At 35.3% G+C, this 72,089-nt stretch overlaps 2 protein-coding genes across 5 annotated transcripts; one reads left to right on the top strand and one right to left on the bottom strand.

The window, feature by feature from the left end:
* The first annotated feature begins 8,143 nt into the window (after positions 1–8,143).
* Positions 8,144–28,753, top strand: LOC148877666 (homeobox-DDT domain protein RLT2-like). 4 transcript variants are annotated; one of them, XM_088942280.1, is made up of 18 exons: positions 8,144–8,976; positions 9,078–9,545; positions 15,573–15,652; positions 17,016–17,540; positions 17,626–17,715; positions 17,800–17,964; positions 18,058–18,280; positions 19,957–20,057; positions 20,212–20,298; positions 20,424–20,576; positions 20,683–20,838; positions 21,762–21,971; positions 22,049–22,765; positions 22,847–23,392; positions 23,887–24,525; positions 24,674–24,778; positions 27,194–27,457; positions 27,757–28,753. In XM_088942280.1, exons 1-18 carry the CDS (start codon positions 8,844–8,846, stop codon positions 28,618–28,620), a joined length of 5,526 nt encoding a protein of 1,841 aa, XP_088798406.1. In that variant the 5' UTR covers positions 8,144–8,843; the 3' UTR covers positions 28,621–28,753. The 4 variants fall into 4 exon arrangements, with proteins under 4 accessions (XP_088798406.1, XP_088798408.1, XP_088798407.1 ...); XM_088942282.1 differs by having other exon boundaries at positions 27,760–28,753; XM_088942281.1 differs by having other exon boundaries at positions 15,576–15,652.
* Positions 28,754–41,273: 12,520 nt separating this feature from the next.
* On the bottom strand, positions 41,274–45,365 carry LOC148877667 (uncharacterized). The gene is made up of 3 exons (XM_088942284.1): positions 44,777–45,365; positions 43,927–44,351; positions 41,274–41,957 (listed from the first exon to the last, which is right to left on the bottom strand). Exons 1-3 carry the CDS (start codon positions 44,939–44,941, stop codon positions 41,519–41,521), a joined length of 1,029 nt encoding a protein of 342 aa, XP_088798410.1. The 5' UTR covers positions 44,942–45,365; the 3' UTR covers positions 41,274–41,518.
* Positions 45,366–72,089: the final 26,724 nt, after the last annotated feature.

The raw sequence follows: 72,089 nt of genomic DNA on the forward strand, positions 1-72,089 counted from the left end.
ATAAGGATAATGGATTGGCATACGATTAAAGCCCATTAGGTTTTAGCCTTGTAATGTTCATTTTTATTCAACCTCTTAGCCCTAAATGATCAAAACACTTATCACAGGGAATGACCTCTTTGTTGACTACTAATACAATATCACACTCTCTATTCAAATGGATTCCGAGATTAAAACTTTTTGTAAACTTTTTTTTACATAAAATATAGTATATTGTAAATACAAATACATTTGCAAAGAGATTTTAGAAATAGTTAAAATCCATTGTTAATAGTTTTAAGTTTCTTAGAGAGAACATAAACATTGATCTTCTCTTTGTGTGATAAAGGGACCAATCCTATCACAATGATCACTATACTTGTTCATGGGCTGGGTAGTGGGCTTTTGGAAATTTTCTTCACTAAACTACCCCTCTTCTTGAATTTGGTCAATCTCCATTGAGAGGTTACATTTAAGTCATTAAATAAATCACATTCTCTCATTAAATCCAACATTTATACTTTTATTTATCATTACTAAATTCCACTAATAAATTCATACACAATAATTTTTAGAGTTAATTACTTACATATACCCTATATATTTAGGAAACTATGTACCCTAAACTTTTAAAACCTACTCATATATACCTTATAATATGGCCCCACATAACACAAATAAGCCATCTATTAAAAAGTGTCAGAATTATTAGATAAGCCATTATTTTTTTTATAATTTCATTTTTACCCTTGTTCGTCCTTCCTTCCCTATCCAAATTGAATGAATAGAGGTGATGCAAATATGGAAATATAGACAAAAAAAAAGTCATATTGTCAAAGATAACCATATCTGATGAGAATAAATCAAAGGACGTAGTCATAGATCTAAAACAAGATGAACTTAGAACAAAAAACAAAGTAGATGGAATGTTGAAAATATTGTTCATTTGTCAAGGAAATGTTAAGAAAAATAAGAAGAAAAGCGACAACACTAAAGAAGGCATTTGAAAAGGTAAAGGAACCAAATCTCTAATACTTTTGATTTTGTTCTGACTCAGAATGATGATTATATGATCAAATCACATTGCTTCATTCTTTTCTTAAACACCTCCCAAGAACTACGACTATTCTAACATCCATACCAATTAATAAACTTCTTTTGCCTTTAATAAATGCCTTCTCCAACCCAAACTTGCTCTAGCAAATTAAAATAATAAGGAACTAATTTTATTGGATACTTCAAAGGTGGAGAGTAGTGAGAGTTGAAGTTGTACCATTTTGTTCCCTCGTAAAGACTTACAACTATATTTGCTTGGGTGAAATTCTTACTAATTTTGCTCATTTGAAGTTTTTTTTTTGTATAATTTGTACCCCTAATCGTGGAGTCTTAGATGGATTGAAGCTTTTGTTAAAGATCAATAAAAGACATTGGTGGCCCCTTTTTCTAGGCTACCTCTTCTTTTTAACATTATCACGTCAAATAGAAATTGTAGTGGTGGCTAGTTGTGCAACAAGTGGGAGAACCATTTATTCATTGTCAAAATCCCCATAAAGAGAAAAATAGCTCTATGGATAATGCTCCTACCAAGGTTCCACTTTTCTGTAATATTTTAGCGATTTCAAGTTTCAAGTGACATTGTACATCGAGACAATAGGGCTAAAGAAGCATAAAATAAATGGCATATTGGTTTGACTTATCATGTCACTACAATGAAAACCTAGAAATAATCTATTTTTTCTTTATTTACTCAACTTAGTTCTAGCAGTGGTGTTTACAACATTGAAGAAGAAAAAGAAGGAGAGAGAGAGAGAGAGAGAGAGAGAGAGAGAGAGAGAGAGAATAAGAATAAGAAGAAAAGAAAAAAAAATGAAAATGGCATATTTTGAAAATTTAGTGAATAATTAGGGATACTTGCATCTTTTTACATTTAATCTATTAAACTTAACCCCAAAAAAATCAACAAGGTATATATAAGTTGTTTTTAAAAGTTCAGGGTATATGTATTGATGTAGCACAATCTGGTCACTCCTAGCTGGCGCTCAAGTGGCTCCTGAGAGGTACTTGAAACTGAAGAAGAGAGGAAGAACTCCCGGGGGGTTTCCCGACGGGAACGCTCCGATGCTTAAATTAGTATCGTGTGCAAGAGACTGAAGGAAAACGAAAGCTAAGAGTGCAGGTTGCGCTAATGATTCAAGATACCTTGTTCCTCGAGGGTAAGTTCCTTATAGCTGAATTTCGTTTCTCCCAGCCCTCTGACTTCTGACAGGGCAGGTATAACCGCCACTGTCAGTCAGCCACACCCACTACCGACTGGGCTAAGATGGCACGTGCGGGGCCGTCGTGCAGGGTACGTGTCTGTCAGGCGTGGAATGCCTTCCTAAAGGTGGCAAGCGCGGTGAGGGGACACGCCTGCAATTCGTAGGTTTGTCAGGTACGACGGTCGAGCAAGAAGCCATCCTATGGTATACCGAGTTGCTCTCTTGTGAACCGCTCTGAGCTGGGTTGTCCCCTAAGTGACGGGCTGCCTGCAGTCGGTTATGCCGAGCTAGCGGACCTAAGGTCTTCATGCCTTGGGATGTTTAGAGAAGGATCGGTGCGTTCTTGCTTGGGAATGGCCCGAGGTCCATTGGGAGGAGCTCGAGTCTCAAAAGGGGTCAAGGTGCCCCGAGCTCGGGACCCCTAGAAGTCCCTTGACCCCGGGGGGAGGTGCGAGCGAGGTGGATTTCAGCGAGTAGTTTTCCCGCCAAGCTGTCGTGCCGAGCTCGGTGGGAGTTCCCCACCGAGCTGTGCTCTTGTCCGTTGTGCTGTTGTGCTGAGTCACCGTTTGAGCTAAGTCACGCCTACGTGTACCCAAGCTACGAGGTCAGGCCAAATCACCCTCTATCATGTATATAGTTTCTCAAGTGTATGGGGTATATAAGTAATTAACCCTAATTATTGATAGAATGAATCTTTATATTTTTAAAATATACCTAAGAATGAAATCATATTTTTCGTCCAAGTGGTGGGTAAGTAGTTCAACCATTTGGGTCAAATGGATGATTTAATGATGTCCTGAATAAATAATATAAATTTAAAAATATAAAAATACAAAAAATAAAGAGATTTTGAAAAAAAAAATTGGACATGTTTCTATTATTATATATTTGTTATATTAAAAACATAAGTATTGTAAAACAAACATATTTTTATTAGTGATGGGCATGGAATATATAGGTTGAACCTAATAAGAAATGATTGAGAAAACAAATACAAATCTATATCTATATCATTACTACTATTAAAGTGTGAAACTTTTGTTTAACTAATATACCCCAGTTTTTGAATTTTGCCCCTCTCCCATTGTAAAGATAGATATGTAATTTCAATAATCATTTATTCCTCATACAAATCCCACTCATTTAAGTTTTATATTTAAGGTATTAACTATTTTTGTATTTGGTCCCCCTCTAACTGTGGAGGCACAAAGTGTAATTTAGATTAATGCATTTCTCCTCATTCAATTCCCTTTAAGTCTTATATTTATGGTATTAGCCCATTATTTCATTGAGTCTTATATTGATTGATCATATTAATATTAATATTAAAAAGTGTGTCACAAAAATAATCATTTTTATAGATAGTAGAAATGAAATATAAATTTAAAACCAACCCAAAAGGGAGTTGTTTCATGTTTGGTGGCAAGTCAACAATTTAACCATTTGAGTCAAATGTATAAACCCTTGATGTCATAATTAAATAATAATAAACATTTAAAAATATGAAAATATAAAAAAATTTTAGAAACCATTTGGGCAAATATTATTTGCTATCATCATCATAAAAAAATTTGCCACGTGCAAAGCACATGAACCCTTACTAGATGTATGTATGTATATAATATTTCTTTTTCTTTGTTCCTCTTCTCTTTTTTTTTTCAAGTAATAGTGCGATCATTTACTACTTTTGGGTTTTAAGGTACAAAGCAGTTTTTTGTTGAATAAAGAAAGAAAAAAATATTTTTCAAGCTTTTGGTTGGGCTTGAGTTCAGGCCCAAACTTTGGGCTTTATATGAGGGCTGGGCTTAGGCTCAAAACCTAGGCCTAGTTCGAGCACATCTTGACTCGACTTGTGAACAAGTCTAATGATCACCCTCTCAAGTAATATTATGAAATGCTCCAACATACTATTAGACAATTTTTGTATGCCCTTAGCTTCAATCAGAATGATGTACATTATGAGTTTATTATAAATGAGTAAAGTACATATTTGATTCATTTTCCTGTGGTGTGTTTCTGTGTAATATCCTTAAATTGGACACTTAATGAGACTCATGTTAGTTTAGAATGTTCACATCCAATGGGTTAGTCTGGGGAGACCTATCCTGATGAGGCTGAAACTGATGTGCCACCAAATCGGTTGGGGTGGCCTGTCTTAGACGCCAAGGTGAGACCCAAGGCACATGTAGTGTAGGATTAATTGAATCTTTGAATCGGACCAGATTTCCAGTATTGCCTTAGACCTTGGAGATTAATGGGCAAAATTGAAAAGTTACACCCGACCCCTAGACTCGATTATGATACTACACTAGGTGTCAGATTGGACTGTCTTTGATGTACCAACCAGTGAGATCCTTAGCGGGGTCAAAACCTGGATATGTTGGAACAGTCTGAGAATTCATATGAATGGTGATCATAGTGACAGGATCAGCCCCTTTGTCGAACAAAGGTAATGATCGGGGATGCACTCTCTCTGATGGAAACCAAGACTACTGGCAACCGATTTTAATCGTTGAGATTTGTTTTGCAAAATATATGTTATATAAGATATAAAAGTATATATATTATGGTTTCTAAAATATTTGCAAAAGGTTTTAATTCCCGGGATCTGTATAAGAAGAGAGTGCAACACTGTTCCTTGCAGCCGAGGGAGAGGTCCTCTCTTGTCGGGCAGTATTTGATCATTATGGGTTGAGAGGTTAAGTGTAAGACCATTGAGGGTAATACTTGATGGGCTAATCTTGCATCTACCCACAGTCCCTGGGTGTTACAAGGTGGCTTGGCCCAAGGACCACTTAGGGTAAGTGTTGGGCCCATAGAGCCCATGTGATGGGTTTCGGGGGGTGCACTGACCATAACAGTGTATTCGGCCAGGCCTTGTAACAAAGGCTGGGCTGAACCCATGTGGTTGATGTGTAGATCAATGTTTGGGTCCCACGCCATACAAGGAAGCCCAAGTAGGCAATAGTTAGGAAGGCTAAGTGAGCACATAACCTTAATGAGCCTAAAGCCCATTTCGAACTGGGCTAATTAAATTAGTTAAATAAGGGGCGAATTCTGGGATTGAATAGGCAGACAGGATAGGGTCTTAACACTATCCACTCAAAGAGTCCAGATCTGAATCACATTCAGATCTAGAAACCTCCTAAAGAGATTAAGAGAAGGTTGATCCAATCTACAGATAAGATAAGGGTTTACCCTTATTACTTAAAGGTATGTCTGATACAAATATGACTTGGATCAGCAACTACTAATGGGATTAAGAGCTGATCCCTTTAAGGTTACAAAAGGAGGAGGGGGTGGCAACCTTTAGAAGACACATATTCACATCTTCTTCAGAGCTGAAATCACAGAAGAAAGAATTAAGCAACCTTGCGAAATTCTTTCTTGCCGCCTCACCTGCCAGTTTAATCTTCAGTTCAGTGGGAGAAATCAAGATTCGATCTTGACATCAGTTCCTTGTGAAGTGACTGACAGAAAGCTATGCTCACGTGCCATCTTGCTAATTCTTGCGAAGGATTAGGTTCTTGGAGAGAACACTGCTGATTCTGCTCCACCCTACACTGCGCCATCTTTAGTGGGAGCAGTCTTTGGATCCTTCCTTGGGCGTGAACACCTTCGTTGAGAGATATTATTTTTCTGTATCAGGTATAATCCTCTCCTACTGTTTTTATTTAGATTTGGTTCGATTCATGGTTCAAGATTGATCTTTGAAAAATATGATTTTTCTAAAAATAGGGAATGTGATTCCCAGTTGAGAGGAGGGAAATTTTTTGAAATTCGCTCACCTTATTATACAAGATTTGGGCATCAATACAATAGATCTCACACTCCCTTCACATACCCGGGTTTTTGACCCTAAGGCTCTGTTTGGTTTATGGGAAGATTTGGGTGGGATGGGAAAAGATGGGATGGGATGAAAAAGTGTAAAAGATGGCATTGTTCACATTCCTCCTTTGTTCGAGACGAACATCGTCACAATTACCTCTTCAAATAGAAGACACCACCATATTGAAAAACCCCTTTAGGAACTTCCGTTTGTCCTTCTTTAGGAACTTCACGAACAGAGGCACAACTTCAGGAACTTCACGAACAGAGGCATGACTGTTCGTCTCTGTTTTAGTAGAATATGTGGTTGTTTTAGTAGAATGGGAAATATAATATAGTTGTCGTTGAGAAAGGGAGGAAGACGGAGTCGCACTGTTTCTCTCCTTCCTCTTTGTCGTCGCTGGTTTGCTTTTCTTGGCCTTCCCTCCTCTACTCATCGTGATGGTAAGTGGTAACAGTGATTTCCCATTTTTTCCACCAGGGTCACACCAAAACAGTGCGACCCCAATTCCATAATTTTGGGATCTGTCATCCCACATCTTTCCCATCCCATCCCTCTTTTTCCCTCAAACCAAATAAGAGAAAATAGAATATTTTTGGAATATTTCCTTTTTCTCATCCCCATCCCACAAACCAAACGGAGCCTAAGAGGATCTCACTAATTAGCATATTAAAAAGAATTTAGTGCAAGACCTAGTGCAATATCATTATCAAATACGAGGTTCAATGCAAATTTTCGATTTTACCCATGTTTTGAAGGTCCAATGCATAATTGAAAATTATTCAATGTTTAGTATTTTTTGCAAATACCTAGTAAATGTATTTAGGTCTAATCATAGCAATCAAGACAAGCTTCTTTATCATTTTGGTAATACACCAATGTCAACATTGTAAAAATAAAGTCCCCAAGTCTATCAAATAGTTAAAAATCTTTTAAACTAACATAAAATCTCATAGACATTTTTTTTTAAGATGTGATTTACAAAAATACTAATATGAATATAAAACAATAATGAATTAATATAGTTTAGTTTACATTAATTTGATTGGAGCTAATTAGTTCTAAGAGGTTTAACTCCAAAATATAAAAAGAGAGGAGAAGTTCTAGTATTTAGAAAAAACCTGAGGGATTTAATAATTTACCCTCCAATTTATAATTAAACAACAAATTTTATTCCCACATTTATTTTTTTTGGGGTTTTACCGTTCAGTCCACCTCTAAGTGCAACTACTACGGGTGGACTGAATCCTGCCCGTGGATTCATGCCAAATTCAATTCTTGAGGTCTATGTAGGGTCTTCACTTTTGATGTAGCGCATGAGCTGACTTTAATAATACCATTTTAGGGGTAAAGTGGGGCCTATACAGCCATGCGTTTGAAGCAGCTGTCGTTTGATTCAACCTATCTCTGCTACGTGGATGAATGACGTGAGCAATCTGATATATGGCAGCCACGTGCTCAATATTAAGTCCATTTAAAGTCTTCAACGCTTTACACACGTATTTTGTCACCTTGAAATTCGATAGAAATGGCTGTCTGGTTCTGGCTGATTCCTTACGTAGGAGACGAATTTTATGAATGAACGGTTTGGATTCAAATCTTCAGTTCTAAGTGGTCAGGTTTGGATTGGACTTCGCTATGGTCCATCAGATGGTTATTGTTATTTAAACATATCAGATGATGGGGCCCCACAAGTTTGGTGGTCCAAAGTAGCCATTGGGCCGGTGGGCTACGTTTCTCGCTCCCCGGTCCATGGTCTCCCAAACTAAAAGAATCTACTTGATTCTTTCTCAACCAAAAGTTGACCCAGCAGCAGCTGAAAGTTCAACGTCAAACCCAAATTGGGGAAAAGCCTTCGAGCCTCAACATCCAGCCCAGTTCTAAAGTTCTTCAATTAAGAAAAAAGTAATCAGTGGGCCCCACGACATCAGGCAGGGCCCACTACCCGACAGACATGAGCTTCAATCCCAGCCCGAGCTTTTACCCGTAAAAACTAAACCCGCGAAAACGAGGGGCTTGGATTTAGAGAGAGAAAGCAAACTACAGATAGATAGAGAGAGAAATGGAGAGAGAGGGCGGAACAAACAAAGATAACTCCAAAATTCAAAGATTAAAATAAAAAAGAGGAACCACAAATGGATTCGTGAATAGATCGTCCGATTTCAAAGCATCTTAAGCTTAGTAGTAATCCAACACCGGAGAAAAAAAATAGAAACTTTTAATTTTTAATTTTAATTTCTTTGTCATATTTTTTTACAACAGAAATTGCGAAGCGCGTTGGTATTTTAGATCGATAGGATACAAAGAAAAAAAATAAAGAAAAAGAAAATATGGAAACGAGAGAGACTGTTCGTTGTTTCTCATCTTTAATTGTTGTTTCAATTACGATCTCTTGTTTTCTAGTTTTTCTTCCTTTTTTTCTCTCGCAATCTCTTAATAATATTATTAATAGTAATCTCTTATCACAACTCCTTCAACAACTATTACTCCTTGTTAGTAATTATTATTATTGTTTATTTTTATTCTCCAAATCTCACCGCACATCATCCCCCACTTTTTTCTTCGCCATCACGACTCAGAACAATTCACATTCCCTTTTCGTCAAAACCCAAAACATTGTTATTATTAATTCTACATCAGAACGGGTTCCCAAATCTGTCTCTCTTCGCTTGTCTTCTCTTCCGAAACCCTAGTTTGTTCTGCTTTCTGGGTCTCGATTTTTAGGGTTGGAAGCGGCTTTGAATATCTTTCTCTTGTGGGGTTGATCTTGTTATTCAATGGAGGCCGGTTCAGAGGGGGAGAAGAAAAAGCCTCCTGAAGGGGGAGGTAGCGGAGGCGGGGGAGAACAGAAGGTGAAGCGCAAAATGAAGACTGCTTCTCAGTTGGAACTTCTTGAGAAGACCTACGCTGGTCTGTTAAAATTTTGAATTTTTCTGGTTCTTTTTAGTTTGGTATGTTTGCGTTTTTTGATTTCTTAGGGTTTTGATTTATTGGGTTTGGATGCGAACCAGTGGAGACGTATCCGTCGGAGTCTCTGCGAGCGGAGCTATCGGCGAAGCTGGGGCTGACGGATCGGCAGTTGCAGATGTGGTTTTGTCATAGGAGGTTGAAAGATAGGAAGGTTGCGCCGGTAAAGCGACAGAGGAAGGATGCGCCGGTGTCGTCAGGTGGGGTTGGAGATGAAATGATGGTGGGTGGTGATTTGGGTAATGAGCCTGGGTCGGGGTCGGGTTCGGGGTCCAGTCCATTTGGCCAGGGTGAGCCGAGGAAGGTTGTTGCTCGAGCGTCGTCTGCTGTGCCGAGGATTGGAGCTGATATACCAATGATGAAGAGGTATTATGAACCGCCGCAGTCCATAACCGAGCTACGTACGATTGCTTTTGTGGAGGCTCAGTTGGGGGAGCCGTTGAGGGAAGACGGGCCCATTCTTGGGATGGAGTTTGATCCTTTGCCACCAGATGCATTTGGCGCTCCTTTGGGTACTTATTCCACTCTAATGTTCTCTTCTCAGAAGTTGGTTCTTATTACACTTTACTTTCAAGTTCTTAATTTTGTGTGAATTGGTAAGGTCATCCGCATCATCTTATGGGGATTACAAAGTGTTTCATTACCAACATTTAAGGGCTTAGTTCTCTCTTATGTTGTGGGTGTCTGTTTATCTTATCAGTTGCAAGATCTCAAACCAAAGCCTTGACAACCTTAACCAAGGAACTGAATTGAACAAATGCACTGCCTACTAAGGAGTTTATATCATTGGTTATGGATCTACAATAATGCCCACAACCTGGGGAACAAAGTGATGGTCATTTTATTTAAAAACGACCGTATTAGCATTTTCACCCACATGTAGATGATCTTGATAATCTGAACCGAAGGTTGACAAGTAATAGGACAAAAGCTTCATGCAAAAATGGAACCAGTGTTTTAAAAGTTGCACCTAATTTCAGCGGTCAAACTGATTTGTGGGGTGTGCCTTGCTTAAACCTAGGTGCTTCTTGCCTGGCTTGATATGTTTTGATGAATTAACTTTAAGTTTGATGTTTGAATGGGTAATTTAACATATTATAAATATAAGTTGTAATTATGATTTTTACGTTTAAACGTTTTTGCCTATATATAACTTGAACCTTCAAGGCTATAACCCTCATTTCTAACACACCACTCTAGTCAATTGAGCCAACAGATTTTTATTTTCTTTAAGAATTTTGGAATTGCATACTGTTATATTTTAAGTTTTCTTTTATTTTTTCATAGGATGCAACTCACTTTATTCAGGCCATGCCTTGTGCCTTGCACCTTGAGCTCTAAAGGTTTTAAATTTTGGAAACTTTGTCATTTATGTAGCGTTTTTTTTTACAAAGTTTGGAATTTTAGATGTTTTTGTTGAAATTTTAATTAATTTATCAATATTTTTAGTAATAAATCTTCATATGCTGTGTTGATGGTTAGGTCTGAACCAAAATTTCATTTTTGTTTTTTTGTTTTTTGTTTTGGGCTACACAACATGGGGGATTGCCTTTCCCTAACTATCACAAAAGCAAATGTAATTGAAAGATCAGCCTAGACCTAACTATCACAAAAGCAAATGTAATTGAAAGATCAGCCTAGACCTAACTATCACAAAAGCAAATGTAATTGAAAGATCAGCCTAGACCTAACCCTATCTCTAGGAAACACTTCATGGCCAGCACTGGCGAGCCCATCTGCAGCAGCATTTGCCTCCTTGTAGATGCGAGCTTAGCACATGGTCAACCCATTTCTGCTACAAATCAAATGGCATTCTTCAATAAGAAATTTAATTTTCCATGGTGACTCATCTATCCCATTTAAGCAGTCTATTACAATTTTAGAATCACCCTCAATTGTAACGTTTAAAACCATAGGCATTAGGGACCCCTTGCACTTTAGTTGCACTTCTACCGGGAACCTTTTTCGTTGGAGGGCCAGAATAAACTGTTTTTGTAATCCCTCTGAACTTCTCTTTATCTTTTTTTCCTTTTCTGACATTCATTACAAACAACAATATCATCACAATAATGATTTAATAATCTATTAAGTCTAAAAAAATGTCTACAAGCTTGTCATATAAATCAAACCTATCATTAATGAAGTAAAACCAATCCAAATCAATCCTAAATTAGATTTCTAAATAACAACAATTTATCTTTTCAATAATAGAAGGTAGTCTGGCTTGATAGAATAACTAAGAATTGAGAATGGGTATGATAACTCTTATCTTTAGATTGATGGGAGTGAGGATGACAAGAAAGCAATCAAGGGTGGGTCCATGGGTGTTTTCTTGTATTTTATGTTCTTGTTCAAAGTGACTCATTCATGTAATTCAGTTTTGTGCGGTAGGAAACATTGTTAGTGAGGGAGAGAGAATGGTGGTATAGTGTCTTGTTTTCTTTAATTTTTCTTTGAGAAAATCTAATAACGAAAGATGTGGAGTGAGAATAACAGGTAATGGTAATGTAGGTGGTAGGTCTTGTCCCTTTTTTATCAGTAACATGAAAATTTCATTAGAATTAGGAGAAAATAAAATTTTACAACACAGGCTAAAACAGCCTGGTCCGTTAAAGATGTTACATTACATTCCAAAACAATTGATCCCTAGAAACCCCTTGCTTGGCATACCATTTGCAGATGTTGTGGGCGGTAGGTCTTATCTTGGTAACCAAAACCATGCCAAGGGTGCATATTTTATGTTCAAACCATTGAATTTACCATTAATGACTCATTTATAGGATGCAAAAGCAATAAGTACTTGATCGCCAGGCATTGTGGGACTTGCCCACTTGTATTTTAGGATCCCCAACTCAATTGAGCCTTCTCCCAACTTTATGGGGTTGGTTACAATTATATGAATCCAATGTTTTAGAAAGCGACCTGGAACCGGAACTGTTCTGGCCACCCATTTCTGGGTTGACGGTTTGACCATTTGGTTCGAATGGATATCCTGTTCCGACAAAAAAATAGTTAAAATAAAAAATGGCCAAAAACTGTTGAACGGGTCAACAGTTCAACTGCCCGGGTCAACTTGTCATTGACTGATTCAACGGTTTTTGTCCAGGGACCAGGTTTGGGGTAAAACCGAACCGGTTACCTGTATGGTTCCTGGGCCAAACAGTCTGACCATCCAGGTCAATGGCGGTTCGAAAACCATGCATGAATCCTGTTCTGCCATTCCTCTCTGTTCAGTGTCATATCCATTGTTAAATAATTGGCCCTTGAATCATTTTCCTACTACTTCAACATATGTCCTTTTTGTTCTGCCCCTGGCTCATCTAGACTCTTCAACGTGTAAGAGATCACAAACCTCTCCTGTCTCCATGCAATAATATAATTATCTTTACTCTATGATGCCAATACTTGCCTTGGCTTTACATTGAGGCCATAAAAGTTTAATCAGAATATTTTAATAGTTTATATTATGCCAATGATTGCAAAGAGCAGTTGTCCACAAATATTTTAATCTTTAAATCTAAATGTCTTTTATTTTGACTTTTGCATGTGCATGGTACACTAGTCATTTAAAAAAAAAATAATTGAAGATGTGATGGACTATTATATAATGCAAAGAGTAATATTAAAATGTTAATGTTTTTTTATTGGTAACTTAGAACTTTATTGATTTTGATAATAAAAGATAAGAAAAATCTATGATACCAGAAAGACTTTGACCAATCAAAACTCACTGTGATTTTTTTGATAGTAACTCACCGTGAATTTTGATGAAAAGCTACTTGATTGGTTACCATTTTTATGATGCTAGTTGTTTGGTTATAAGTTTTTCTGGTATCATGTCTTTCTGACATCGTAGTCGAACCATAAAAGATATGTAAAACTGCCATGCAGTTGCCTAAAGGTCTGACCCAAGCAGCCAGGCCTACCCTTGAGTATTATCAACGAAAGTAATGGTTACTGGTTGTTGTGAGTATGAAGGTCTTTTCATACACTTATGGTACCTTTTTTTATTGATCATCAACAATCAGGGTCTGTTTGGTTCACAGTCAGAATCAGACTCATAATCTTGAATGGTCTATTCCCATAGTCTGTTTGGTTCAGACAGGAATCGGAATGGGAATTGGATTCAACTGGAATGGGATTTCATTTTCAAGGGAGGGGGAGAGGATTCCATTCCTCTCTCATTTTATCATCTATTTGAGCTACTCCTAGGTTCCTTTGGATGAGTTCATTTTTTATCAGATCCATGATCATGAGAGTTTGGCAAAGTTTTAGTTTTGGCTGCCAACCTGCCGAACAAGGTGAGGTGGCAAGAGCAGAACTATTGGCTACAGTATATGGGGTTGAGAAGGCAATGGAGCTGGGTATTGATAGACTAATCATTTAGGGTGACTCGAGAACTGTTGCGAAATGGCTAAAGGAGGGGGGGGGGTGACATGGCATTTGAGGAATTAATTCAGGTGATTTAAATGGTTATCAAAGGACATGGCAATCCAAGTTAAGTGGGTGAGGAGAACTGCTGACAGCTTGGCAGATTGTCTAGCTAAGCAAGGGGTACAATGGACTCATGTATTGGGCTCAATTGTAATTACTGGGTTGGGTCAGCTTTTCTATAGCTGTGTTTTTTCTTTTCTTTTTTTTTTTTTTGATCAATAACACTTTCATTAATTCATCAAAGAAGATTTACAAAAGGAAGACAAACACGCTTATCTTCCAAGAGCAACAAAGAATCTCAAGAAAAGGAAAAAAGAAAGAGAAAAGAAAGAAAACACACTAAAGTTACAGCTTGGCCCAAAAAAGTGAATCCCTTTCTGCTCCTTTGTTTTTGTCTTTTCTCACATCTTGTTGTATCCATGAAAGAATTTTCATGCTATTGCTCCCTGAATGTCTGGAAATTAAAACAACAAGATTAGTAGTGGTTGTACCGATTCTGGTGGGAATTTATCTTCTTTGAACCTATTTAATGGGTGGAGTGATTGATTGTGGAATCAATGCTGTTAAAAATTTTCAACTCTAAGATTGAGTAAATTTATGATAAAGATCTTATAGTCTATGTATGCAACATCAAGTTGGTGGCCCAAATTTAAACAAAAACAAGATGAAATAAGGGGAGGATTTTCTACAGGCCACACGTTTTTGGTTGAGTCACAGGAAAAAAGTCATGGTGCTTATCCAAATCTACCCCTTAAGCCCATTCTGTAAAAGGGGCATTATGCAAAGACCCCTTAAATGTTCCGAACAAGAATTATGAATGGTTCAGAAATTTGAATATGTTCAAATTTATAAATCTATAAATTTATAAATGCTCAACCCCAAGTTTAAGTACCCTGACCTGAAGCTGTCTCTAGTCTCTAATTATGAAGAATGTAAACTAAAGTCTCCATGCAATTGAAAATTTGAAATGTTAAATGTTAGTACCACTTTTTTTCCATTCAGAGCACAAATAACATCCTCTAGGGCTTCACATCCATTCTTGTTCTTTATATGCGCTGGCTCTAAATTAAATGCTGATACCTCTTTGTTGTTCATCTCTAATCTAAACAACCTCTAATTCCTTCACTTATGTTTCATCTTGTGTGAAGCCTCATACCTTACCAAGGTGCTTTTGACATCCTTCCCTAGATATGCTTGCTTACGATTGATATAGTTGGGATTCCAAAGATGAATCTCTTTTACTCTTTTTCTCTAAATTATCCAGTTAACTATCAAAAGAAAACACTGTTGTAGTTTTCCAAATTCGCTGTTATTTTTCATCCAAAATTGCAAACTATAGTTCTAACTTCTAAATGCTTTTGATGAACTGTAATGTATTCTATCCAATAGCCAAAAAATTGCATGGTCAGCACATGGATATTTCTTTTGTTACAAGAGATGAGTGTGGACCTTGGCAGTGGAGGTTGGGAGTACCTTTTTCTGAAGTTAAAATTGAAAAAACTACATTTGTGTCTCTCCTGGCAGCAAATGTGGCAAAAATTTGAGTTCGCATGAATTTGAATCCCCGTACATCTTTAGCACTGCAACATCCCTATGTTATATATGTATTGTATGTATACCATGCATGTCTATGCTATATATAAACTACTCATTAAAGTATGTGCTCCAAGGAAGATTAGCATGACTCCTTGCACAAATATGTCATTCTTATGAATGCTAAACATCTATTATCTTCCTACATTGAGAACATTCTCTATTTCTGTCTTTACTTGAGAATATTTGTTTGCAATGTATGAAGCCACATTGTCTTCTTTGCTTTTTTCAGAAATTTTACTTTATGGCTATAGTTACTTTCTTTATTTCTCTTTCGTAAAGACTGAGCTGCCTATAAAATGGTGTCAAGATGTAGAATTTTGATTGCTAATGGATCTATTTCCTGTTTACTTTTCTTTTATGTACATGCACAGACACAATTTTATGATCTATTATTTTAAATAATTGTTAGCGAAATAATTGCTAATTTATTGGAACTTGGGTTTTCTTTTATGCTAAATAATGTAAAGTAAATGATCCTGCTAATTTTCCCGAGTTTGTCTATGGTACAGCAGTAATGGGACAACAAAAGCAAGGTGGACGGCTTTATGATGGCAATGTGTATGAGCGGCATGATGCCAAATCGATCAAAGTTAGTTTTTGCACATATGAATTTGGAATGTTTTCTTTCTGTAGTATTGTGTGTCAAAGATTAAGATGAGATGTCTGGTGATTCATCATCGGTTTATATGTGAATATCCTTTTCTATCTTGAAATGTTTGTCGTCCACTCCCCAACTATACTGTTGGTGTCATATTCAATGTTTAATCTCTCTGATATGCCTATTTACATTTTGTTTGATGATGAGGTAATTTGTTGAGATATGAAAATCTCTTGATTTGCACTCTTATTGATTTTTGATTTGACCTTTTGGTGCCATTAATCTTCACGTAAGTGATTACATGCCTTAAAGTATAGGAATTATGGGATGATTCATCATTGAAATGATAGTCTTGACTTTATGTTGGAACAGTGTAAAAAGGCCTTTACTCAATTCTGGTTCCAACTATCTGGAGTCTTGGGAGGGGTAGACCGGGTACAGTCCTAAACTTTGACACTTTCTTTTCCGGACAAAGTGTCTCCCTTCAGACTCAAATCCACATTCTCATGCATGCGAGCCTGAGATTTTGCCATTACACCAAGTATGGACCTTATATGTACTGTGTAAGATTGTTTTAAAATCTGATTGTGCTTACTTGTTGCAATTGTTATTTCAATTTTTGATGTGGTTCCCTTATGGTGCAATGAAGCTTATCGACAAAGATTTTATTCCTAAGTTCTATTGCCTGAGTTTAGCAAGAGTGCCAATGCAATTTTGCTCAATTATCATCATTATCCAATCCTTATCCCTGCTTTTTGTTTGCTCAATTTGATCTCATGGAGGATTTTTTGCATTTTGCTAGGGAAAAGTTCTTTCTTTGGCACCTTGCACCAAAACTATTTTTATTTGCATACTTGTTGCCTGCTATTTTAGCTGAACCAGAATTCTCAAGTTGCAAAACACAACTAGCGTGAAGCAGGTCTTCAATTATCAAAAAAAAAAAAACTAGTGTGAAGCAGGTCAGCCTGCCCCATATGTTTTGGGGCAACTCTATCCCCATACATATGTAAATGTCCAGTCCTTATTTTGGATCCTTTAAGTAAATAACAAGAGAACTAGTTTGTCAAATTTGAATAGACTAGATTATTGTTTAATGGCATGTTTAACCATTTTACTGACAATGTATTATTTCCTCTAATTATTTTATGGTAGCTTTAAGTCTTTCTCCATCACCTTGACGCATTGGGCTTTACACTCAAAAAATTCCATTCAAACAGCTTTTGGGTGTTGTTATTGTTGTTTAGTTCCAGAAATCATATCCTCTTATTTATGGTTTTAAAATTATTGGAACTTTATGTTTCATTTGTAAGAATTTAGAAGTTGCCTGATCTTGCTCCCTGCCCGTGTTTTGCAGACATCATCACTTTTACCCAATATGGAGCATTGTTTTGTACCTAGTTCGTCCAGTGGAAAAAGAAAAGCAGCAACTGGAGTTCATGTGGTTCATCCCCAGACTGCACCAAGGACTGTCCAGGAATATCAGTTTCTCCCAGAGCAGCCAACTGTTAGATCTGATGCTTATGAAAGAGTTGCCCCATCTCACTTCTATGATTCACCAATTGATGGTCCAAGTTCCAGGACTTCATCATTATCTGCCGTAGGGACATTTCTTCATGGAAATGAACAGATGGGAATTGGTTATGGATTCCATGGACAGGTGCCAGGTGTTGGTCATTTGCCCCAGCAAGTTAGGCAGGGCCATGTCTTCTCATCAGGTTCAGGAGAGTATGAAAATATTCCACACAGGAACTCCTATACAAACATTGGGATGGATGCTCAGTTTGCTTCCCATCCAATTGGACTGGAAAATCCATTTTTACCATCTGATAGGAGGGTTTTCCATGAAGACGATGTTTCTCGGATGGAGAGGAAACGCAAGGTATCCTTAACCTATATGAAGTGGGTTAGGTTTTGTTTCAATTTACTGAAGCAGTATTTCAGGCACATTTTATTATTGTTTACAGAGTGAGGAAGCACGAATAGCAAGGGAAGTTGAGGCCCATGAAAAACGTATTCGTAAAGAACTTGAGAAACAAGATATGTTGAGGCGAAAGGTGATGTCCATATCACTCTTAATTCTGTTTTCTACAAAGTTCATTAGATGTGAGCTAACATTTTAGATTGTATCCTAATTGAAGAGAGAGGAGCAAATGAGGAAAGAAATGGAAAGGCATGATCGTGAAAGGCGGAAAGAAGAAGAGAGGTTGATGCGGGAAAGGCAGCGAGAAGAAGAGAGATTCCAGCGGGAGCAAAGGCGTGAAAATGAGCGAAGGGAGAAATTTTTGCAGAAAGAAACTCTTAGAGTAAGTTGTTTGGCTATTTGCTATCATGAATGGTGAATTTGGAATTTTTTTGTGCCCCAGTTTAACTTGTAGAGGTTCTTTATCATAGTTCAGGCTGAGAAATTAAGGCAGAAAGAAGAACTTCGTAGAGAAAAGGAGGCAGCAAGAATTAAAGCTGCTAATGAGAGGGCTACTGCACGCAGACTTGCTAAAGAATCTATGGAGCTTATTGAGGATGAAAGACTGGAGCTTATGGAATTGGCTGCTTCAACAAAAGGGTTGCCCTCAATGATATCTCTTGATGGTGAAACACTGCAAAACCTTGAGTCATTCAGAGGTAGCATTTTGTAACATCTCTGTTAATTATTTGTAGTTCAGGGTCCATATGTTGCTAGGTTATATGTTATTACCAATTGCCTCGGTTATCTGCATTTTTGTATCAAGGTAACTATTAATGTCATTATCATTTTTGTCTAAGGCCATATCAAGGTGATTGTCCTCTATGCTTGGGACTGGAAAATGCCAGGCAAAGCTTGACATTGATGTCTCATTTATCCGAGAAATATAGTACTCTGTTATTGAGTTTGAGAATTTTTATCAGAAATACTTGGAATTATGTTCAATGTCATTGATAGTGAAAAGTTGCTGAAGGATGACAATTATATCATAAAGTAGGTAATTAGGTACTAACCGTGGTCATGCTATTTCCCCTCTTTTCCTCTCCAAGCACTATTGCTATAATAACCCCATATTGGTGGGTTATAGTTCTGTTTTAAGAAACCCTGTGATAGATTATCTCATCTTTTGTTCTTGTTCCATTTGAGGCCATTGATGTTATGTTTGTTGTCACATCAACAGAGCAATTTTCTGAGTGTAATGATTCTATTTGAGAGAAATTCTCATCATACAGTGAGCAATGTCATTATGATGGTCCTGGTTTACTTTAGGTGTCACCTCGGTGATTCTTGGACCTTAGTGCGTTGGTGGTGCCTAGGTGATTAAAAAGGGCAGCCCAATGCATGAGGCTCCTACCAATGTGGGGTCTGGTGCCCAAGTGCTTATTATTTATTCATTTATTTTTACTTGAGGTGTTCTCCTGGGACTGACTAGATGATGTTCTGGTGGCTTAGGTTAACACCTAAGTGATTTCCAATATTATTTGCCATTTTCTCTGTCAAAACTTTCTTTTGCTATGCATGTTATTATAAGTTATTCTTATATTATTATGTTTCTGTTTATTATAATACATCACCTATCTGCTTATTGTTTTTATTTTAATTGTTATAGTTTGTTGCATGAGGGAGGTCTATTTGTTAACTTTTCATAGCAGATATGTCCCTAATTTTCATAATTTGTTCCAATTAATTTTCTTTTTAATCTTCAAATACTGCCTGTTGGTTTAATCTTTAACTTATGATTTTAGGAGTTTCTTTTTTATCTCCAATTGCTTATTTATGGCTTTTTCTTTAACTTCTATTTTGATTCAAAGAAAATTTTATGGTATTGTATTCCTGAATAGTGTTGCTCAGGGTCAGGGTTAATGTGTTAACCTTGAAAAACAAATTTATTTACTAGAATTGTGCGAACTGCATGCAACAGATTTTTCATTTTGCCTTGTTAAGGTAGAAGCAGGAAAACATATTAAAGGGAATAGAACAATGGTCACTCCTGAAATGTATGATCTTCCAATTTTGGAGTCAAATCTTCAATTCAAGAAACACTGGATTAACTCACACAACATAGAGAAGCATCTTGATTTCGACTTTTTTCATAAAAAATGGCTAAAATATGAATCTACATCAACTTTGTTTCCCTTTTGTTTGGATATTAGATTGTATGAATCTTTAATTACTGAACTATTCATTTTATATACATTTCAGAGGCATAATTGTTTACCCAAAAATGAGATTCTGTTTGTTATTCTCTCTCTGTTCCACCCTGTATTTAGATATCTGATTTGTCTTGTTTCCAGTATTTCTTTTAATTGGTTTTAATAAGATCTTCATTACTTAGATATGTTGAGTACATTTCCTCCCAAGTCAGTGAAATTAAAGAAGCCTTTTTCAGTTCAGCCCTGGACTGATTCAAATGAGAACATAGGGAATCTTCTTATGGTATGCCCTATCTAACCCCTAATAGACATTACCGTGTTTTCTTTTCTTTCTTTTTTTTGGCTGGAGGATTGGATCTTAGGTAGCAAATTCAGTTTCAGAAAATCTCATGCATTAAATACTGCTCTGAGGTTTTAAGGGTTGTTGAATTTCTCAGGTTTGGAGATTTTTAATTACTTTCGCTGATGTTCTTGGACTTTGGCCTTTTACGCTTGATGAATTTGTTCAAGCTTTTCATGACTATGTAAGTTCTTATATTAGTTATGTCTTTTAGTTCCATTCCAGTTTCATTTTTATCCCTTTATTGTCTAATTTACTCCAATTTTCCGATTTTGATATTCATGCTGATTTTTTTTTGCAATATTTCAGGATCCAAGATTGCTAGGTGAGATACATGTTTCTCTTTTGAGATCCATCATAAAAGATATAGAAGATGTTGCAAGGACACCCTCTATTGGACTTGGTGCTAATCAAAATAGTGCTGCTAATCCGGGAGGCGGTCATCCACAGATTGTAGAAGGGGTAATCTCTATTTTATGCTATTTGCTGTTTTTATCTTAGTTTCAGCTTAGTATTCTTTTTTTTTTTTTGTGTAGGTTTTTGTTTAAAAGTCTGCTTTTTTCATCAGGCATATGCATGGGGGTTTGACATACGCACCTGGCAGCGCCACTTAAGTCCATTGACGTGGCCTGAAATTCTGCGGCAATTTGCATTGTCTGCAGGATTTGGGCCACAGCTGAAAAAGAGGAGTATTGGAAGGGCTTATTTTCGTGATGACAACGAGGTTCACCACTAATACGTTAAAACCCTTTATTATCATTGATTCAAGTTTTCGATGGTTTTTATTGAAAGAGAAAACTCTAGTGCATTCATTTTCTTTTAAATTTCCTCTCGATAGTTATTTATTTGAGATTTACTAGTTTCAATATCTATTTGAACTGTTTGTACAATGTTGTGACAAGAAATGAAATTGTAATTGGGCTTACAATATAAATGCACAAAAGTTATTTGCTTAAAAAGCAAGGATCTTCTGCATTTTGGACTTTATAGACTGAGAAACTCAAGAATCTGTGAAAATAAGAATGAGACAGAGGAGAGGCTGTTATCTATACTTGAAGCAAGAATATCATCTTTGGTTTGGTTTGAATAGTAATTTAAAGGGAAACCATTTAATTCTTTCTTACAAAAGAACCCTTTTTGTATAAACTAGAGGTGTTAGTGTGTATACTCGAGTCTACACGTCCAAGGTGGATATGGGGCTTTTGTAATCTCTTCTTGTTTAATACAAATTATACTTAATCCTTTTCTTCTTTAAAAGTAAATAGAAAAAGAATCTTGATTTCTATATAAATACAGGTATCACCAAGTTTGCAACCACCATTGTTATATTCTTTTTGTCGTAACTCTGTCAAATGGCTAAGGTTCGATTGGTAATAAGCTGGAGCAGTTTGCTAATATCAGTGAAATTGTGTCAGAATATATAAAAATTGTAGAAGCATAGATGGTTCTGTGATTTTAGGTTATCTAAGTTACCAAGTAAAAAATTGTTGCAGGGTGAAACGATTATGTTGAATTCTCTCGTTCTGATTGTAGGTTATTTTACTTAAGACTAATTATCTTAGAAGCTTCTATTTTTATATATTTTTGTTGGAGTAGTTGAGTGGTCTTCACTAGATGTTGATAGGGCATCTTTCTTTGTACATACAGGGCCATGATGGTGAAGATATTGTTTCTATTTTACGAACCGGAACAGCAGCTGAAAATGCTGTTGCTTTAATGCAAGAAAAGGGGTTTTCTCATCCACGCAGATCACGACATCGCTTGACCCCAGGAACAGTTAAATTTGCTGCATTTCATGTTCTTTCTCTTGAGGGAAGCAAGGGGTTAACAATATTAGAAGTTGCAGACAAGATTCAGGTATTTTTCATTACATTAAGACTACGTCTTTTGCTTTTCTGGTCTCTTTTCCGATTCTTTTTCTTTTTTCCTTAAAGAAATCTGGTCTCCGGGACCTTACAACAAGCAAGACACCTGAGGCATCTATTGCCGCTGCATTGTCAAGGGATTCAGCTCTTTTTGAAAGAACAGCTCCTTCAACATATTGTGTTCGTCCTCCTTTCAGAAAGGATCCTGCTGATGCTGAGGCAATATTAGCTGCTGCCAGGGAGAAAATTCAGATATTTCAAAATGGATTTTCAGATTCCGAAGAAGCTGAAAAGGACGGAGATGATGCTGATGATGTTGGAAAAGACGAAGATTCTGATTGTGATGTTGCTGATGATCCTGAGGTTGATGATGTTAAAGAATTAACTCCAAACAAAGAAGCATATCATCATGGTGAAGCTAAGTCTGCTCAAGCATGTTCAAGAAATGAGAAGGGGATCTCTGGCAATGAGGTTGGAGAAACTCCACCGCATAACTTTCCCAATTCTGGGAAAAGCTTCTCTCCATTCTTTTCAGAAGGCACCAAGGAAGTGATTAGTTCAGGTGCCACCTTTGATCAGTCTGTTGATGTTGCTAGAAACTGCAATGATACAAGCAATCCTGATCAAGAGGACACAGAGATTGATGAGAGCAATTCAGGTGAACCCTGGGTTCAAGGGATAATGGAAGGGGAATACTCTGATCTTAGTGTGGAGGAGCGTCTCAATGCGCTTGTTGCCTTAATTGGTGTGGCTATTGAGGGAAACTCAATCCGTATTGTTCTTGAGGTAACAAGTTATTAGGTGCAACTTTTAATTAATTTAATGATTTATTTTTTCATCCGTGGTCTGAAATTGAGTGTTTTGCAGGAACGTTTGGAAGCAGCAAATGCTCTTAAGAAGCAGATGTGGGCAGAGGCGCAACTGGATAAAAGGCGAATGAAAGAAGAGTATGTGACAAAGTTGCAATACTCGTCTTATAAGGCTGAGAATAACCTTATTAGCCCTGCAGCTGAAGGCAGCCAAAGCCCGTTACCTGGTGTTGATAACAAGAACAATGAGGCTTCTCTGAACCCATTCAAGCAAGAGCCTTTTCTTGATCCACAAAATGGTCAAAGTACTCCTAGTAACATGCCTGCTGAAAGGAACTTGGCAGGTCAAGAGATCACTGTTCAAGATAATTTCCCACTTCAGCAACATTCATATGCCACAGAAAAGTCACGCAGACAGTTAAAATCTTCTATTGGTCACAGAGCAGAAGAGATGTATGTATACAGGTCTTTACCTCTTGGTCAAGATCGTAGGCGTAACAGATACTGGCAGTTTGTTGCATCTGCTTCTAAAAATGATCCTGGTTCAGGCAGGATCTTTTTTGAATCTCATGATGGCTGCTGGAGACTTATTGACTCAGAAGAGGTAGCAATCTCTATTAGGGCCTGCTTACAATTTTATAAATTATTTACATAAATTGCACATAGTGTCTTATTTTTTAATCTTAGGATTTGACAGTTTGCAAATTATAAACTTGTCACAGGTTCATAGCAGATGCAAATTTGCAATAGATTAGAGTTGAGTTTCTTTAAAGAAAATAATTAGCAAAAGAAATTAGGAATTTCATTGAATAGAGACAGGAGCTTAGAAATATACCCGAGGATAGATGATTCCGATGCAACGACAGGAAAATTGTGAGCGATAAAGTTAAACACGAGAGGTCCATGCTGGGATACTTTGATCTCCATTAATTATGAAGTCTATGATCTCTTTCTTCATTTGGGTTCAATAGTCTTATGGTGGAGAGCAATTCTAAGCTAAAGTGCACATTAAGCTATCCTCTTTGTTAAAATACAGGATCTTGTGCATATCTATATTATTGGGTCAATTTAGTTTCATTAAATTCAATTTGCATACAGGTTTTTGATGCTCTTTTGGCATCTTTGGATACACGGGGCATCAGGGAATCCCATTTACACTCTATGTTGCAAAAAATTGAGAATTCCTTCAAGGAAGCTGCAAGAAGGAACTCATCTAGCACCAACACTGTGGATGCAAGTAGAGTAACTGTAAAAACTGAAGCTGCTGAAATGGCTTCTGGTTCTGATTGCACTGCTGGAATTGATAGCCCCAGCAGTCTGGTGTGTTCAGGTTCTGAAACATCAGAGCAGTCATTGTCATTCAGAATTCAACTTGGAAGGAACAAATCCGAGAAAAATGATGCCTTGAAGAGATACGAAGATTTCCAGAAATGGATGTGGAAAGAGTGCTTTACTCCTACAACATTGTGTGCCATGAAATATGGGAAGAAAAGATGCCAACAACTTTTAGGCACTTGTGTTTCCTGCCAAACTTTGTACTTTTTTGAAGACAACCACTGCCCCTCTTGCCATAGGACATTCAGCAACTTCTCTAACAACTTAAATTTCAATTTTTCGGAACATGTGATTCAATGTGAAGAAACGCAGAAGGTGGATCCTGACTGGAATTCTTGTGATCTAGATTCTTCTCTTCCCTTGAGAACCAGGTTACTGAAGGCAATGCTAGCTTTAATTGAGGTGAGAAGTTGGATATGTTTATTGGAAATTTCTGTTTGAATAAGAGAATGAAGAACATTATTGCACATATTCTAGCTGAAAATATGTTTTTTTTTTCTCCATGTTTTGTACTTCTGCTCATTTCTAGGTTTAATTTTTTGGTTTGCAGGTTTCTGTTCCACCAGAAGCTCTTCAATCTTTCTGGACTAAGAGCTATCGTAAATATTGGGGTGTCAAGTTGCATAGTTCTTCATCAGCTGAGGAGCTTCTGCAGGTCTGTATTCTTATTTTCTCATCCATATGTTTCTTTGGTTTTTCCTATGTTTTTCTCAATTAAATCTGCTCAATCTTTGATGTTTCCAGAGTTTTTTGACCTTTTCTACCTTAAATCCATGAAGTATAGTCAAATATCAATTCTTAACTTGGATTCGTTTTCCAACAAAAATAATTTTGGTTTTTGAATAGTATTTCCATCCAATCCACCATTCATTTATTTGTTTCTTTTTTTTTTTATGGTTGAACTTGTTATAAGAACTTCTTCGCTGTCTTGAGATTCCCACAAAATTTTCTGTATAAAGTGCAACAAAGGGCCTCAAAGGTGAATAGAAACTCCATTTTTTGGGCTGTGTTGTAATTGCTTTACATGTTGGGTGTACATTGGATGTATTCAGGAGTTAAGAATGTTTATCTCCTTTGCTATGTAATTTTTCAATCCTTTAATAAAATTCATTGTTATTGATAAAAAAGACTATTACTAAATGCCAGCTTGCCACTGGGTGATAGACCCATCTGAAGTTTGTTTTCAACATATTCTGGTCGTGCTCATTTCAATTGAAAAAGAAGTTGCAGATGTTAAAAAATTTATGCAAGTTAATTGAAATACTAGAATCTTGAACTGAATTGAAAATGTCCAGATTTGATTCTTGAAGGGATTAACATCAATATTGGGTTTAGGAATGCATCTTGGGCAGCTTGGAGTTTTGCAGCCAACCTTAGCTCAATCTGAAGAGAACCTGATTCAATCTTAGAAATTAGAATAAACCAAATTTATTTTTCTTGTCTAATCCTGTTAGGTTTATTGTTCTCTAAACAAAGAGGCATGTTAAAACTAACAGTGGAAATGAAATTGCTTTATAAAGTGGTCAGTTTGCACACATTCACATTGGTCTAGGGGCCTCCCCTTTTGGTCTGAAAATTTTATCCCACGTTCTTGCATGCTGTCAGGTTTCTGTTGTGTGGCCCTAATACTCCATCTTTGTATGCTTACGAGCCAGTATCTGCTGTACATTGCTGCACACATGATAAAAAGATGTCCAATGTTTGCGCAAACAGGGCATGAATGAGGTTAAGTGCATGTGAATTTAAAATAGCTTTTGCAAAGAATTTAACATAGTTTTATATTCGAGAAAAAATGAAGTTAGCTCCATTGACTGAAGGCCTTCTCTCTGTGACCTCTGGCTTGTTTTGCCTCTTTTATCTTACAGTAGCAGTGTTATTGATTGCCATGGTGACAGAATAGTCAGCATTGGATATTGTTAACCAAGTGTGATTCGCACGTGCCTTATCCAACTGCATCAATTCACTGTCAAATCTAGCAAGAAGGCAGAAACTGGTACTGGCTCAATAATGGTTCTTGTCAATGAAACCATTCATCTTCAGATATTTTGGGGGCTAAGTGAGTGGAGGAAAGAAGCAGACCGGGTGGTAGGGCCAAGATCTTTGACTTCATGGTGGTGTCCACATGTCTTTGCTTGCTTGACAGGGTTCCGAAAACTCCTTTGATGGTTTAAGTCTCTATTAGTGTATTTCAAATTTCAAATGTTTGTTGTTATTAGGAATTTGGGAGGGAAAGGGACTAGAGACTGTTTAAAATTAAAATGTCCAAATGCCATAGAAAGATATGCCTTAATACCATGTGGTTGGAACCAAAGATGTGGGCTGAAATTTAACATTTGACAGTTGCAGTCTTGGCAACCTAGGACCATCAGGCATGGGAAGTGTTGGATATTCAATCAAGGGTGAGATCTCTGTACTACTTCAGGGTCTGAAATTAATCCATTCACTAGTATGGCCTAATCTGATGTTTTAAGGGGATTGCAAGGTAGTCAGTCCTCTGCTCGATGGAGAACAGAAAGGAAGGTCCACAGATGTTTCAACGGCTGCTTGTTCAGATGGACAACCATGCTTGGCTAATTTAATAGCAGATACTCTTGCTTGCTGTTCAATCTTTTTTTATTGCCGGGGGGGGGCAGGGTCTCCAAGGCTGGGCATTTATGTAAACCCAACCTGATTGAATCAGAAACATAGCGTTGTGGTGTTTTATCTTCTTTATCCTTTTGGATACAAAGTTTTTCACCATTAGTACAATTCACTGTTACTGATAAAACATTTTCTGATTTTCAAGACTCTTGTCTGTTTTCATCTATGTAGTTGGTATTCATAATTAGTGTCATGTTACTGATAAAAAAAATTAGTATCATGCTGGGGGGAGCAACTATATTGTATTGTAGTAGTCTTGGTGTGATTTTTCTTTGATTCTTCTACAAGTTTTCAATGCAAAATCTTGGAGATGGGATGCATTCAAGTAAGATCCTGCGGAATATATTTTTTCTAAATCAGAGCTTATGCTTCCCCTAATCTTTGCATTAATTGCAATGCTTTCTTAAAATATAGTTGTTAATGTATGCAGCTATTGACTATGTTGGAGGGCGCAATAAAAAGGGACTGTTTATCATCAAATTTTGAGACAACCAAGGAACTGTTAGGTTCCTCTACAACATCTGGATCTAATACTGATGACTTCCCACCTCCTGAATCAATTGCCGTACTTTCATGGGTACCTCTAACAACTGCTGCTGTGGCTTTAAGGCTTATGGAACTTGATGCTTCCATCTCCTACATGCTGCATCAGAAAGTGGAGTCCAGTAAGGATAAGGAAGCTGGGGAATTCATCGTGAGTATTTATATCTCATGAATAGCAGTATACTCTTAAGTTAAAATATTTATAAATATGAGAATGATTAGTTTTGTAACGTTTCATGCATACTATTGGAAAAATCATGCATGGCAGAATTTATGAGATCGTTTATGTTGTTATCTTGCCTTACATGCAACAATTAGTGGATGTGCTTAGCGGTCTTAGATTATTGAATTGGTTGGCAAGCTTTTGAGTCATACCCAATAATTGTTTCGGTTCTGTTTTTAAAAAATTTCTGGAATGTTTTTAAAATCAGTTTCATCTTTTTTCAACAGAAGCTTCCATCAAGATATACGGTTGTAAAAAATTTTCCTGAGATTGAACCAGCAGAAGCTGCTGACCAAGGTAAATATATGCAAGAAGAGAGCTGGATTGATCCAGGCAGTGGGCGTAATAGCTCTGGACGTGGACGTGGGGTTCGTGGGAGAGGTCGAGGGCGCAGTCGTGGAGGAAGGTGGCAGAGAAGAGGCACTGTATCCAGATCTGAACCTTGCAATAGTGTGAAGATAGGTCAAGGTCTGGAGCGGAAAGGCCGAACACGTGGGCGTGGCCGAAGGCGGGGCCGCCGGACTGTCAGAAGTAGGCAGAGACTACAGAAGAGAGTGGTTGAGGAGACGGTATTGCATCATTTCAACTACATTGACAGCCCCAAGCAGGATAGTGGTGGGCAATCGCCAAGAAGCTCAGTTGGGGGAGATTGGGATATTGAAGAAACCAGGAGAATGCATCATTTTGAGGGGGCTGAAAATAGTAACAGTGCAGAAGCATCATCTGAATCCGATGACAATTGTCAAGGAACGGGTGATGAGTATGATGATCAGGGAGCAGATTATGCTGGGGTTTTTAATGGAAAATCTGAAGACTTAATGGAGGGAAGTGATGAGGATGTTGAGGGAGACGATGATGGAGATGGTGAAGATGCAGATGTAGATGCTGATGGAGATGGTGATGATCGGGATGAGGAGGAAGATGAGGATATGGATGAAGTGGATGAAATGGATGGGGAGGTGGAAGGGGATGAAGAGGGAGATATGGATGACGGGGAGTTGGATGGGGTGGGGAACGAGGACGAGGATGGAGAGGGGAATGGAGATGAAGACCAAGGCATTGGGTCGACGTCTTCAGAGTATAGTGATTAAGAAAATTTTCTTGTAAGTTAATTTTAGTATACAGAAAGTTAGTGATTATTAGCCATAACGATGATCATGTTTACAAAGCCTGCATTCTTTTATTTAAGAGTTGTAGCGCTCACCCTGTAGCTTTTACCTGTAACATTCTGGGCGGGCGAAACAATGAATATATATATATATATATATATATATATATATATATATATATATATATTTATATATCAAAAAGAGGAGAAATTGAATTTGATCAAATCAAATACATTTTCCTTTCTAGATTTAGCACTAAGCCGATACTCCAAAATGTATTCTTCTGAATTCAGTTGAACTGCTGCCTTCCAAGCTACGCGGGTATTCCAATTCTGCCCTTTTCTTTTTTTTTATTATATGCTTTTTAGAATTTTGATACCAATGTGATTTGTCTCAAGTTGGCAGCTATCATTAAGTTTGGGTTGAAGTGTTGAACTAGAATAAAAAATTTAGTTTAACCCAAACAATCCGTCAAATAACAAGTTGTAACTGTAGTGTGTTTTCTTTCTTTCTTTTCTTATTTTTTAAAATTTTTGAGGTTCTTTGTTGCTTTCGGAAGATAAGCGTGTTTGTCTTATTTTTGTAAATCTTCTATTGATGATTAAATGAAAGTGTTATTGATAAAAAATAAATAAATAAATAAATTACTATGATTGTATTAAAGTGGAAGACATTTCATTCCTTATGAGGTCAAGTGAAACTGCAGGAAGAGACATCATCCCATCAGAATGATGGAGAACTAATTCTCAGGTTCAGCATTGTCAATCCTCAAAAGTCAAAACTCAGCAAATCACCACTGAAAATGCAAGTTACCTACGTCTCTACCTCCTAGCTTTTCCTCATGGCCAAGATGTTTCTGCCCAGGATTCATTTTCAATCTATATGTATATCCTGAAAGCAAAAGGATGTACATGTATGGTCGATTTGTGTCCGGTTGCTAAATGGATCATTTAGATCCATCTACACGAGTGTAGGTAGAGTGCGCGTGCGAAAATTTTAATAGAAAAGTTTCTTTACAATTCAATTTATTACTTTTATGGGGACCGACACATGTAAAAACTCATCAATTAATCTCATCGACCAATGGTATTTTTGCTTTAAAGTTTTAAATTTAATTTTTTAAAGTGTTTATAAAAATCCATCAAATAATTTCATTGACCAACGGTTTTTTGTTCCACTTTTTTAAATGTTTTGCTTTAAAGCTTTAAATTTAACCTTTTAAATGTTTATAAAAGTGAGTTCTCTTGGTCCTCCCATCGACCAATTGTGTTTTTGCTTTAATGTTGTTTTAACTTGAATTCTTTAAATGTTTGTAAAGGTGAGTTCTCTCGGTCCTAAGAGCGACACGTGTAAAAATCAATCAAATTATCCCAGGCCAATGGTGTTTTGCTGCAGGTCTCTTTTCTCGAGTTTGCCTGCTTCCCAATGAGAGGGGGGAGGAGGGGCGACGGAAGAGGGAAAGAGGGCAAGAGAGAGAGAGGAATGAACGAGAGAGAGAGAGAAGGGAATGGGTTGGGCGGGTAAATAACTTAAATTAAAATGTATTTTGAACATTAAGTCTAACTATGTTAAATTTGAGTTTCAAATGTAAAAGGTGACGTGGCAGTTTTCTATTGGTTGAGACAGAAATTTTCCTGTCCCTTGTGCTTATGCTTTTTATATACAAAATGTTCAATAAATATTTTATATTTGTCATGCTTGTGCATAAAATATATCTTGTATATTATATAATATAAAATATTAGATATACTATGTATTACACGTGTCATAACATAATATTTTTTTGGTATTAGTTAATTGGTTTTAAATAAAATGCATCTTAAATCCCCTGAAATCTCTCTTCAAAATCTTAGAAAATTTCTTTTTTTTTCTATACTTTTTTTTTTTCAAATTGGTCAAAAATATTCTTTCCAATAGTAGTAATAACCCGATTCAATGAGAAAAAAAGGGATTTTAATGCTTGATTTATTGTATGTATTACAATTTTATAGAATTTATGTAGACGTAGGGATAAACATAAAAAAATTATTAATCGAGGGGTCATTTTATAATATTTTAGGGGTCATATAGATAAAAGTCCAACCCGAAGAGGGATAAAAGACCAATAATGAAGGATTATAAATTAATTTTTTTTCAAAAATTCCGTTTCCCACAATAAACTGGCAACTATTTCAAAAATGTTGCGAGCAACGTTCATTTTATATTTATTTATTTATATAATTTATCCCATCATTAGTGAGGTGAACAAAATTAACTAAACGTTTTTTTGGGTACTTTCATTTAAGCAAGTCCAATGGTATTGTTAGATCATTAAAAGTGATATAACTTGGACCAAGTAAACTATATAAGTTGTGACACTAGATCAACCATGATAAATTATTATCTTGCATTATATTAAAGCTTAATAAAGTATGTTAATATAATTTAAACCTTACATTAAATTAAGTTAAATATATTAATTAATTAATTAATTTCACTGAACTTTAACATAAGTGGTGGTTAAAAAAAGCCTTTTAACATAACTTAGTACAGAAAATGGGATCTTTTTTGGCTACGGGGTCCACAACCTATTCTTCAACATTATTAATTTAACAACTTTATTATTTTTGTTTTTACACTGTTTCATTATTTTCTATACTTTTATGATTATTACTGTTTTTAATGTAAGCAAAACAACATGATTTTTTATTTTTCTATTTTACATTAGTTAAAATATTTTTAATTTATATTTTTTATTATTATTATTCCTACTATCACTAACCACTTAATTCTTATATATTTTTTTATTATTTTCTATTTCTTACCTTTGTTAAAATATCTTTAATTTAATCAAGTGGGCTTAGATCAATTAATTACTTTATATTACACATTGATCAAAATGGATGGAGAAAGAGAGAGGTTAGAGAGAGGTTATGTGGACTTGGGGTGGAGGAGAGGGGAGAGAGATGGTGGACTTAGATCAATTAACTAATTTATATTACACATAGATCAAATTGGAGAGAGAGAGGTTATGTGGACCTGGGGGGATGGAGAGGGGGAGAAGAGAACGGATTTCCTGCCCACAGAACTCTGTCCATGCCTATTCACAATACACTACCTTCCATGAATTGGAAACATCTCCCTCTGCATAATACTATGTAGAAGATGAGATGTTCTCCATGTGTGACTGTAATAGATGTGGACAGGAGATCCAGATTTGAGAGAGGAAAGGGGGTTATGTGGGACACGATGAGCCAAATGGGGAGTGGTGTCATGAGAGAAAAAGAAAAGGATTGTATAGGATTAGTTGTTGTAATTAGGGGAGAGACTAGAGAGAGAGAGAGTGTGGCTTGTGTCTTGTGTGGTGTGGTGCTAGGGGGGAAGGGATAGGGGTTATGTGTCACTCAGTGTCATAATTAGGGGGAAGGGAGAAGGGGAGATGGCACGATGAACCGATGAGGCCTGGTGTCAAGAGAGAGAAAGTGAGGGATTGCATAGGACTCGGTGTTGTAATTGGGGGGAGAGATCGGGAGAGAGTGGCTTGTGTGGGACTTGGAGTGTGGTGTCAGAGGGGGATAGGGGTTGTGTGGCACTCGGTGTCATAATCGGGGAGACGGGGTTGTACAGAACTTGATGGGGCCTAATGTAAGAAGAAGAAGAAGAAGTGGTATGATTTCAATTGTAATATTTACAATGCGAAATCTATATTGCATCAATTTTAATATAATGTTTATAGATTTTGTCTAATTATAACTTCAAAAATGTTTTTAGATATTCAATTAGGTAAGTTAAGTAAATTAGTTTAGTATAATTTAATTAGCTGCCTTAGTTAATTTATTTGATTTAATCATGATAAATTAAATAGATTATTAACTTAATTAATCTAATTATATAATTAAATTACATTAATTACTCAAAATTTAAAAATTATAGTTACAACTAATAAATTTAAGGTATTTAATAAATTATTTTAAAAATACATCAAGTAAAATTAATTCAGCATACATTTTAGAAGTGTATACCCTGGTAGGGGAAGGGGTGGGGAGGGGAGGGGGAGGGGAGAACTAGGTATTCAATGGGATTTAGTTAATAACTTTTCAACGAAAATGTTCCCCAGCTCAAAATAGTAAGGCTGTTTATGGGTTGGATTGGGTCGGTTTATTAGTGTTTTTTCAATCGATCCGACCTGATCGGGTTACCTATAGACCAATCCGAAGCCGACCCTCTATTAAGTAAAACCAACTTGGTCGGTTTGAGTCGATTTGGATCGGTTTGGGTTTTAACCAACTCCAAGCTTGCACAATGCACATGAAATCAAAGTGCTAATATTATATATAATATTTCAGAATATATTTTCTGAAAATATATATTTAAAACCAAAACATATATACAAATATCTCAAAATATATATTTTCTAATTTCTAGAAATATATATTTCAGAAATATATATCTGATATATTTCAGAATATATATTTTTTCAGATATATATTTATTATTTAAAACTAAAATAGCTATATTTAACAGATGTTTTTTCAGAATATATATTTTTTCACATAACCCGGTTCGGTTTGATTCGGTTTTCGGTTTTCACTTATGAAAACCAAAACTGAACCAAATTATCGTTTTGTTTATCTTTGCAGTCCAAAACTGACCAATAGTGAAGGAAAACAGACCAACTCGAATTGGGTCGGGCCGGGTTGGTCTGTTTAGATTTATTTGTGAACAGCCCTACAAAATAGGCTATAATAGATGTATTGGCATTTATATATATGTATAGATAGATAGTTTGGATCATCTATTTTTAGTTGATTTTTTTTGTAGGATACTTCCATTATATCCATAAAGTAATTAGGTAATATGTTTTTTAAAATGATTTTACTCTCATAATATTAATCTTATAAATATTATTTTTTGCATCGATTCGATTTATATATTTTCTCTTAAAATTCTTGTAAATTGTCTATTCACTAACCCCTGTGAAGCAGGGGCATGACGCTAGTATATATTAAAGCCCCTTTCTTTAAATGGAATCTTCCTGTAAAAAAGATTCCATTTCAATTGTATAAGGCAAACGAGCCACCGATTCTCTCCCTCCCTCTTTTTTGTGAAAAAAGAAAATGGGACAAATGTGCCATTCAAAAACCCTCCCTCTTTTTTAGCAACTTACTTTAATATTACAATTCCATGGATTCATTTATAACTCAATTACTTTTCCAAGGTGGATGGATTTCATTGGTTTCAAGTTTATTGGTCTCTAATTTGATAGTGGTAATATTAGATACCAAATTTATTTTTCTTTATTGTATATATTTATATCATTTTTTTTTCTTGTGGATTGTCCTTTTTAATATTCTGAAGTAACCTAGGTATGGGTTTTTTATTCTTTGAATTTAGGAAAAATCCCCTCCATTACTTGGCCAGCCAAGAATTAAAGCTTCAACTCTATCGTTAATATGAATACTATAGGGGCTCTAATTTTTTTATGGAACTTGTGACTTTATGTTCAGCTCAATCTTAGTGGTTATGATGATCACATCCTTAGTATTTTATTACAATTTTTAATGCATTTAGTTGAGAAGCAACCCCCTTTTCTAGGTTTCACCTTTAATAATATTCTCCTAACTTCTTATGAAAAAATAATTAACTATTTGAAATCAATTTTTATTGGAAAAAAAAATATTGCATCGGATGTGATTTTGTTTATGAAATTATAATAATCTTGATATCTCGTAACCTCATTAAGAAGTTCATTAGTAAGTTGACAGTTGTTTGGTAGAATACTAAATAGAAAGGTAGAATAAATATAAACTTCTAAATGACAACACTTAAGTGATTATTCCCAATAACAGTTTTCCCGCCCACTTTGGGTTAATTTGCTTTTACATAGAAGTGATAATTAGGCCTCTTAATCCTTGTGTATGTGTTTACATTTAAGTAGGGAGATTATTCAAAATCTTGTCATATTTTTTAAAATTAGGTATAAGTGGTTATTAAATCATTTACTGATTTTACTTTGTAGATTAATTTATAATTAACATTATTTTATATTATCATCATCACCATCTAAACCTTATCCCAACTATACACACACAGCCGGATACAAACTAACTTGTGGAACATAGAATATCCTAATGGAATCAAGTCATGTAATTATTTTATAATTGCAGGGTGAAGTCCGGTAGTTCGACCAACATCTACCAATGTCGTTGTCTCCTCTTGAAGCAACATCTAGTATTTTTCTAGCTTCCCTTTATTCCATTGACTTCAAATTTTCTAATCCATTTATCAATTTTGGCTTGGGATTATCTATTTTGAGAAGTTACATATTATTTCATATTCTGAAATGTATTTATTAAAAACTTAAAAAGGAATTTAATTGCCATACTTAAAAAAGGATTGCAGCCTACACCTAGCCAGAATCATTGTAATCCATAGCAGGGTTCCAGCAACCTTTCCAATACAAATGACAACCAGCTGTTGGAAATACGATGCAAGTTTAAGGTATCTTTCAAGGACAGAGTGATACGTGCATGCATGCAGCAGCCGAAGACCCGGTCAAAGTGGATAACAGCAGAAGACCCGGTCATGTTAGCTCTTAGTTGGGATAAGCCTTATCCATTCAGTTTTAATTCTGTTAGAATAGATAAGTCTTCAATTCTGTTCCTAGATAAGTGCATTCTGTTTCCTAGATAAGTGCATTAGATAAGTCTTCAATTTCTATTCCTAGATAAGTGCATTATGTTTACTAGATAAGTGCATTCTGTTTTTTTGTTGATAAGCTCCTAAGATTAAGGGGCAGTAGTTCCTATTTCTACTCCCAGTTTGTAGCACCATAAGGCTATAAATATAGCCTGAATGAATGGAATTGGCATTGGCTTTTCTACAAACAAACTCTCTCTCTCTCTCTCTCTCTCTCTCTCTCTTCTCCTTATTCTAGATCCTTCTCCCTCTTGTTAGATAACTTGAGCGTATCATTGGTATCAGAGCCGGTTCGACCATGGACACCCGTGGAAAGACTAACGCGGAGTTCCGCAATGAGGTCAATGAAACCTTAGCACGACATGAGTCGAGCTTCGACCAAATGAACACTGTCTTGCAAGCAGTGTTAACTTAACTCCAAGTCCTTCGAGCCTCGCGAACCACTCCCAATACCACTCCCGAGACCAACCCCTTCGCCCATGAAGAATCCTCACAGCCCCATACTTCCCGTTCAAGCTCCACCCATGACCACCCTCATCAACACGTCAAGCTGTCATTCCCAAAATTTAATGGGGATGGTCCGAGCGGTTGGATTTACAAGGCGGAGCAGTATTTTGAATTTCAAAATATTGTTCCGGACCAACAGGTGCAGCTAGCTTCCTTCCATTTGGAAGGCATCGCCTTACAGTGGCACAAGTGGTTGACCAAGCATCGCGGACCGCTCACATGGGAAGAATTCTCCAAAGCGGTGTTACAACGGTTCGTCCCCACCGACTACGAGGAACCATCAGAGGCATTAACCCGCCTAAAGCAAACCACCACTGTGACGGCTTATCAAGAAGCCTTCGAGAGGCTCTCTCACCAATTTGACGGCCTGCCCGAGAGCTTTCTCATTGGCTGTTTCATTGCAGGACTTCGTGATGACGTTCGTTTAGATGTGAAGATCAAGCAGCCTCGAACTTTGATAGAGGCGATTGGAGTGGCCCGATTAATTGAGGAACGAAATCACTTACAGCGGAGAGCTAGCCAACCGATTCGATCCCCATCAGCCATGACAACCCAGAAGGCGTCGCCCAACCCATGGCCGGTGTACTTGGGCCTCCACCAAGCTCGCGCGCGAACCAGGTTTCCAGTGCTCCTTCCTCAACATTCCGGCGACTCACCAACTAGGAGGTGCGAGAACGTCGTGAGAAGGGGCTGTGTTACTACTGTGATGAGAAGTTAACCTCCGGCCACCGTTGTGCACGTCCACAACTGTTCATGATTGAGGATCCGGAACCGGCGGACGCGGAGACTGTCGAGTAAGAGGAGGAAAACCAAGAAGCCATCCCTGAAATCTCCTTCCACGCTATTGCAGGAGCTGAGCACCCGCAAACCATACGTGTTCTTGGGAAACTGAAAAACAAGAACGTGACCGTATTAATTGATGGCGGCAGCACCCACAACTTCATTGACCAAGCCATCGTCTCCAAGCTCGGGTTGCCAGTAAACCGAGACAAGAAATTTCAAGTTATGGTGGCCAACCGTGAAAAGATCGAGTGTATGGGGCAGTGCCGATCTCTCACCCTCGCCATTCAAGGACACCCCGTTACCGCTGACTATTATGTTCTTCCCGTCGCAGCATGCCAGTTGGTGTTGGGAGTACAGTGGCTAGAGACGCTTGGACCCGTCGAGATGGATTACAAACAACTAACCTTGACGTTCAAAAAGGAGGGACTCTCTTGCACCTTCCAAGGATTGGGACGAGCCAGCATCGAAGCCTTAACCAACAAGGAATGCAATGGGTTACAAGGTACGGGATTTTTTTTTTCAAATAGTTCCTTCACATAGCAGCGACCAACCAGGTTTTCTTCCACCCGAGATGAACCACCTTCTCACCGAATTTTCCCATGTGTTTGAGCCGCCCACAAGCCTGCCTCCTAAACGACCACATGACCACCGGATTGCACTGCTTCCCGACAAAGGACCGGTGAGTGTGAGGCCATATCGATACCCGTATTACCAGAAGACCGAAATAGAGAAGATGGTGAAGGAGCTTTTGCAGACAGGGCTGATAAGACCAAGCAATAGCCCATTCTCATCGCCGGTTTTGCTAGTGAAGAAGGCTGATGGAGCTTGGCGGTTTTGCATGGATTACCGAGCACTGAACGAAATCACTATTAAAAACAAGTATCCCATTCCCGTGATTGATGAATTATTAGATGAGCTCTACGGCACCAAATTTTACTCCAAACTAGATCTACGGTCGGGATACCATCAGATTCGAGTGCAAGAAGAAGGCGTTCCTAAAACGGCTTTCCGAACACATGAAGGGCATTACGAGTTCTTAGTGATGCCGTTCGGCTTGACGAATGCACCTGCAACTTTTCAAAGCCTCATGAACGACCTTTTCCGCCCATACCTCCGGAAATTTATTTTGGTCTTCTTCGACGACATTCTGGTTTATTCTAAATCATGGGAAGACCACCTATCTCATTTGAGAGTTGTTCTAACTGTATTATCCTCTAATAAATTATTTGCAAAAATGTCAAAATGTCAATTTGGGGTTTCGCAGGTCGAGTACTTGGGTCATGTGATTTCAGAACAAGGCGTGTCCGTTGATCCAACCAAAATACAAGCTGTTCTCGCATGGCCTACACCGACATCAGCAAAGGGGGTCCGTGGCTTCCTCGGGTTAGCAGGATATTACCGGAAGTTCATCCGCGACTTCGGAAGCATTGCAGCTCCCTTAACCCAACTGTTGACCAAAGGGGGATTTCAATGGAACGAGGCAGCAGAGCTGGCCTTTCAGCAATTGAAGAAGGCACTCACTTCACCGCCAATCCTACGTCTACCAGATTTCTCCCAACGGTTTGTGATTGAATGCGATGCGAGTGAAACCGGGATTGGCGCCATCCTCATCCAGCAAAACCGACCGGTGGCCTACTTCAGTGAAGCATTGAAAGGTTCAGCCTTGGCATTATCCACCTATGAGAAGGAGATGTTAGCTATTGTCAAAGCCATTAAGAAATGGCGCCCATATCTGCTTGGGAAACCATTCACAGTCCGCACCGACCAAAAAAGTCTTAAATATTTACTCGAGCAGAGGATAACCACACCGGCACAAACGCGGTGGCTGCCAAAGATACTGGGCTACGACTATGAGATCGAGTATAAAAAAGGGACTGAGAACCAAGGTGCGGATTCCTTGTCACGTATGGCTGAATTTCAGTTTCTTTCCATCTCTATACCACACGCAGACTGGTGGCCGACGCTACAAGAAGAGGTCAAACAAGACACCTTTTATGGGGAATTGATGAAAAAGCGACCCTCCCACAAGTTGCTTCAACAGGATGGGGTATGGTTCAAGGGGGACAAGATTTATTTGAGCCCCACCTCCACCTTGATTTCAAAGGTGGTGGCGGACTGCCACTCATCCCCTGTAGGGGGACACTTTGGGTTTCATAAGACCCTCTCTCGCATCAAGCATAGCTTCCTTTGGCCCCACATGCGTCGGACGGTGAAGGAGTTCTTGCAACAATGTGACGTATGTCAGTGCTTCAAAACAGATTGCATGAGATCAATGGGATTGCTTCAGCCATTACCAATTCCTACTCAAATGTGGACAGACATCTCCATGGACTTCATCGAAGGATTGCTTTCCTCCAATGGGTACACGGTTATCATGGTAATTGTGGATCGGTTGACAAAATATGCCCACTTCATTCCCTTAAAACATCCATTCACTGCCACCACAGTCGCGAAGGCATTTGTTGCCAACGTTGTCCGCCTACACGGAGTACCAACATCCATTGTTAGCGACCGTGACAAGGTATTCATCAGCTCATTCTGGCAGACACTTTTTCAGATGCATGGGACGAAATTGTGTATGAGCTCCAGTTACCACCCCCAAACCGATGGGCAAATCGAAGTTGTTAACCGGACGTTGGAGCAATATCTACGGTGCTTTGCAGGTGACCAGCCGCGAAAATGGGTAGAGTGGGTTCCTTGGGCAGAATACAGCTACAACACCTCCACTCACTCTTCCACCAAAATGACACCCTTCGAAGCAGTCTACGGAATCCCACCCCCTAGTCTCCTGACCTATGTACCGGGTACAGCTCGAGTAGGGGCAGTTGACGAATACTTGCGTGACCGGGACATCATCCTACGCGAGCTACAACATAACCTCCAGGTAGCCCGGAACCGGATGAAATGTCAAGCGGACCAGCACCGACGAGAAGTCTCGTTCGTAGCAGGTGGCTTCGTGTATGTGAAGCTACAGCCTTACCGGCAGACCTCGGTGGCATTTCGGCATTCCATGAAGCTCGCCCCACGTTATTTTGGGCCGTACCCAATCATTGAGAAGATTGGTCCAGTAGCCTACCGCTTAGCCTTGCCCCCCGGCTCTCAAATCCACAATGTGTTTCATGTCAGTTTGCTGTGGAAGCACTTGGGACCCATCACCCCTACTTCCAATCAGCTTCCTCCAATCTCGGATACTTCGACCATCCTACCCCAACCGGAAGCAATCCTGGATCGCCGTATTATTCACAAGGGCAAATACCGCCCAAAATCCGAAGTCTTGGTCAAATGGATTGGGGCGCCAGCTGAGGATGCAACCTGGGAGAATGAATGACGCTTCAGAAAAGCTTATCCCGACTTCCTTGCGGACAAGGGTCCTTCAGGGGGGAGGAGAATGATACGTGCATGCATGCAGCAGCCGAAGACCCGGTCAAAGTGGATAACAGCAGAAGACCCGGTCATGTTAGATCTTAGTTGGGATAAGCCTTATCCATTCAGTTTTAATTCTGTTAGAATAGATAAGTCTTCAATTCTGTTCCTAGATAAGTGCATTCTGTTTCCTAGATAAGTGCATTAGATAAGTCTTCAATTTCTATTCCTAGATAAGTGCATTATGTTTCCTAAATAGGTGCATTCTGTTTTTTTGTTGATAAGCTCCTAAGATTAAGGGGCAGTAGTTCCTATTTCTACTCCCAGTTTGTAGCACCATAAAGCTATAAATATAGCCTGAATGAATGGAATTGGCATTGGCTTTTCTACAAACAAACTCTCTCTCTCTCTCTCTCTCTTCTCCTTATTCTAGATCCTTCTCCCTCTTGTTAGATAACTTCGAGCGTATCACAGAGATGGTTCTAATAGCACCAAACAAGGCGAAGTTGAAGGCTAAGACAAAGGCGTTAAAGATCAATAGTTGCCCCTTAAAGAACACTGCAGGAATAAAGTTTCCATCTATGATCTCAAACGGCAACTTAGTCAGTGTCACCACTGCTGTAAAAGTAGTTCCAAATATGAGCTCCTCAGATGGAATTGAGAAGTAAACGTTTTATACGTTTGATAACTCTCCCTTCACCGTGTTTCATTGGAAAACATTTGCGTCAACAGCAAATAATATATACAGACGCTAAGCGATTAACAACCGATCAAGTATTTGTATATAGGCATAAGGCAAAACCGTTAGGTTTTAGGGTTTACAGTTTGATCATGAGTTTCTCACAAATCCATTTGGTTTCTGGTGAAAATTCCATTTACATGAATACAGAAAAAGAAGACGAGCAACAGTACCCCAAGCCTTTATTTGATATTTTTTTCAAAAAAACTTTCTCATTCTGATTATTATATAAAAATTGTTATTTTTATTAATATTAAGGGCAAGAAGTTGCCCCATTTTTCTTAATTATATATATATATATATTATTCATTTTCTATTACATATATATTATTCATATTCTCATTTTTTGCTCCCCCAATTATTCTGTGCACCCCTTGCTAGTAACAACTAAAAATGAACTTCCTGAAGGACTCGCGAAGCTTTCAGCCATCACACTAAGAGCCTAATCCCTCTGTTGACAGTTGGGGATTGCATATGGATGAGGAGCCCGAGTTCTGAACAACGAACCAATTGAGAAAGGCAAACTACTACAGCAAGAATTAAAATATCGACTATCGTACTTAAGTTGAGGTGGCTAATTTTCCCTTGGATAAATTGCGTGTATATTCAAGACCAAGACAATCTTGTACTCTCCTTAACTTCAAAACCATCAACTGCCTAACTGTAAACTGGTCTAATTGGACCATCAAAATTTTGAGTTTATCAACTCAAATAGATTACAAATGTACTGAACCCAACCAAATTACATATTCAGCAAAGCCTTCTGCGAATGTATTCACATGACTTGTACTAGGTTGCCAGATTCACAACTCATGGAGCCAGCAATCTCTTGATTCCCGCCTTCTGTTCTGAGGTTAGCCTCGTAGGAAACTTGATATTGAATTTGATTCTCAAGTTTCCTTTCTTTGATGGATCTTTCTGTAGAGGCATCCCTTCCCTAGGGACTATCTCCTCGTAATTTGGATGAATCACATTGTTAATGCGGATGCTCAGGGTCCTGCCATCAAGAGTTTTTAATTGTACAGTGTAACCTGTCAGGGCTTCAGCAAGTGATATCTTCTGTGTTGTAACCAGGTCATTCCCGTCCCTTGTGTAAACATCATGTGGTTTCTCATCAATGATGAAGACAAGATCTGCAGGGATAACATTTGGATGCTCATTTCCTTTTTCTGGGAAGGTGATCTTTGTGCCCTTCTTCCAGCCAGGCTTGACGTCAATGGTTAGAATTTCTTCTACAAGCATACTTTTCCTGAATCCAAAAATGGACAAAATCATAACGCATTTAATCATGTTATCAATAAACTAAGAAATCATCAATCAACACCAATACACTAGGGAGATTATGTTACAAGCAGAAGCAGACATGAAAGAACAGTTGGCATAACATTTAGCAACAATCCAACATACAATAAACACTACACTTGGAAGAATTGCACTAAGGAAGCAATGGAGCAATATAATAAAGTGAAGATAGTTGCCACATAACCATTAAAGGATGCCAACAATTTGAGTGAATTATCAAATACCATGTAATGGCAATATGCCAAATTTTTACACCACTAGGTAAGTTGCAAGAAAGTAAAAGCAGCTTCAACCATTGGTAGTATCCACCTGCATAGCTTTTAATAACTGATGGATACTCGGCCAGGGGGTGCAGGTCGGGCCAGGTTGGCTGAGCTCGTCAGATTGAAATCAACCGTAGCCCAACTTGATGTGTTAAGACCTGAACTCTAATGCTAACCCTATGACTCAACTTGGATGGGCCCGGGTTGAACATTTTCTAAAATTTGAATAGGCGTGAGGGCCTGGCTGATCTTCTTGCTTCACCCAAAGTTCTCAACCTTAACCCGACCCAATCATGAAATTGGGTTGGTGAGGTGAGTGTGGGTTGAAATCATAACTACCATACACATGCAAGAGCAAATGTTATATAACCTATCAAAAAATAAATCAAATGTTATACATGAAGATGATACCTAGACATCAAATTACAGTAATATTTTCTAAGAAGAAAACACTATTGAATATTGATCATCATTTTCTCTCCTCCCCTCTCACCCAAACTTATTGTTCAAGTTGGCCCATCCCAAGTTGTACAAATGTACATAGCCCTTGTACTTAAATAAAACAAGAATTTTAAAATGTAAGAATTCACTGGGCATTATAGTCACAGGCACCTAGAAAGGAGATATCTAGAGACATCTAGATGATCACTCCACCGAGTAAAGTTCTGTTGTAAGAGAGTTAAGATAGCAAAGAAGTCCATTTTGACATCTGATATGTATAACTTGATGAGTTATTCTGCTCGTCAGGGAATCTTTGGTTGGTTGGTAACAGAATATCTATCCATAGCCCTCAAACAAGTATAATCTTGACCACTATTCCAACAAGTATTACCATTTGTTTCTCGATTATGGAAATGAGCAGAAAAAAGGCACCATGAGAAGCAAACTCAAAATTGTCACCAGAATGACACAAAATACCACCTAGGAAAAACTTGACAAAGGATATCCAACCGTGCCTTGTATTTCCAGTTCTTTCAACCATCTAGACAGAAAACACCACAAATTAATTACTTGAAGGCCATAGGTTCTCAGCTTTCCCTACAAAGAACCCTGGTATCCCTTAAAAAATTCCAATATTCTAATTCATAAAAAAAAATTCCAATATTCTAATTCATCAAAAAAAATTCCAATATTCTACATTGTGTAAACGCAATAAAGTGGTCTACGACCAAAGTTCATTCAGAGGTTTCTGGAGAGAATGCTCTAATATCATCCATATCTTTTCTTCCGATGGAGAAGAACAGAGAAAATGTTGATCCTCTAACACTTGAAATAGAAACATCTGCAAAAATAGCAGAATAAATCAAAGTAGGTTGATTGTGGTTTGCACGACAATAGACTCCGGTACTCTAAAAAAGTAGGTAACCCTAAATGAGGTACACACCCAAGTCCAATCATAAATAAGACCATAAGAGTACTAGTAAGCTTTCAGGTTAAAAGCAGACACTCAACTTAGACAAGCATGCAACAACTCCACAGCAGAAAAACAACCAACTAATCATCTAAAACGAAACTACTGTTAGCTAAACTAGCAAACAGTCAGCTTCAACAAAATATAAATCAGCAGACAACTGCAGCAAGTTACATCTAAACAGTCGTATGAATAATATCGGTTACCTGAACAATGCTGAAACAGATTAACTAAGTACTCACCCGCTTATATCAGAAATCTCTCTTGATATCTTCATCTTCTTAGTAGTTCCCTTGTAAAGCTCCTCAAGGCTACATGGCAAATAATTCTCTATTGGAGCTGCCTTACGAGGACCCTGATTCATGGGCGCCCCTTCACCGAATGACGCAAATATATCGTCTCCAAATAAGCCACCCGGGAACCTCGAACCGCCCCTGGTACCTCCACCGCCACCTCCCATACCTCCGAAAGGGCTCGAGAAGCCGAAGAACTCAGCGAAAATATCATCCGCGTTTCTCGGATTAAATCTGAATACATTCGGGCCGTCTCCAGTATGGAAGAAGGAAGCGCCACCGGAACCGCCAGCACCGGGTGGAGGCACTTGACCTTTAAGCCCCTCTTCGCCATACTGATCATATATGGCTCTTTTCTGGGGATCGCTGAGAACCTGTAGATATTTAAGAGACAAAGAAGTCAGTTTCTTGATGACGAGGGATCTTAAAAAGGTTAGTTATACTAAAAAATTTATGATCAAAGCAAATAATAGGTGAAATTCTGAGACGGTGGACGGTTTGAAAAGGGAACCGCAGAGAGGAGAATTAAAAATAATAATAATAATAATAATTAAATGAATGAATGAATCAAAAGAAAACAGAAAAGGAAGAGAAATGGAAAGATAGGATTTGGGTATGATTGATACTCAAGAAGTTTACATAGAAAGAGGGTTCAAAGAATTTGGGATGGCGGGTCTCAAAGAGGAAAAAAATTAAAAACAAGGAAGCCCAGAAGACAACATGACATTTTAGATCGATGGGTAGTCTCAGAAAGGAGATATATGCATAAAAACCAGAGATGTTTGATAGATTCAGTCACCTCATAAGCCTCGGAGATCTGTTTGAACTTGGTTTCAGCTCCTTTTTTGTTGTTGGGATTTTTATCAGGGTGCCACTTCATAGCGAGCTTTCTATAAGCTTTCTTGAGATCGTCATCTTTGGCGTTCCTATCGACCTGTAAAATCTTGTAATAATCGACGCCCATCTTCTCTTCTGCTGCTCTGGTCTTCTCCTTATTCTTCTGGTTTCTGATATGTGATTCTAGGAATGCGTTTCGCAAGGGTTCGTTCTAGCCTGTAGATCTGCTTGGAGTTGGTGGAACAGATAGACGTCTGGTAGCGTTTATGGGTGGTGTTGCAGCAGCGGTGGTATTAGTAAAAATGGCGATTTGAGGAGAGAGAAGGAGGTGGGCAAAAGACTTGAGATCTGTCTGGAAAGATAGGAAGGGTGTGGAAGGTTCCAGAAACAGTCTCAAACTCCGGAGCTTCCCCATGTACCCTTTTTCAGACTTTACTGGATCTTCTTGAAAGAAATTGTTTTCCCGGTAGAATGAATGATTTTTTTTTTTTGAAAGAAAAATAAATGAATGATTTGAAGACTGAATACAACTATACAAGCAATAAACATATTATTAACAAGTTGACCCAGAAAAGTCTTAACATAAAGTTTGTGACAATTATAAAAACTTCCCTTATAGTTTATTTTTTAGAGAATTGGACAAAAACCTCCTTCCTTCAATAATCCAAACGAAAAACGTTTATACTTACAAAATTACCGCCCCTGAGGCGTCATTTAAAGATTTTGTAAAGTAGCATGGTGCAAACACGTATTCAGCCTCCTCGGTGTTATTTGGTCCTTCATTTCCTTCCGGTGAGCTTCTCGGCGAAGAAAAACTGATTTTTCCCAAGAAGCATCCCTTATCTAATTATTTGTCGTTATGCTTGTTGAATTTTTTGCTTATGGAGTATTTCTTTTTCATTAATGCAAGTGGGACGTGTCGATGTTGCAAATAATAAAGGGATCAATCTCTATACTCCCTGACGCGGGTCTAATGGCCATGTTCTGGTTAGGTGAGTTCAGTCACTGAATGTGTATGTATTTTTGTATAGACAGTTAGTTATATTATAGTGTTAGAGTCAGCCTAAGCGTTGGCCGGATACGAATGACCGGCGTTAATAACTTATTAACGGTGTCCCCTGTGCTCAAACGTTGGTTTCTCAGCCATTCGAAAATGGCAAAGAGAACATCGCCATCCTGGGCCATGGTTAATGATCTTCTCTAGCCACAAGAAGATTGAACAGAGAGCTGACTGAGGCTTGATGGGATTAGTCATTTACTGCAAGCGACGACTACGTTGGATGGCAATAGCCTGTGACATTTCTGGTAAATTAAGAGGTATGTCAATTATCCCAGGTCCATTGACGGATATGTGGGACCAATGATTACGTTTCTTGTGGTCCTCCTGGTCTTGTGTGGTCGGCTCCATGACTGAAAATGCACCGATTCAGTTATCGGAAGAAGGTCTCCATGACTGAAACCGCACCGGTTTAGTTATGGTGCTCAGGTATGTGCGAACTTGGTTGCAGCGTTCATCATGGTCATGCATTTTCTAAAGGGCCCAACAGTAACGTTGCGGCTTCCATTGCTATTGGATTACGAGGCCATCTCCTCCACATCGCAATTTTACATGTCGAGCTCCCTCAAGGGATCGTCCCTTTCGTCTTCGCCAAAGAGTATAACGTTCATCTGGCAATAAAGAGCTAAGTTCAGATTTGATATGTTGTTAATTTACCGTGTTCAAAAATTGATGTTGTTCAACGTTTAAATCTTAGGGTGATGTTTGGAATGTTAATAGCGTTGTCGATCACATTGGTTTATTACCGTGTTCAGAGATTGATATTTTAATGTTACTCGAAGAAAAGAAAGAAGGCGCAAAGGATTTGGGTGTGTGATACAAGCAAGCGTCGATTTTCCCTGGATTTGTGTGTGATAAGGGCAATTTCGTAAATATGGATGAATAATTTTGTAAATAGTGATGTTTTCCATCTGAGTTATTGACGGAAGGGAGATTTTTGTCTAATTATTTAAAAATTTAAGAGAGGTTTTTTTGCTAAAATGAAAGTATAAGAGAGATTTTTATGATTATTAGAAATTTTAGAGGAAGTTTTTGTATTTTACCCCCCAGATTTATTAGCCCTCTAACTATCTGGGCTTGAAACAAAGCCCACTTTTTTCCCCTTGCTTTTACTATGTTCGATCCATTATTAACATCAGAGTAGACATCTGAGACAAAGTGGGGGTATGTGGCATGCTTTTGGGCTATGGATCCTAAACAGGTGGGCTGATTTGGGGGGTCCATTGTTCTCTACGTGTCCAGTATGCAAATCAGCAAGTGGTTGGGTCCCAATGTTCAACTGGATCCAACCAAATAAAAGGTTCTTTCCAAAATTGCTGGATTATTTGTTGTTCACTTGTTTGTGTGGTTTTCTTGGATAAAATTGTCATATATTGGAACAACCATGGGTAATGTAGTGAGTCCGACCTGCCACCAGCGGTTCACAAACGGAGTGCTCACGGTTCGGTTAGGCGGGATGTTTTCTTAAATTGTCATATATATATATATATATATATATTCCTTTTTAAGACATTTATACAGTTTATAGGTCTATATAAATTGACTCTTATATGTCAGGCCCGTAAAATTATACGAGTCATTAATTCAACTTGAACTGGTTATTACATTAATTTAACTATTATTATTATTATTAATTTATTTTAATATTTAATTAAAAAATTTTGTTATATAGTAATAATAATAACTAATTTGTAACTATTTAAATATTTACTTAAAATATTTTTTCCAACCGAGTATAATTATTATATAATAGGTTTGTTAAATCATATTTTGCATTTAAGAATAAACATTAATGATTTGACTTAACAATTTTAATGATTGTTAATAAATATTGATTCTTATTTAAGGTTTACTCTATTCGGTAATTATTATGGGGCATGCTTTGAATAAACATTAATGATAACTAATGATTGTTATTTCCTTTTTTTATCATTTACTTCATTAAGTACTTGATGATTGCTATTATTATTAATTATTTCTATAAATAATTGGTTGTTATTATTATTTACTTAATCCGTTAATTTTTAGCAAGTAATTATTTGATTTAATTTGAATTATTTCATTTTTTTAATTATTTATAATAGACATTAAGGGTAGGTTCTTTATTTGATTTAAGAGACATACCATGTTTTATCTAGACAATGACCCCGTACTAAGTAAGGGGCAACTAGAGTATCATTTAATTTGAAATTTACTATTTAACAATAAAAAATCAATGTCTTATTGAGCAACCCACCCCCAAAAAAGTATCAATAACTTTGAAATCATTAATCTATTTATAAAATAGTAAAATTAGACGGATGTTTACAACAATATCACCAATACTACTTAATATTTAGGAACGTACAAATGGATAAAAAACATTTAAATGATATCCACTCAAAGAGGCAAATAAGAAAGAAAACCATTCAAAGAGGCAAATAAGGAAGAAAATCATTCAATGCCAAACAACACTTATAGATGCATCCATCATCTAGAGTAAAACAATAAAATGGTTAGCATTGCAAATGAAAAATTATTTGGATTTTTGCAAAAAAAGTTATTGAACATAAAAAAACAATTATTGAAAAATAAGGTTGTTAAATCAAAGAGTAATTAAAATTATTCAATAAATAATAATTTTAATAAATTAAAATTAATAATCAATTATATGTCTGAATTAAAATGGGTTATTTCAACAAATAATTTTAAGTAATTAAAAATTTCTATTAACATTTTTTAATAATAATCAGTATTATTAATAGATTAATAATATATTAATAATTATGAAATCATTCATAAAATAATATTTTCTTTTATAATTCTTTAAGTTTAACAATATTGAATAATTGAAAGCTTTATAATTTAACTTTCACTAAATGAAGTATTTATAGGAGAATAATAATATTATTAATTATAATTACTTGTAATAATAATAATGTAAATAAGTAACACTAATTATATATTTATAAAATATTTAAAATGAACTAATATTAATTTAAAATGATTATATCCCAATAATAATTGACATTATTAAAATACTTATTAATTATCATTAATTAATTAACATTTTGAAGTAATAATTATCATCATTAGTATTAGTAATAATTAATTATAATTATTGATAATAATAATATAATTATATTAATTAATATTTATAATTACTTATAATAATATAATTAACTATTTCATATAAATGTATGAATTATAATTTTTGATAATAATTATAATATAGATAATTAACATTAAATATTTATTTTCAAAATAATTAATATGAGTTAATATAAATATAAAATGATTATTTTCGAATTATTAATTACAATTATGAAAATATTTATTAATTATCACTTCAAATTAATAGTGAGCAATATTGTCAGTGATAAATTATTAGTAATTAAGTATTAGCAGTAATGATTATAAGAAATTATTTTCCGAATTAACAATGAGCAATATTATCACTAATTAATTATTATCAACAATTAAGTAATAGTAGTAATTATTATAAGAAATTATTTTCAATAATTAATTATTATTAGTGAGTAATTACTATTAGTAATTAGGGTAAATTACAAAGACCCCCTTATACTTTGTTTTGCGACAAAGACCCCCCTGTACTATGACTGTGAGACAAAGACCCCCTTCCGTTAGCCTTCCATCCAAAAAGGGCGTTATAATGTTTTTTAATCCCCATATTACCCTTGTAATAACTATTCAGACAAGGGAGAAAAACACTATTCATCTTCACTGACCTCATGATACACGAACAACAGCAGCGGTAATCCCCTCTACCTCAGATTCCTTTATGTTTCTCTCTCCCTCGATCTCTCTTCTTCCCCTTCTCCATCATCTACCACCACAGAAATGTCACCATTCTGCATGCCATTTAAATCAATAATATCCAAGTCCTCACCCCAATCACCATCAACAGTCTCTTCATCATCTTCCTCTGCACCCCTCCCTGCATTATCCAGCCCACCCTCAAGGATACCTTTCATAACTCTCAACAAGGGCCAATCTCCTCTACAGAGAATAGGTGATGGAGGCATCAAAAGCGATAGTACTCTCCCCTCTGGCAAGGTTGGAACATTATCTCCCAATTCAGCTGCAAGTCGTTCAACAACATCTTGGAGACCATGGGCAGCAACAATAACATATGCAAGGGGCAAATGGCCAGCATTCTCCAAAATCTTGACATGCTCCTTGACATCACCCAAGTACAGGGCATTATGAAATTGGCCCATCACATCATTTACGTTTTCCTTTTCCGACTTGCTTCTTTATATTACCTTTTTTAACCTCCATCTTTCTCTGTCTTTGGTTGAAGTCTTGAAGACATAGTCAAAAGGGTACCGGTAAACCCACTTCCCTACATTTCTTTCACTGTGTTTTAGAATGTTGAAGGTGAATATAGATTGTGCTGTAGTTTTGATTTCAGTTTTTAGGTGTTTTTGGGCAATTTAGTTTTGAAAAGCTATTCCACATTGAGTTCCTGAATCTCTAGTGGAATGTTTGAAGTTTGAAGGAGAAACTTGATAATTTGATATGTAAACTTTCGATTGAATTATGCCTTTACTTGCTTTCTTGTAGGATTCATGAGAATTTTGGATGAGTAGGAAGCCGACTGGTAATGACTGTTTTTGAACTTTTTTTGCTTTGGTGTGCTTGATCTTTGTTGTTGGTGTTTCTTTAATGGATAATATTCATTTCGTTTATTTTTTCTATTTTATTTCTGAGTGGTAATGCTAGACTAGTTAGTTGGATGGCAAAAGGGCAAAAAAAAAAAAAAAGGTTAAATATGTTTTAACAGAAAAAGGGTAAAAAAAAGAAAATAGAAAGAGTTTAGTGGGGTTTTGTAATTTAACGCTTTCCATCATCTGACTTAACCGTCAAGGGGAGGGGGGTCTTTATCTCATGGTCATAGTACAGGGGGGTCTTTGTCGCAAAACAAAGTACAGGGGATCTTTGTCACAGACCCCATAGTACAGGGGGTCTTTGTAATTTACCCTAGTAATTAATAGCTGTAATTAATTAATTAGAAGTAGTTAATAGTAATTAATTAGTAATAAATAGTAATTATTATTAGTAATTAATAGCTGTAATTAATTAATTAGAAGTAGTTAACGATAATTATTATGAGTAATCAATAGCTAGACTTAATTGATTAGTTTAGTAGTTAATAGTAATTAATAGCACAATTTCCTTTTTTTTTTTTAGGAAATGATTGAAAGTGGGAGCTTCCCACTTCTCACAACTCTGCATGGTGGTGGGCTCCACTCTGCATGTTAGTAGGCTCTTTTCTTGAACTACTATTAATCAGAATTTGACACGTTTCTAGTGGGCTCTATTCTTGAACTACCATTAATCTTGGCACATGTCCACTTTGTTTAAATCTTTGGAATGACAGGTGTCTGAATGTAGATGGGCCACATGTTTAATTATAAGGGGCTTTGGCCTGAAATCATTCCTTTAATATATATATATATATATCGAATGGTTCGACTTTCTTAGAGTTTTCAAATTTTTGGTTTTTGATATCCCTAGTCACAAGCCCCTTTCTATTTTAATTAGTTCAATAAATTTAAGAATGAAGAATATTAAGGGTCCTGATTTGATTATTCCAAATTTGCATTCAATTAGTAATCAAATTGGATACAAATTTAACCTCATCTAATTTGATTAAAATATGAATCCAATTATAGGTGACTAGGTGACTCAAACATACTCGTGAGCTACTTGAATTCAACCCGCTTAATGTTTGAATTGCAAATAATGTGTGCATGCATTGCACGTGGAAACTTTAAATTACAATAAAAATTATTATTATTATTATTATTATTATTATTATTATTATTATTATTATTATTATTATTACTCTCTTACTACTACTACTACTACTAAAATTTATATTCCTTTTGTCATAGATAAAAATAATTTTTATTTTAGCAATTATTTTATTTAATAAATGAATATATAACATTAGAAATATTCTCAAATATTTTTGACAAAATTCTGTATTTTCCATTTTTTGTGCTCTATTTTTTTTAATATTTATTATTCAATTATGACATTATGATTTTCCTTGAAAAGTTGGACCATTAACCCAACATCTAGATAAGAAAATAACTTTGTTTTCATATCAGTTTTAAATTATATATTTTATCTATATTATATAAATAATTTTTACTTATTACACTTAATTTGTGTTTGACATAATTAATATATAATTTTTATATATTCTTTTGATTACTTGTACTTTTTTATCTTTTTAAAGATTTATTATTTAACTACCATATCATCAATTGGTCCATTTAAACCAATAATCCACCACCCAAAAAAGAAAAATGTTTTGACTTCTAGGTTGACACTCAATTTTGTATTACATTTCCATCATTGATAAAATTATTTTTTATGTTTAATACTTATTTGGGGTTTTTATAATTCAGTCCACCCCTAGGGTGGAGCTAGGATTTCTAGGGGTGGACTGAATCCTGCCCGTGGATTGATGTCAAATTCATGGGCAGGATGTGGTTTATAGGGGGGGGGGGGACTACTAATAGACTAGGAGGGGGCTGCAATTCAGATTTTTGAGGTGGATTGCAGTCCAAAAATCCCTACTTATTTTTGCTATTTTACCAAAAACTACTTATTTTTGTTCAATATACTGAATGTATAGTAATAAATGTGTGCCCAAAATTTTCTCTATTTTTATGTAATTCTTTGTATTTTCTATTTTTAAAAAAATTATTATTTGACTATGACACCATTTCATCTCTAGGTTGATTATAAGTTTGGCATTCCATTTTCATCATTAATAAAAGGGTAAAAGACTTAAACCTTCCTTGAATTTTGTGATAAATACTTACACCTCCCTTCTAATCTTTTATTGGACTTAAACCTCCCATGTTACAACAACATGCCATTATATTTGACAGAATACGTCAAAAGACATTTTCACCCTTCATAACTCTTTAAATTTTAAAATAAAACCACTAAAAACTGTTTAAAGTCAGGGAAGAAATGGGATGTTATGGCTTGCGAAACTCTCCCTTCATTGTAGCAAGCTATCTAGGGCTTCCTTCAAGTCCTACTCCTACTTGATTTCCAAAAGTTCATCTTGAACCTGAAGGCATCTCACATGAAAATAAACAATGTTATACGTTCTATTTAATTATAAACAACACAAGAGTCTTGATTCTTGAATTTCTAGGTTTCAATGCCTACTCATTGGGTTAATGAAGGAAGCTCTCGAGTCATTCAATGAAAGTTTAAAATTAGAAAGAAGTAAATCTTTGCAAATTATTTTTGGAAAACTCATGAGTTATGAAGTGAAATGGCATTGCTTGGGTTGTTTTGCAAATATTCTTGGGTTTCTGCTAAAAATTAAAATTAGATAGTACTCATAAAATTGAAAAAAAAAAGACAACACAAATACCATATGACACTATCAAATCACGAGGGGGTTTCGAATTGGACTGAAACCCCCCACTAATATGGGTTTTATTGAACAACCAAGTATTTCTACTGAAGTCTTAGGGAGCTCTAGTAAGAGGATTAGAAGGCTGCTTCTGGAATGTTTCCGGGATTATGCTATAATGGATAAATTTTTTACCGAAAATGTTAGAAATTACCCATTTTGATAGTCATTTGTATCACCTTTTGGGTTGTAAGGTGGGATGCAATTGGAAATGGAGGATTGCTTGTTAATTAATAGGGCCCATTCTATATCAAGAGCAACAATGAGAAAATTTGAAAAATAATGGTGGATGTAAATGTCTTTTTATTCTATAAGGGCAAATTTGGGATTTTCAAAAAACTTAAATTACACATTATGTCAAGTGTAACAAATACGAATGGAAGGTTAACGGATGGGAGGCTTTTGTCCACTGATGTCAACATACAGGGGAGGTCTAAGTCCATTTTAAAAAAATTAGGGGATGTTTCAATATTTACGTGAAATATGAGGGGAGTCTTAAGTCTTTTACCCTTAATAAAAATACTTCTTACATTTTATACTTAGTTTTATTTAGTATAATGAATAAACAATATTAGAGATATGTCCAATACTTATTATTTTTTGTAATATATACTTTATATATTTTAATTTTTATTATTTAATTATGGCATTATTTATTAACCCATTTGACCCCAAATGGTTGAATTTCTTACCCACCACTGGGAGGGAAGAAAATGGTTTTTCTTCAAATTATTTATTTTTATACTATTAAAATTAATGTTGTGGATTTAATTAGTAGAATTTAATGATAAAAAATATATCTTAAATATAGATTTTAATGAAATAATATATCTTTGATATGAGCTAGTTTTATTTCCAATTGGTTTTAAATTTTACATTCCATTTCCATCATTAATAAAAAGCATTTATTATTTATAATACTATTATTGTTTAATATGTCAAATATATGATGTTGAAAATGTTCCCAATTTTTTCTTTTATTTTATCTATTTTTTATTTTATTATGTAATTGTAGCAGTAGGAATTTTTATTTTAACAAATATTTTTATTTAATATGATGAATATAGAACATTAGCATTGTTCCCATATGTTTTCAACAAAATTCTAAACCTTTTCATTCTTTGCGTTCTATCTTTTTTTAGATATTTTTATTCAATTATGACATCATGAGTATCTTTGAAAAGTTGGATCATTGATCCACCATCTAGATAAGAAAATAGCTTTGCTTTTGAATCAATTGTAAATTATATATTTTATATAAATAATTTTTACTTATCACACTTAATTTTTGTTTGACATAATTAAGATATAATTTTTTATCTATTCTTTTGATTACTTACACTTTTTATTTTTTATTTTTAAAGATTTATTATTTAACTATCATATCACCATTAATCCATTTGACCCAAAATATTAACTTACCACCTAAAAAGAAAAACAGTTTGATTTCTTGGTCGACATTAAATTTTGTATTACATTTTCATCATTGATAAAATTATTTATGTATAATACTTATTTTTGTTCAATATCCCAATATTTTTGTAACAACAAATAAGTGCCCCAATTTTTTTCTTTATTTTTGTGATTCTTTGTATTTTTTATTTCAAAAAATTTTCTTGTTTGATTATGACATCATTTCATTTTTAGGTTGATTTTGGATTTAACATTCCATTTTCATCATTAATAAAATTAATTTTTATATATAATGCTTATTTTTGTCTAGTATAATGAATATATAATATTAGAGATATACTCAATTCTTTTTTTTTCTTTTTTGCATATTGATATTTTATTTATTTTTAATTTATGATTTAATTTTGGCATTATTGGTTAAGCCATTTGACCCAAATGGTTAAATTGCTTATCCCCCACCAAAAGGGAAGAAAATGGTTTTGTTTTAAAATTACTTTTCAAAATATTTATTTTTATACTATTAAAATTAATATTGTGGATTTAATTAGTAGAATTTAATGATAAGAAAATTGTATCTTAAATATATGATTTAATGAGAGAATATACCTTAAATATGAGATTTAATGAGATAGAATAGGAAAATTAGTTTTATTTCCAATTGGTTTTAAATTTTATATTCCATCTCATCATTAGTTAAAACATTTCTTATTTATCATACTTATTATTGTTTAATATGTTGAATATATAATGTTGAAAGTGTCCCCAATTTCTTTTAATTTCTATATATTTTTGCATTTATTTATTTTTGAATTTTATTATTTAATTATGGCAACATCCATTGACCCATTTGATTCAAAATGGTTTAATTTCTTACCACAACCTAAATGAAAACACATTTTTTAGGTATATTTTAAAAGTACAAGTTTTTTGTTATTTGAATTGTTAATTTATTATGTATGGATTTAATTAATAGAATCTAATGATGGGAAGAAACAAAAATGCCTTAAATATATGATTCAATGAAGGTAAATGAAAGTTAATAACATAAATGTTGGATTTAATGAGAGAGAATTCGATGCATCGAATATCTTAACATTACCTATTTTCAACTCATTAAATATCAAGATCCGATTACCCTATTTGCCTTCTTGTTTTATCAATAAATTTAAATATGGAAGGGTAAATTTTGTTTTGAGAAAATTCTAAAAATATTTTTGTGGCTATTCGTTATATGCATATGTGTATATATATAGTAAAAATGTACGCACATTGCAAGTGGCAATATCAAATGATAATGATGACCTTATTGATTGAACCATTAACCTATTTAACTAGGAAAATGGACTATGATTAAGACATTAATTCATTTTTTCTTTGTATTTTAGCCATTTGTATATTTGCTAACAATAATTATTATTTTCAAACATATTTTTGTTTAATATGAAGAATATATAATATTAATGCATGCTCACATTTTTCTATAAAATTAATAAAATATTCTATATTTTTATTTTTTATTATTTGATTTATGAGATATAATATATGTTAATATTGTGATCAAATATATTGTTTGAATATTGATTTTTAATATTGTGATCAAATCAACTATTTACATATATATCATTTATATTAATATATATGTTATTTATTATTTATTTATAGATATGTTATTTATACTGCATTTTTGTAAACTTCTTATATGATGAAAATAATTGAAAAAATACTTATATTTTTTGTTTTTCTTTATTTCAACTATTATATTTTATTTTCCTTTTAATAATTTATTATTATTTTTTAAATTAAAATCATATAGTATTAGATTCGGATATCCAACATATTGATCATATTCAAATTCGAAGCAATATTTATGAGATCCGATCAGATCTTTGGATCGGATTGAATTCGAATATACCCTGATTTAAATCCAATATGATCTGTTTGCATCCCTAACAAACCACTTGCCTATAATGACCTAGCTAATTAAATCATTGAACCATTTGACATGGTTATCCCATTTCTATATTAATGAAAATTTCTCATTAATCACACTTTTTTAATATGATAAATATATAATATTATAGAATGTACCCAAAATTATCTACAAATTTATACATTTTCTAAAATTTTATGTATTTTGCTATTTAACAATAACACCATGTGTTGATCCATTTGACATGGATAGTTGAACCACTAACCCACCACTTGGATGGAAAAACCATTTTTTCTTTTTTAGTTGATTTTAAATCATGTATTCCATTTTCATCATCAATAAAAGTAATTCTTATTTTCACATTTATTTTTGCACATGGTAATATCAAATGATGAGAATGATAATAATCAACAACCAAATGACCTTACTGGTTGAACCGTTAACCAATTTACCATGTGTTGATCCATTTGACATGGATAGTTGAACCACTAACCCACCACTTGGATGGAAAAACCATTTTTTCTTTTTTAGTTGATTTTAAATCATGTATTCCATTTTCATCATCAATAAAAGTAATTCTTATTTTCACATTTATTTTTGCACATGGTAATATCAAATGATGAGAATGATAATAATCAACAACCAAATGACCTTACTGGTTGAACCGTTAACCAATTTAACTAGGAAAATGGACTATAATTAAGACATTAATTCATTTTTTTCATTGTATTTTAACCATTTCTATCTTTACTAACAATAATTCTCATTTTTTAAGCATATTTTTGTTAGATAATGTATGCCCTTAAGTCCAATCAGATTGATGTACTGGTGCATTTATCGTAAATGACTAATAGTACATAATTGATTCGTGTTATATTATGATGTGTTTCTATGTAATACCCTTAAACTGGATACTTATGAGACTCATGTTAGTTTAGAATCTTCACAGTCGTTGGATAGAACTGTGAAGGTTTATTCTGTCAAAGCTGACACTAATGTATTGCCAAGAAGGTTGGGGTGTCTTGTCTGGGCTGCCAGGGTGAGACATGAAGCACATGTAGTGTGGGTTTGATTGAAACTCTGAATCAGACCATTTTCCAGTTATGCCCTGGACCTTGGAGATAGATGGGCAAAACTGGAAAGTTACACATAACCCCTAGACTCAACTATGGTACTGCACTAGGTGTAGGATTGGGTTGTCCAAGAATTCACCTGAGTAGGTGATCATAGTGACAAGATCAGCCCCTTTATTGGACAAAGTGAATGATCGAGGAATGCACTCTCTTTGATGGAAACCTAAACTGCTGGTAGTTGATTCCAAATTTGTTGAGATTTGTTTTTGCAAAATATATTTATATAGAGATATACATATATATTATGGTTTCACAAAATGTTTGCAAAAATGTTTTAATTCCCGAGATCCATGTGAGTAGAGAGTGCAACACTGTACCTTGCAGCCAAGTGAGGTCCTCTCTCGTCGAGTAGTGTTTGATCATTATGGGCTAAGATGTTAAGTGTAAGACCATTTAAGGCTTTTACCTGATGGGTTATTCTCACATCTGCCCATAGTCCTTGGGCCTTCATAAGATGGTTGGACCTAATAACCATTTAGTGTAAATGTTGGGTCCATTAAGAGTCCATACTAATGGACTCAGAGGTTCATTGTATTCAACAGTGAATTTGACCAGGCCTTGTAATAGAGGCTAGACTGAACCCATGTGGCTTATGTGGAGATCAATGATAGGGTCCCACGCCATATAAAGAGAACCAAGCTAACTAGCACTTAAAGGGAAATGAGCCTGAAAGCTTAATGGGCCTAAAGCCCAATTCAAATTGGGTTTAATTTAATTAATTAAATAGGGGGCAAATCTGGGTATGGATCAACAGATAAGGATAAGGGGATAATTCTTATCCACTTAAAGAGTCTAGATCCAAATAAAGATTTGGATTAGGAGAAACTGATCTTGATCTGTAGATAGGATAAGGGATAAGCCTTATCACTTAAAGAGTCCAGATCCAAATAAAAATTTGGATCAAGAAACTCCTAATCAGATTAGGAGGTTAACTCTTTAAGGATTATATAAAAAGAGGAGGGCGAACTAAAAAAAGGTTCCCTCTGCTCTTGTCACCCTACCCTATTCGATCTCTTGTTCTTGGAGTCATCAGTATTGGATCTTCGTATAGATTCTTGCTAGAAGAGTCAATCTTTAAGCTGTACACACATCTCTGCTTGGTTCTTACTGAAGAATTGGGGTTATTGTTGAAGAATCTCCTTGCTGATCTTGCCTGATCACCCTAAGCTGTGTCATCTTCAATAGAGGAAGGATTTGGTAACCTCTTTGGGCATGAACAACTACATTGGGAGGAGCTTCTTGTGTGGATTCCGTATCAGGTATTCCTCTCCCTAATCTTAGTTTCAAATTTGGTTCAGTTAGTTTCAAGAACGAACATTGAAAATTGTAGTTTTTTCTAAATCAGGGAATAGGATTTCCAAATGGGAGAAAGAAATTTTTGAAATTTCGCCAGCCACCCTACATGGTTTGATGGCCCATCATAAGATGCAATTCGGCCCACCGCTATAAAACCAAGTTTTGGTGAATTAAAATTGCTTTAGTCCATTTTCAGCATAATTGCTATATGTGCCGAGCTGCTTTTTACAGTTCAGCCTGTATTCCTAGATAATGTTATTTGATAATATTATGGGCTTTAATGGGCTGATAATGTTTTAATTCTAATAATTAGGGTTTTACAGATTTTGTGATTGATTGGATCAATTATGTGATTGTTTCATGCATGTGATGTGTGATGTGCTACATACATGGGCCATAAGCACTTGGCCCATGTCCATTCGATAGTGGCTCTATACGTACATCATGGCTGAATGCACATCATTGCCATGGTGCCCTCAAGATCATTGGATGATCTCTCTTTCGATGGGCCCTAGATCAGTTTCCTCCCCAAGAGGAACCATACGAAACCTTAGCCATTTTGAGCTCATTTGAATTTGACTTTAAGAAAGTCAATGTGAGCCACTTTGGTTTGACCTAAATCCGTTCTAGGGATGTAACAACCTGTTCCCCCCAGATATATAAGTGCATGTGATAGGGAGATTCATATGATGAATTCTCTAAAGGCCTTCTGTCATTAGCATGAGGATGGGTTTATCAGTAATGAGGAGATGCACCATAAAATTGGGCTTTGCATTTGCTGGTGAGTCTGTTTGATTGCTTCATAAGATGATAGGGGCATCATAGACCGATGTGGGAGGGGCCTATCCTAAAATGGAAGACTCTGTCACGGTACCTTGGCGATCATGAATATGATGGGTCTACACTTACTGGACAAAAATGTTTAATCTAAAATGGCAATGAACCTTGCTTGATAGAGGCTAAAGGAAAAGCTCATAAGATGAGTGGATATGATCATTCACAAAAGGTGGTGAAGTTATGCAGCTGAAACAGTTGGCTCCATGCACTGTATGCTATTTCCCACATTTTCAAAGACATAATCGCGTCTCCATCACTGAGATAGGAGGAAAATCTCAGAGATGAATAAATGAAAATGGAACATAGATTAAAAGCCTTTTCTATGTAATTAACATGAATCAATTTAGGTTGTAGACTAATAATTTGCATTGCCTTTATCAGAAATGGCAAATGAACAGTTCGCCAAATTGTTGGATGACAACAAACTTAAGGGTCCAAACTATGCTGACTAGTTCCTTATGCTAATTCTGACGTCCGAGAAATTGGATAAGTTTGCTAAAAACCCTGCTTTGGATCGTCTGGATGATAGGGCTTTTGAGGCCCGTAGGGAGGAGTATCAAAAATGGGAAGAGAAGAAATCTCTTGCCCAGTGTTTTATAATAGCCTCCTTAGAGAATCCGATATAGAGACAATTCGATTAGATCGAAGTGTCCAAAGATATCCTAGATACTCTAAGGACAATGTATGAAGAACATAATCATTCTACTTGACAGTCCTAAAACTGCTTATGACCACAAAAATGGCTGAGAACCAATAGGTTCATGACCATTGTCTAAAGATGATGGGCTACATCAATGAACTGGAGGCTCTCGGTTCTGGGCTTGATCATGACACCAAAATTGATGTCGTCCTAAATTCCTTACCTCCCTCCTTCAATCAGTTCATCATGAACTATAACATGAATAAACTAAGTGAACTATAACATGAATAAACTAAGTGTTAGCTAGAAACTCAACAATATGCCGCAGAGGGATAAAGAACTAGTTAAGAAGGATAAGCCGATATTCGTGCTTGTTGAAAGTGGCAATTCAGGTAAGAAAAAGAGGAAGGCAAAGAAAAAGCCACAGAAAAAAGGATAACAAGCCTAAAAATCAAAAGAAGGACAAGACATCAGATGCATGTCACTTTTGTAAGCAGACCGACCACTAAGAAGCAAGGTAATTTTGAATATTTTGTCATAGAGACCAATTTGTTGGTCACTTCTACTTCCTGGTGTATTGATTTTGATGCTTCTACTCATGCATGTAACATATTGCAGGGGTTCAAGACAAGTAGAAGGCTGAGTGACGGAGAAGTGACTCTCTACTTGGGGACTTCTGCAATAGTTGCAGTTACGACTATAGGAACTATAGAGTTAATTTTCAGAGAAGGCATTATTATACTTAAAGGTTGTCTTTATGTACCAACATTAAGAAGAAATTTGATTTGTGTTTCAAAACTGTGTTTGGATGGTTATTCTATTTTATTCAATAATGTGATTACTATTAAATGGAATAACAAATTCCTCACTTACGGAGAACTTAAGAATGGTTTCTATGTTCTCCATCCTTCTCTGAAAACAAATTTAACCGAAACTACATCGGATGTAATCCCCAAGAAGAGAACTCATGATATAGTTAATTCCATGTGCCTGTGTCATTACCGACTTGGCCACATTAATATAGTCATATCACAAAGTTGGTAAATGATGATCATTTGGATTTTCTAACTATAGAAGATCTTCCAACTTATGAACATTGCCTTTAGAGTAAGATGACGAAACGACCATTTATGGGTAAGCCTAAAAGATCTACAAGCACTCTTGACCTGATACATACTGATGTATGTGGTCCCATTAATGCTAGGACATGTAATCAACATGTTTATTTTATAACATTTACCAATGATTTTTCATGGTATGGTTACATGTACCTAATGAGACACAAGTTTGAATCATTTGAAAATTTCAAGGAGTTCAAACAAGAGGTCGAGAAACAGTTAGGGAGACAAATTAAGGCCCTTCGATCAGATCGAGGAGGCGAATATCTTTTCGATGAATTCAAGGACTACTTAAAGGAAAATGGGATTGTATTACAAATAACTCATCTTGAAACACCACAATTAAATGGTGTATCGGAGAGGATAAATTGGACTCTATTAGATATGGTCTGTTCACTTCTCGTCCACTCAGAGTTACCTGTATCCTTTTGGGGTTTTCATTAGAGACTGCGATTTACGTGCTGAATCGGGTTCCAACCAAAGCCATTTCTAAGACTCCATATAAGCTATGGACCGGTAAGAAACTAAGTGTAAGACACTTAAAGATTTGGGGATGTCCGACACATGTTAAAAGAACAAGTGCTGACAAATTGGAACCCAAAACCAGCTGTTGCCTATTTGTAGGATACCCTAATAGCTCTATAAGTTACTTATTCTATGATCCAAAAGATCAAAAGGTGTTTTGTAGTTGAAATGCCCACTTCATAGAGGAAGATTACATCCTGAACAATCATCATCAGGAAGTTATTTTTGATGAGGAGATCCCAGGGGTAGTGGGAGATGTCCCATGAGCTCTAGATAATAACCAACCTAGAAGGTCTACCCGGGTATCCAGGCCTCCAGTTCATTACGGCTATGATCAAGAAAGTTACTTGATGGAAGCCACGATCAGTGATGAGAATCCCATGACTTATACGGAAGCTATGTTGGACATAGATTCCTTGAAGTTGATAGATTCCATGAAAGCCGAGATGGACTCCGTGAAGACCAACAAGGTCTGCACTCTTGTAGACCCACCCCCTATGGTAAAAGCAATTGGTTGCAAATGGATCTACAACATGAAGAAGGGCCCTGATGGTAACATTGAAACTTACAAAGCTCATCTTGTAGCGAAATGGTACACTTAGAAAGAGGGAATTGACTATGAGGAAACCTTTTTGCCAGTGGCCATGTTCAAATCCATTAGGATCCTCGTAGCTGTAGTAGCACACCATGATTACGAGATTTGTCAAATGGATGTAAAAACCGTGTTCTTGAATGGAGATCTTATTGAAGATGTCTGCATGCAGCAATTGCAAGGATTCATTGTTGCAGGTCAGGAACACATTGTGTAAACTTAATCGATCCATATATGGACGTAAGTAAGCTTCTAGGAGCTGTAACATCCGGTTTGATTCTACGGCCAAACAGTTTGACTTTGAGCAAAATCCGGATGAACCTTGTGTTCACAGAAAGACAGTGGGAGATAAGGTTACATTCTTAGTTCTGTATGTAGATGGCATTCTACTCATTGGGAATGATGTAGGAATGTTAAATATGGTGAAAGTATGGTTTTTACAGCAATTCTCCATGAAAGATTTTGGAGAAGCCTCTTACAACTTGGGACTTCGACTCTATAGAGATAGATTGAAGAGGATAATAGGATTATCACAGTTTACGTACATTGACAAGATTGCCAAAAAATACAGTATGGAGACAAAGGGTATGTCTCCCAAGAATCCCGAAGAGATTGAGGTAATGAGACAGATTCCCTATGCCTCAACCGTATGGAGCATCATGTATGTCATACTGTGCACTCAGTCTGACATTGCTCAGGCAATGAGTATGGTAAGTAGATATTAATCTAACATAGGACAGGAGCACTGGACAACTATGAAAAATATATTGAAATACTTTCGAAGGATAAAAGAGTTTTATCTGGTGCTCGATGGTAGTTCACTACAGATTGTAGGGTATACCGATACTGACTTCCAGTCAGACCAGATGGTAGAAAGTCTACATATGGTTACATCTTTATGATGGGGTCTTGTGTAGAAAGAAAAATAATCCACGACCCAAGCCAAGCACATTACCATAAGTGAAGCTGCATAATGGATGAAGTTGTTCATCCTGGAATTAGGAATTCATCACATCACCCATTGCATTGTTGTGTGACAACACTAGGTCTACGGTAGATTGTTGTTAGAAGTTAGCATCAAAAGAGAATGTGGCAGACCCATTGACTAAGCCATTGATACAAAAATTGTTTGAGAAACACGTGGATAGTTTGGGATTGAGGCTTGTACCTGATTGGACCTAAGTGCAAGTGGGAGCTATTAGACAATGTATGCCCTTACCTCCAATCAGATTGATGTACTAGTGCATTTATTGTAAATGACTAATAATACATAATTGATTCATGTTATATTATGATATGTTTTTGTGTAATATTCTTAAATTGGACACTTATGAGACTCGTGTTAGTTTAGAATCCTGAAAGCCATTAGATAGACTTGGGGAGGTTAATCCTGCCAATGCTAACACTAATGTGCTACTAAAAAGGTTGAGGTGGCTTATTTCGACTGTTGGGGTGAGACCTGAAGCACATGTAGTGTGCATTTGATTGAAACTCTGAACTGGACCATTTTTCAGTTATAATTTGGACCTTGGAGATAGATGGGAAAAACTGAAAAGTTACTCCTAACCCCTAGACTCAATTATGGTACTACACTAGGTGTTGGATTGGACTGTCTTTGATATGCCAATCAGTGAGATCCTTAGAGGAGGTCAAAACCTAGGTATGTTGGGGCAGTTCGAGAATTCACCTGAGTGTGTGATCATAATAAGAGTATCAACCCCTTTGTCAGACAAAGCGATTGATCAGGGAATGCACTATCTCTGATGGAAACCTAAACTATCGGTAGTTGATTTCAAATTTGTTGAGATTTGTTTTTGCAAAATATATTTATATAGAGATATACATATATATATATATATATATATATATAAAACATTTTTGCAAACATTTTGTGAAACCATAATATGTGTATATATATATATATATACACATATTATGGTTTCACAAAATGTTTGCAAAAATGTTTTAAATTCCGGGATTCATGTGAGTAGAGAGTGCAACATTGTACTTTGCAACTGAGGGAGAGGTCATCTCTTATCGGGCAATGTTTGATCTTTACGGGCAGAGAGGTTAAGTGTAAAACCATTTAGGGCTTTTACCTGATGGGCTAATCTCACATCTACCCACAGTTCTTGGGCCTTCATAAAATGGCTAGACCCAATGACTATTTAGTGTAAATGTTGGACCCATTAAGTGTCCATACTGATGAACTCAGGGGTTCACTGTATTCATCAGTGAATTTGGCCAGGCCTTGTAATAGAGGCTAGGCTGAACCCATGTGGCTTATGTGGAGATCTATGATAGGGTCTCTCGCCCTACAAAGAGAGCCAAGCTAAACAACATTGAAGGGAAATGAGCTTGAAAGCTTAATGGGCCTAAAGCCCAATTCGAACTGGGTTTAATTTGATTAATTAAATAGGGGGCAAATTTGGGTATGGATTAGTAGATAAGGATAAGAGGATAATTCTTATCCACTTAAAGAGTCCAGATCAAAATAAAGATTTGGAATAGGAAACCTCTAATTGGATTAGGACAAGCTCATCTTGATCTGTAAATAAGATAAGGGATAAGCCTTATCACTTAAAGGGTCCAGATCCAAATAAAGATTTGGATCAAGAAACTCCTAATTAGATTAGGAAGCTAACCCTTTAAGGATTATATAAAAGGAGGAGGGCAAACTGGAAAAAAGTTACATAGTTTTATAGTTTTCGGCGTTCAGTTCTCACCCTCTGCTCTTGTCGCCCTACCCTGTTCGTTCTCCAGTTCTTGGAGTGATCAAGATTGGATATTGATATTGATTCTTGCTGGAAGAGTCAATCTTGAAGCTGTACACACATCCCTGCTTGGTTCTTGCTGAAGAATTGGGGTTCTTGTTGAAGAATCTCCTTGCTGATCTTGCCTAATCACCCTAAGTTGTGTCATCTTCAATAGAGGAAGGATTTGGTAACCTCTTTGGGCATGAACAACTACATTGGGAGGAGTTTCTTGTGTGGATTACGTATCAGGTATTCCTCTCCCTAATCTTAGTTTCAGATTTGGTTCAGTTTGTTTTAAGAATGAACCTTGAAAATTATAGTTTTTCTAAATCAGGGAATAGGATTCCCATATGGGAGAAAGAAATTTTTGAAATTTCGCCAGCCACCCTGCATGGTTTGGCCATCCATATGATGAATCTCCCTACCCTTCAATTTTTTGTTTAATATGAAATATATATAATATTAATGCGTATTGAATTAAATTCTATATTTTTATTTTTATTATTTAATTTATGAGATAATAAAAATTATTTATATGCCAAGAGGAAATGTAATTCCAATATATTGTTTGAACACTGGTTTTTAATATTGTAGTCAAATCAATTATTTATATATAATATATGTGTTATTTATTATTTATTTATAACTATATTATTTATATTGCATTTTTGTATGCCTTTTACATGATGGAAATAGTTGAAAAAATACTTAAATTTTTTGTTTGTTTATTTCAACTGTTATATTTTCTTTTTTTTTATTTAATAATTTATTATTTTAAAAAAATCAAATCGGATCGTATCATATTCGAATATCCGACATCTTGATCAGATTTGAATTCGAATCAATATTTATGAGATCTAGTCGAATCTTTAGATCATATCAGATTTGAATATTTAAATATGATATGATCTGTTTGCATTCCTACCAATCCACTTGCCTACGATGACCTAGATAATTAAATTATTATACCATTTGACATGGTTAGTCGGGTGGTGCGTTAAATATTAATGCTATTTATTTTTTATCCTAATTAAATTATTCTCATTAATCACACTTTTTTATATGATTAATATATAATATTATAGAATGTATCCAAAATTATAGATAAATTTCTACATTTTTCTAAAATTTTATGTATTTTATTATTTAATAATAACATCATGTGTTGATCCATTTGACATGGATAGTTTAACCACTAATCCACCACTTGGATAGAAAAACCATTTTGCTTTTTTGGTTGATTTTAAATCATGTATTCTACTTTCATCATGATAAAAGTAATTCTTATTTTCACATTTATTGTTGTTTAATATGGTGAATATATAATAATAGAACTATATCAAAATGCTTTATACAAAGCTTATATTTTTCTTTAAGTTTATGCATGTATGTATGTATGTATGTATGCATATATATTTAATATTAATTACTTAGTTATGACATCATATAAATTAACCCATTTGACCTGGAAACTTAGATCATTGACTTACCTACCATCTAGATATGGAAATGATTTCATTTTCAAACTGGTTTTTTGCATTTCATTTATATCATTGATAAAATAATTATTGTTTATCAGACTTATTTTGGTTTATATTATTAGTATATAATATTATAGACGTGCCCAAAATTGTTTTCTATTTTTATACTATTCTATTTAAAAAATATATTTTTAATTATACATCATGGGTTAACCTATTTGACCTGAAAGGTTGAACCACTAACTCACCCCCTAGATAAGAAGATGGTTTAATTTACCATCAGTTTTAAGTTGTATATTTTATGTCCATCATTAATAAACTTTTGTTTACTTTATCATACTTATTTTTTAATAAGACAAATATATAATAATAGAAACATGTCCATTTTTTTCCAAACTTTTTTCTATATTTTTGTATTTTTTATATTATAAATTTGTATTATTTATTTGACATCATGAAATTATCCATTTGACACAAATAGTTGAAGTACTTATCCACCACCTAGATGGAAAATATGATTTCATTTCTATCTTTATTTTAAAAGCATAAAATTTCATTCTATTAATAATTGTTGTGTAGGGATTTCTTAGTGAAATTTAATCATGATAAGCAAAAGTATTTTTTATATTCTTAAATTTGTATTGTTTATTTATAACATCACGAAATTATCCTTTTGACCCTAATGATTGAACTACTTACCTACCACCTAGATAAAAAACATGATCTAATTTCTATGTTTATTTTAAAAATATAAAATTTCATTCTATTAATACTTATTGTGCATGAATTTATTAGTGGAATTTAATGATGATAGACAAAAGCATAAATGTTGGATTCAATGAGAGAGAATGTGATTTATTTAATGATTTAAATGTGAGACTTAATGAGCGGTAATTGAATGCACTTAATGGTATTCTTTTAATTACATTTTCTACCATTTCAATGGAGATGAACTAAATTTTGTATTAAATTTCCATTATAGATAAAATTATATATATTTATTTTGTTCAATATAATGAATGTATAATATTATATATGTATCCAATATTTTATTTTTTTATAAATATATAACATTATATCTTATGTATAATATTTATTTTTGTGATTCTTTGTATTTTTTATTTTTAAAAATTTTACTATTTGACTATGACATCATTTCATTCTTAGGTTGATTTAATTTTGGCATACCATTTTCATCATTTAAAAAAATACTTATTACATTTCATACTTATTTTTGTTCAATATAATGAATATACAATATTAATGACATGCCCATTTTTTATTTATTATTTAATTATGACATTATTTATTAATGGATTTGACCCCAAATGGTTGAATTGCTTACCCACCATTGAGAGGGAAGAAAATGGTTTTGTTTTCAAATTATTTTTCAAAATATTTATTTTTATATTATTAAAATTAATGTTATGGATTTAATTAGTACAATTTAATGATGAGAAAAATATATCTTAAATATAGGATTTAATAAGAGAATATACCTTAGATATGAGATTTAATGAGGGATAATAGGAAATTGATTTTACTTCCAGTTAGGGATGGCAATTTTCCCCATTTCCCCGATCCCCGTGGGGAGATCCCCCCCCCCCCCCTGCAGGGACGGGGATGGGGAAATTTTCATCCCCATTGGTGGGCATGGGGTGGGGACAAGGAGAGCACTCCTCCCCTACAGGGACTCGATCCCTACTCTGTGGGATCCCCGCTAATATATGTATATATCTATATATCTATATATGCATCTATATATTATTATTTTTAAAAATAATATGGTTGACTATGATTGATTTTTTTTAATATGATTGTAATTTTTAATTATTTTATTTTATTTGTTTAAATAAAATAAAAAACAAAAACAATATTGTTGACATTATAAAAATTCATGGGGAGTGGAAATCCCCGTGGGGACGGGGATGGGGATAACCTTGTCCCCGTTAGAGGGGACAAGGACAGGGACGGGGATGGAGATGGGGATTTTCACGAGGACGGGGATGGGGTGAGGCTCCCCATCCTTGCCCCATCCCATTGCCATTCCTGCTTCCAGTTGGTTTTAAATTTTACATTTCATTTCCATCTTAATAAAAACATTTCTTATTTATCATCAATGTCTTCAACTTGTTGTTGACCTAGTCGATTGAACCGTTTGAGCCGTCACTCAGCCTTGATTCTAGGTTTAGTTCTATTGAAACTCACCCTTTTGGTTAAAAAATGTCTAACTTGGGCGGTTCAACCATTGACCCGTTCGACCCAGTAACCAAGTCGCAGGTTGCACACTTAATTATGTGCAAACTTTTGGAAGCCATAACTTTGCACTTCGATGTCCGATTGGAGTTAGCTTTTTATTTTGAGTAACTTTCCAAGATCTATACGTCCCAAGGGCATTATGCACCTTTTTTAATATTTTTATAAATAAAAAAATTAAAACAGAATTAAAAACATAAATAAATGTTACATAATACATATATTATATGTAATATATGTAAAACATAACTATGATATATGTAAAACATAATTATACTATTTATTGATAAAATATGTATTTTTACACACACACACACACATAGTGTTGATTTAGAGTGATTTGACTCGTTTGACCTTGACAGTTGAATTGGTGACCTGTGACCCAAAGGAAAAAGCGGGTCGGCCTTCGGGTCAATTTTTAAAACATTGTTTATCATACTTATTATTGTTTAATATGTCAAATATATGATATTAAAAATATTTTCATTTTTTTAATTTATATTTTTTGCATTTTATATATTTTTGAATTTTATTATTTATTTGTGGCAACATGGATTGGCCCATTTGACCCAAATGATTTAATTTCTTACAACCACCTAGATGAAAGCACTATTTTTTCCAAGTATATTTTAAAAGTATAAGTTTTTATGTTATTGAATTATTTAATTATAGAATTTAATGATGAGAAGAAACAAAAAAGCCTTAAATATATGATTCAATGAAGGTGAATGCAAATTAATACCTTAAATGTTGGATTTAATGAGATATAATTGAATGCATTAAATATCTTAAAATTAACTATTTTCAACTCATTTAATACCAATAACTAATTATCCTATTTGCCCTCATTTTTTATAAATAAATTTAAATATAGAGAGGTAAATTTTGTCATCACAAAATTCTAGAAATATTCTTGAGGCTATTCGTATTTTTTAAAGTAGTGTGTATATATATATATATATGTGTGTGTGTGTGTGTGTGTGTGTGTGTATAACCAAAAAGACATGATACAAGAAGAGCCTTGACCAATCAAAGCCCACCCGTGAAATTTGATAAATACCATCTAATTGGTAAATACACTTATGATGTCGGTTGATTGTTCACAAGTTTTTTGGATATGATGTGTTTGCGATATCATTATCGAATCCTATATAATAAAATAATGGGAAATTCATGGTTTGCTCCACATCAGAAATTTTTATTGGTTTTTTATTTTATTTTATTTACCAATAAAGCTTTATGTGTGGAAGAATGTCTAAACAAACAAAAAATTTTGGTTTTGGTTATTTAATTTTCCTATAATTTTGGTTTTGGCTTTTATTTTTTGATTTCAGATTTTTTCAATTTGATTTTTAACTGAATAAACCAAATGCTCATCCCTAGAAAGGATTAGCTAAATTTGATAGTTATTTTTTACTGGTTGTGGGATCCATCATATTCCTCTACAAACTAGATATAAAGTGCATATGGCCTACAATCGCTTAATCTCTCACTTGATATTATGGCTGATGAGTAACAGAAAGATAGATTGGTCCTATAGCTAGTAAAATAGCTATCAAATTCAGCTAATCTGCTCTCCCATAAGTTGCATATAGCCCACACAACTCAATCTCTCACTTTGTATTTATTTATGACTAATGTGGAGCAAAATGATCGATCCCATGACATTAAAATAGGTATGAAGTTCAGTTCATCCTTTATTGGCTTTTAGGAGTTCTTAACCCGTGTTTGGGAGTTCTTCCTTTAAGCGTTTATTGGGCTTATTACTTACTAGATTCCAAAAGCACCCAAAAAGCTTGAAAAATGCTTTTTTTTCAGACAAAAAACCCATTTAAAAAGCCAAAAAATGTTGGGCTTGTTGTTTATTATGTTAATGAAAAATGCTTTTATAAAGTAAGGCTTGTTTAAAAATATTACACCAAACACTTGGTCCATTTGGTTTGTGGGAATATGGGTCTTAAATTGGAATCAATCAACCATTTAATTGGGTAGTATCTGAATCTAATTCCCATTCTTGGTGGAATGGCATTTCCTTATTTAAGCGAATGGCCATTCCCTAATTTCCTCCCCCTCCCTTGGGAATGAAAACCCCATTCTATTTGATTCTAATTCTTGTCTAAACCAAACAAGCAAGGGGAATATACCATTTTGATTTCGATTCTAATTACAATTGTAAACCAGATAGACCATTAGAAGCTGCTTATTTAGGGGCTGTTCTATATTGTAGATGAGAAATTGGGTGGTGTGTTTTTATCTACACCACACTTGTGGTGTGGATGAGAACACAAAACACCCCAATGCGATAGTTGTTCTGAACCATGGGCAAAGAAGTCTGGACTGAACCACACTACACCCCATAGGCATTCTACAAGGTGTGGTGCATTTTAGTCCACACATATGTGTTTTGATTCCATGCATCTCACCTACAATATGTAGGGTTGTAATCGGATTGGATGCATCTTATCTGACTAATTGAAAATCTGCATTTGAATATGATTGGATTTAAAGACTCAAATTCAAATTTGAATCCTAACAAACTCATACCATATTCAGATTTAACCTGACTTTGCTTTAAACTTTTAAAATACTAGAAAAATTAAAAATTTAATTAATTTCAACTTTTATGTATAATAAATTAATGTAAATATAACATACTAAGTTTATTATATAAATTCATATATAATATAATATATAAAATATATTTTTATAATGTTAACTATAATTATATAAAATTTATACATATTAAAAATGCTATAATATAATAAGATTTAGATGGGGTCAAATCTGA

This window comes from Nelumbo lutea, chromosome 1 (assembly GCF_056320005.1).
Source record: "Nelumbo lutea isolate HS-2025 chromosome 1, American lotus-T2T, whole genome shotgun sequence".
NCBI lineage: Eukaryota > Viridiplantae > Streptophyta > Magnoliopsida > Proteales > Nelumbonaceae > Nelumbo > Nelumbo lutea.

Coding starts and splice junctions, on each gene's coding strand:
- LOC148877667 (XM_088942284.1), bottom strand. CDS start 44,941: ATGGGCGTCGATTATTACAAGATTTTACAGGTCGATAGGAACGCCAAA. Junction 44,352..44,776: donor AGATCTCCGAGGCTTATGAG/GTGACTGAATCT, acceptor AAATATCTACAG/GTTCTCAGCGATCCCCAGAA. Junction 41,958..43,926: donor GAGATTTCTGATATAAGCGG/GTGAGTACTTAG, acceptor TTTTGGATTCAG/GAAAAGTATGCTTGTAGAAG.
- LOC148877666 (XM_088942280.1), top strand. CDS start 8,844: ATGGAGGCCGGTTCAGAGGGGGAGAAGAAAAAGCCTCCTGAAGGGGGA. Junction 21,972..22,048: donor AAGTTGCAGACAAGATTCAG/GTATTTTTCATT, acceptor TTTTCCTTAAAG/AAATCTGGTCTCCGGGACCT. Junction 24,779..27,193: donor CAGCTGAGGAGCTTCTGCAG/GTCTGTATTCTT, acceptor TAATGTATGCAG/CTATTGACTATGTTGGAGGG.